Raw genomic sequence first — 72089 nt, forward strand, 5'->3', positions numbered from 1 at the left:
TTTGCAACAACCAAAATCTGCATCAGAATAGGCATGTAAAGTAAAAGATGAACCCTTTGGATACCATAGTCCTAAATTAGGGGTGTCCTTAAGGTAACTAAAAATACTTTTGACAACAAATAAATGTGATTCTCTAGGTGATGATTGAAATCTAGTATACAAACATAGACTAAACATTATATACGGTCTACTTGTAGTAAGATATAGCAATGAACCAATCATAGACCTATATAATTTAAAGTCAATACATTTACCTCATATATTTTTGTCAAGTTTTGTTGAAGTGGTCATAGGTGTTAAACAAGGCTTTGATTCTTCCAGTCCAAACTTTATAAGCAAATCCTTGATGTATTTGGCTTGATTAATAAAGATACCATCTTTTGTTTGCTTTACTTGTAATCCCAAGAAAAATGTAAGTTCTCCGATCACGCTTATTTCAAATTCATCTTGCATAGTCATAGCAAATTCTTGACAAAGAACTTCATTAGTAGCACCAAATATGATATCATCAACATAAACTTACACTAAGAGAATGTCTTTTCCTTTTATTTTAATAAAAAGTGTAATATCAACTTTCTCTCTATTAAAATCATTTTCGATTAAAAATTTTGACAATCTTTCCTACCAAGCTTTATGAGCATGTTTTAAACCATATAAAGCTTTTGTCAATTTACAAACATAATTTAGAAATTTAGGATTTTGCTCTACATACACCTCTTCATTTATAAAACCATTTAGAAATGCACTCTTGACATCCATTTGAAAAAGCTTGAAATTTTTGAAACATACAAATGCAAGCAACATTTTAATGGCTTCTAACCTCGCAACCAGATCATAGGTTTCATCATAATCAATTTCTTCTTCTTGATTATACTCTTGAGCTACCAACTTAGCTTTATTTCTAACAACATTGCCATGCTCATCCATTTTATTCTTAAAAACCCATTTGGTGCCTATAGTAGAGTGATCACTAAGCCTAGGTACAAGATTTCACACTTGGCTTCTTTCAAATTGATTCAATTCCTCTTGCATGGCCAATATCCAATGATCATCTCCTAAGGCTTCATCCATATTTTTTGGCTCAATATGAGATAGAATAGTAACATAATTACACATGTTATAAAAAGATCTAGTTCTTACCCCTTGAGTTAGATAACCAATAATCTCACTATCTTTGACATATCTCCTTTCTTTATGGTGATTTGCTTCTTTCTCTATATGTTGTGGCTCATCTAGAAACTTATCATCTTTATTTTGAATGTTCTCCTCAATGTCATATGATGCATCATTATATATTCTTGAAGTATACCTACATCATCATCATCAAGAGGCACCTTTCTCAAAAGTGGATTAGATTCATCAAAGATAACATGTATAGACTTTTCAACAACTAATGTTCTTTTATTAAAGACTCTATAGGCTTTTGAATTCAAATAATATCCTAGGAAAATCCCTTCATCTCTTTTTGCATCAAATTTTCTAAGATCATCTTTTTCATTGTTTAAAACAAAACATTTGCAACTAAAAGGATGAAAATAACTTATGTTAGGCTTTTTTCCTTTAAAAAGTTCATATTATAATTTAAAAAGTTTTGTTCAAAATTGGCTTAATCATAGCTCTATTTATAATATAACAAGAGGTATTTATAGCTTATGCCTAAAAATATCTAGGTAAATTATTTTCATAAAGCATGGTTCTAGCCATTTCTTCTAAAGTCCTATTTCTCCTTTCTACTATTCCATTTTGTTGAGGAGTTCTATGAGTAAAAAAACTGTGGCTAATACCATTTTCATGACAAAACACATTAAAGCTAAGATTTTTAAATTCTTTTCCATTATCACTTCTAATACTGGAAATTGAGTAGCTTTTTTCATTTTGTATTTTCTTGCTAAAAGTGATGAATTTTTCCAAAACGTCATTCTTTGAACGCAAAAAAAAAAAAAAAAAAAAAACCCATGTGAATATAGTAAAGTCATCAAAAATAAAAAATCCATATTGTTTTCCACCAATACTCATTGTCCTACTTGGACCAAAAAGATTAATATGAAGTAGTTGCAAAGGTCTAGCAGTTGAAATATAATTATTAGGTTTGAAAGAGATTTTTCTATATTTTCCTTGAGCATATGCATCACAAACCTTGTCATTTTTATATTTCAATTTTGGTAAACCAACAACCAAATCATTTTGAGAAAGTTTTGAAATTACATGCATACTTGCATGTCCAAGTCTTCTATGCCAAATCCAACTTTCATTTTCTTTTTGAGCCATAAAACAAATATTTTTAGAGGAAAGATCATTTAGATGCATTACATAAATATTTCCTTGATAATGTCCAACAAAAACAAGTTTGTTAGTTTTGGTATCAATCACTAGACAGCATGTGGATTCAAACACAACTCTAAGTCTTTTGTCACATAATTAACTAATACTAAGTAAGTTATGCTTGAGTACTTTTACAAGTAAAACATTTTCAATAGTAGTAGTAGAAGAATTGTTACCAATGGAGCCAATTCCTTAAATTTGGTCTTTAGAGTTGTCACCAAATGTAACATCTCCTCCACTTTTAGCTTTTAAATCCTTAAAAAGAGTATTGTCTTTGATCATATGTTTTAAGCATCCACTATCAAGCTATCATGGATTGTTCTTTCTTGAATTTGTTTTGTAGCAATGCTCATCCACTTACAAAAACATAATTAAATTTTTATTTTGGGTACCGAAACTTTCTTGGGTCTTTTAGTGTTAGTACTAACAATTTTTGTGCTTTATGAAATCCATTTCATTTTAGTAATCTCATATTGAGATGTGCTAACACCTTTTGGAATTCACTCTCCTAATGAGCTTACCTCTATAAGTGACTTTCTTCAAGGAACAATATTGTATAGAATGGCCTAATTTATGACAATATGCACATATGCTAGATGAATCATTTGGCTTAACAAGGAAATTCTTTAAATGAGTTTATTTGTTGCCACCATTATAGCCTAATCCATCTTTATCAAACGATGCTCTTTGTGTTTCGAGCATGTCATTGAGTTTTTTATGTCTCATATAAAATCTAGAAAATGAGTTATGCAAATTTCATTTTTCTTAGTCAAATCATCAACATTCAACTTCAAGAGCTCAATTTTTTTCTAAGCCATCATTTGTTTTAGTCAAGAGTTCATTTTCTAGTTTCAACTTAGATATCATTTTCCTATATTTCGTGTTCATGTTCTCAAATTCTATGGCTAATTCATCATAAGTATCTTACAATTCATCAAATATATATGAATTTAAATCACACGAATTAGAAGTTACCTTGGGTTCATCAAGAGCTATAAGACATAGATTAGCTACTTCTTCCTTATTTGATTCATAATTGGAAAAGTCAGTATCACTCCATGTTGTAACCATTACTTTCTTCTTTGGCTTTGTCATGTTTTGCTTATTCTTCAAAGGACAATTAAATTTAATATGACCCAGTTTATTGCATTCATAGCAAATAATTTGATCATTTTCTCTTCTACTTGATTCTCTTTTAATTTTTTTTCCTTCATGATCTTCTTCTACTTAAAGACTTGTTCATTTTTATGAACTTCTTGAATCTTTTTGCAAACATGGCCATCTCTTTATCTTTATCATCCTCTTCTTCTTTGAGATTTTTTTCATCTTTTTGAAAAGTTGATTTGAGAGCAATGCAACCTTTCTTGATTGGTTTTTATCCCCTTTTGAGCTTAATCTCATAGGTAAGAAGAAGGCCTATTAGTTCATCCAAAGAGAGTGTCTGAGGATCTTTGGACTTTCCAATGGCTGTCACTTTAGATTTCTAGCTCTTTGGTAGACTATTAATAATTTTCTTCACCATCTCTATATTTGAGTAAGTCTTCCCAAGAGCCTTTAAACAATTAATGATGTCGGTGAAGCAGTTTGACATTTCACTAATGGTTTTATCTGGTTTCATCTTAAATAACTCATAATCATGAATGAGCAAGCCAATTTTTATCTCTTTCACTTGATTTGTACCTTCATAAGTGATAACTTATTTGTCCTAAATTTTCTTTGCATTTTTATACAAAGAAACTCTATTGTACTCATTAGGCCCTAATACAGAAAAAAATGTATGCATTGCTTTAGCATTGAGTTGAGCTATTTTCATATCATTGACATCTCATTCACTCTCTTGCTTGATCACCTCCCTACCATCCACTATCTTCATTGGAATTTGAAGACTATTTACAATGACCCTCCAAACTTTATAATCATTGGCTTGAATATACAATTTTATCCTAGTCTTCCAATAGGAGTAGTTGTCACCAACAAAGAGAGAAGGTCTTACAATTGAATAGCCTTCACTTCTAAAAGATGTAGTAACTGTATCATTTGCCATGAGACACACTTTTTGTTACCTATTGTATTTGTTGTAGCTTGAGAATGGTTGTTCCACATTAATCACTATATTTCTTTGAGCCATTTTTAAGATTACTTTTGGGCTGTCAGACATACAAAAAAGAATACTGGTTCTAATACCAATTGTTAACCAAGATGAGGGTAAATTGGTTGATAATAAAATTTTCAAAAATCAATACTTAATAAGCACAAATTTTGCAAACAATTTATCTAAACAAATGAACATAATAAATGAGAGTAAACTAACAATCTTAAAAATAAGAGATAGAGATGGAGAATTAGACACTAAGATTTATAAAAGTTCGGTCCTTTCTTTAGGCACCTACATCCTCTCTTTTAGTTTCACTTGCCAAAGAGTTCAATCCACTATGTGTTGAAAGTTACAACCTAATTTCTCAAAGCTTTACACAATCAACACCATAAACTCTTAAGGATTATCCTCCCCCTTAAGCTCACAATCTCACAATACAAAGTTTTTGAAGTATTATGTAAACTTCAAAAACCTTTCTATGGTTGGGTGTTTGCTAACTTGAAGTACAAAGCAATATTGATAAGAGGATTTAGAGAAAAAATGATACAAGAAGAATTTTTTACACTTTTCTCTCTTTGAACTGGTCTGAATACTTGGACAAGATGGTTGGTGGAGACAATAAGTTCTTTTAGCTTTTCATACTCTTGATTTGTAGTAGAAGGTTTCATTTATATATATAAAGGATTATATAGCCGTTGCTTTGCATTTAATGCTTCAAACCTATAAAATATCAGACAAAAAAATAGCTATTGGGACTTTTTGTGCATTAGGGGATAGATCCATTCATGCAGGGGATCGATTGGGTCAGTTATAAGAAAGCCCAAATTTATGTGAGAAAACACATACCCGATTGATCAAGTTGTATACCTAATTGATCCAGTGCTTGGGTGGTCGATCCTCTATGTGGGGGGATCAAACCTTTTTATTGATTTTTAACCCCATTTTGCATTTTGTATAAAAAAATAGATTGATCTCTTTAAGGGAAGGTCAATCCCACACTTAGGTGATCAATCCCCTATATGGGGGGATCAATCCTTTTTTGTGCCTTTTTAACCTAGGATTGCATTCTTTATAAAAAAATAGATCAATCTTTTTAAGGGAAGGATCGATCGAGTAAGTTCAAACTCCAACCAATCGATCCCTTACAGAGGGGATTGATTGGTTCTTGATGAATTCCCATGATTTTAGCTACTGGAAGAAAAATGGATCAATCCTTTTGGCCAGGGCATCGATTAGGTAAGGGAGGGGATCGATCCCTTCCCTTAAGGGATCGATCCCTTCTATCCAAAACATACCTTAATCCATTTTGTTTTAAGAATTTTTTTTGTTATGGCTCTTAAATGAATTTTGGCAAAATAGAATGCTGGAAGAATGTTCAATTTAAGATTAAGAGAGTTTGATTCAAGTTAGGCAAATTTTTGTTTTATCATTTGAAAAATTTTAATCAATTCAAGGCTAACACAAAAGTTGTATAGAATTAATGAAAATTTCTAGTGCTAAAGTTTGTTCAAGAGCAAATATCTCCTACTTGCATTTATGCATCATGTCCACCTTTTTTTTTTTCCAAAAAATCATAAAAAATGAAAAATAAAATTTTCAACACATGGCATTATGATTTTTTTAAAAACAAATTTGTGGTAATAAAGGTTCAAGAATATCTTGTCTACCAAAAATTTTGACTCAACCTACTCATCATTCATACAACACAAGAGCTGTAATAAAAAATCATGGAACAAGAAAAAGCCAATCAATTTGAAAAGGATTGAAAAAGCTCAAAGAGATCTAAAAAAGGATCTTAATAAGATAATGGACATGCTTAAGAATCTTGACAAAGAAAAAAACAATGGAAGGAAATCCTAGCTCTTAAGAGCAATCATCAGACATGGTAGATCCTATATACCCTCAAGGGTTTGAGCCATAACTGACCCAACCTTTTCAACAAATCAAAGTGCAAATTCCTATTTTCGAAGAAGATTCCAATCCTCATCCAGGAATGAAATCCACACCTGTTCTAAAACAATTCTAAAATTTTGCTAATCTTGTCATGGTAGAAAAATCACCTAAGCTAATCTTACTTCCTAACTTGGATGATCCTAAAGAAAAAGAAAAGCTAGGGATAAAGATACCTGGGAAAGTGAAAGATACCAGTGCCTAGCAGAAGATGAAATTATTAGAAGAAAGAATTAGGGTCATAGAATGAATGAATTTTTATGGCTCCACAAATGCAACTAAGCTTTGTTTGGCCAAAGATGTGATCATTCCACCTAAATTCAAGGTCTCTGAATTTGAAAAATATGATGGCACAAAATGCCCAATGACTCATATCACCATGTATTGTCATAAGATGGTGACAGATGCTCGTGGTAAAAAGTTGTTAATGCATGTATTTCAAGATAACCTTACGAGATCTGTAACCAAATGGTATGTTCAACTAGAAAAGACCTATATTCGTTCATAGCAAGAACTCACAAAGGCATTCATTACATAATATCGACATATCATGGATCTAGTTTCAAATCATCTATCTCTATAAAAAGTGAAAAAAAAGGTAATAAAAATCTTTAAAGAGTATGCACAGAGATAGAGCGATATGATCGTACAAGTATAACCTCCCCTTACTGAGAAAGAAACAACTATCTTGTTTGTAAACACTCTAAAAGCACCATACTGTGAGAAACTGATAAGTAATGTAACCAAAAACTTTACAGATATAGTGATATCAAGTGAGATTATTGAAAATGCCATAAAGAATGGCAAGCTCGATACAAGAGAAACAAGTGGCATAAAGAGAGGTGCTACATAAAAAAAGAAAAAAAATAAAGTCTAAGTGGTAAACTATGTTAGGCAATAGTTTAAAGGCTTCACATCATACCACGCACTAGTGTGTCAAACCTATTACCTTCCTATAAACAATATTACATCCATCCCTCATCCATATCAGTCATACCAGCCATTACCATAACCAGTTTATCCACCCTATTTTCAGCCATCCTTTAGGAAACCCAACTACAACTGTCCAGTTGCACCTACCAAACCAAAATGGTGGCCCAATCCAAGTAATGGTCTGAAAGCCTTAAGAAATACCCAAGAAAAAATTACTTTCAATCTTATCCCTATGACATATACAGATTTGTACCCTAGACTTGTTGAAAAACATTTATTAGTCCCTGTTATTGTTGAACCTTTGAAACCTTCATTTTTCAAATGGTATAGTCCCAATGTGCATTATGATTATCATTATGGAAACTCAGGCCATTCTACTAAAAATTGTACTGCTTTGAAGCGTAAAGTACAAGGGTTGATCAATGAAAGGGTGTTAAATTTTAATACCAGCCAACGAGAAACTTTAAATGTTAATGGTAACCCTTTATCAAACCATACTAGAGCATCAATAAATGCTTTAATTGATTGGTAAGCAAGCTATGTGAAGAGAGGGAGAGATAAAGTTAAAACTTCGATGGCTAAGGTGTTTAAAATCTTGGTAAAGGCTTATATCTTGAAGTCAATAGAACTTCAAAATTGCTCCAAAGTGATTAACTTAACCAAGAGCTATAATTATTGCAAAGGTACTTTAGGACATTCTATTAAGAGTTGCAACCAATTTCACCAAGAAGTGCAAAAGTTAATGGATATAGGTAAGATAAAGTTTTACGAAAAAGGAGAAAAATTGATAAAAGTTGAAGTGTCTACCATTGATTCAAAGAATAAGTTTGTGGGTAGACCAGTAACTATTTACTATGATAAAAAGCCAACACCGAGGCTAGAAAAGCTCATCTCTTAACCTATAATGACAATTAAAGTTCTTACCTTTTTTTCATACCAGAATGATAAAGTAGTACCATAAAAATACAATTATGATGTTATAGTTAATCCAGATACTGCAAACATAATGAGCATAGAAGGAATAACTTGAAGTGGGAGATGTTATACTCTGGAAGCTCTAGAGAAAGCTAGAAAAAAGAAAGCAAAAGTGGGAAAAGAAGAAAGAAATCAAAATATTCCTATTGTAGTCCTAGATAAAGAATGTCAAAAGTTGATCCCTGAGAGTGAAGCTTGTGAATTTTTAAACTAATAAAACATAACAAGTATAGCGTGGTAGAATAGTTGAACAAGATGCCGGCTAAAATTTCGTTATTATCATTATTACTTAGCTTAAAGTCACACCATAATGCTTTACTGAATGTGCTTAATCAAGCATATGTGTCTCATAATATCTTTGTTGAATACATGAAATAGCTTGTTGGCAACCTGACAATTTCAAACTACATCTTTTTAGTGATGAAAAACTTTTTCTTGAGGGTCGAAAAAGTACCAAGGCTCTTCACATTACTGTAAACTATAAAAGTCATATAATAGCTAAGGTTTTAATCGATATGGCTTATCCATCAATTTTATGCCTATGACTACTTTGGCAAAATATCTGTTGATGGATCTTACATGAAACCTAATCATATAATAGTTGGAGCCTTTGATAAGACCTAAAAAGAAGTGCTAAAAGATATAAAAATGCCATTACAGATTACCTTTTGCACTTTAAACGTGAAATTTCAAGTTATAGATATCTCTTCCTCATACAATTACTTATTAGGTAGGCTGTAGATTCATATAGCAGGTGTCATTCCATTCTCATTACGTCAAAAAGTCAAATTCATTAATAATGAAAAGCTGACATGTATAGTAAGAGAAGAAGATTTACTGGTAACCCAACTGATAAATACTCCTTATATAGAAGCAACAAATGAAGCCCTTGAGTACTTTTACCAATATTTCAAGATTGTCAACACAACATATGTGGCTGAAGGATCTGAATTATATTCACCACACCTGTCTATGACTATTAAAATGGTCGTAAAATAGCTTACCAAGATGGGATGGCAACCTAAAGTCAAACTTGGGAAAAATCTGTAAGAAATCACAAAACCATTGGCAATATATACAAAGAAAGATAAATTCAGCTTGGGTTATAAACTGACAAGAGGGGACTAAATGAAAATAGTGAATGAAAAGAAATAAAAGAGAATGGTTAATCACAAAGAACATGAGCCAGAATCAGAGCCCATGTTTATTTCATACCTTTATAATTATTTTTGTTTAGAAAGATGTATCTACCCAGATTCGTTTGAAGCATTAAATACAGAATTGATAGAAGAGTTTTTAGAGCTAGCCATTCAAACGGTGGATGATAAAGAAAAATGAGTAAGATGAAGAGCTATTCGTGCACCCTTATCCTTTGGGTTTCAAGTTAGATAATTAAAAAGTCATAAAGTTGCCTGCTGTCTTTAAAATGTCTTAAAAGTAATGTATTATGAAACTTTAAATCCTTAATTGCTCACTATGAGAATTAGAAGATCTTTTGTGATGTGTTTATGTTTGTTGTTTTAACAAAAGACTTAGAAAATGCTTATGCATTTTTTCTATTTGTTTTCACTTTCATTCATTTAAGTTATTTCTCTTTTCATTTTGCCTTAATCATTTTCTTGCCATTCCATTTTTATGTGCCAATATTCTCTTCATCTCACCCTTTGTAAAGATTGAAATAATGAACATGAAGGTAATTATGACAAAATCTCAGATTTGATTTTGAAAACCCAATTCATGTTGACAAACTTGATAATGAAGAAGATTCAGATAATTATATATTGCCTCCTGATTTATTGAAATTAATAGAACACAAAGATAAAACCAGTTGAGCCCTACCAAGAAATTACCAAATTAGTGAATTTGAGAGATGATGAGAAGAAAAGAAATATTAAAGTTGATACATCCCTTTTACTAGTTGATAAGCAAAAGCTAGAAGAACTGCTTCGAGAATATATGGAAGTATTCACATGGTCTTACCAAGATATGCCAAGATTCAACACTAATATTATATAACACAAGTTACCTTTGAAACCAGAATGCAAGCTAGTATAACAAAAGCTAAGACGCATGAGCTGAAGATGCTACTAAAAATTAAAGAGAAAGTGAAAAAGCAATTTGATGCTAGATTTTTAGAGGTGGTAAAATATCCTGAATTAGTAGTTAACATAGTGCCAATTCCCAAAAAAGACAAAAAGGTAAGAATGTATGTCGATTATTAAGACATGAATAAGACGAGTCCTAAGGATAATTTTTCTCTACCCTATATTGATACCCTAGTGAATAATACTGCTAGACATTCTATATTTTCCTTTATGGATGGCTTTTCAGGCTATAATTAAATCAAGATAGCTTAAAAAGATATGGAGAAAACAACATTAGTGACAGTGTGGGGCACATTTTGTTACAAAGTTATGCCTTTTAAGTTAAAAAATGCTGGCATTACTTATCAAAGAGTGATTGTGGCTCTCTTTCATTACATGATGCATAAAGAGATAAAAGTGTATGTGGATGATATGATTACGAAATCTCATGAAAGAGAAGATCATCAATCTTAGAAAATTGTTTGATAGGTTGAAAAGATTTCAATTGAAGTTGAATCCTACCAAGTACATAGTCAGTGCTAAATGAAGAAAACTATTGAGCCTTATGGTCAATGAAAGAGGATTTGAAGTTCATCCAGATAATATATAGGTTATTCAAAACTTATTCCCTTCTCGTACTCTAAAAGAGGTATGAGGCTTTTATAGAAAGATTGAATTATATTACTCGTTTTATCTCTCAACACATTTACAAGTGTGATTCCATTTTCAAGCTTTTTAGAAAACATGATCTAAGAGAATGGAATGATGAATGCCAAGAAGCTTTTGACAAAATCAAAGAATACATATCAAATCCACCCATGTTGGTGCCACCCGTTTCAAGAAATCCTTTGATTTTATACTTAACAATAAATGAAAATTCAATGGGATGTGTGTTGGGGTGAAAGCAACAAGAAAGAATGAGCAATCTACTACTTGAACAAAAAATTCACTAATTATGAGTCTAAGTCTTCACCATTAGAGAAGATAAGTTATGCATTGGCCTAGACAGCTCGAAGGCTGAAACAATACATGCTTTATCACACTACTTGGCTCATAGCAAAGTTGGATCCTATTAAGTATATCTTCGAGAAGCCTTCATTGACAGGAACAATAGTGCAGTGGCAAGTTATGCTTTCAGAATATGATATTGTTTATGTAACTCAAAAGCTATTAAAAGGAGTGTAATAGCAAAGTTTCTTATTAATCGTGCAGTTGAAGATTATGAACCAATGAAACTAGATTTTTCTAATGAAGATGTGATAGTCATTGAAGAAAATGAACTTATTGGGAAGTTTTGGAGAATGTATTTTGATGAAGCTGCTAATGTTTTAGGTCATGGTATTGAGGTAATTTTAATATCTCCTGATGGACACTATTATCCCATCATAGCCAGGTTGAATTTTAATTGCACAGACAATGTGGCTAAATGCAAGGCATGTGTTATGGGTCTATAAACAGCAATTGAAAAAAAGATCAAAGTGTTGGATGTGTTTGGAGATTCAGCTTTAGTCATCTATCAATTACAAGGTGAATGGGAAACAAAAGACTTCAAGTTGATCCACCACCATAAATACATATTTGAGTTGGTCAAGCAATTTGAAACAATTTAGTTTGAGCATTGCCTAGAGAAAAGAATCAAATTGCTGATGCATTGGTTACTCTAGCTGTAATGATCCAAATAGATGCAAATATTGAGACTAACCCATCAATCTAGATGTGAAGGATGTACCAATGTATTGCTCAAGTGTTGAAAAAGAAATTGATGAGAAGCCATGGTATCATGATATTATGCAATATATTAAAGGTCAATAATACCTAAAGATGCAATAGAAAATGATAGAAGGACTATCAAAAGGTTAACTATGAGTTTCTTTCTTAATGGAGATGTCTTCTATAAAAGGAGTAGAGATCATGTATTCTTAAAATGTATGAGTGCAAATAAAGCAAAAAAGATTATTAAAGAAGTACATGATGGAGTTTGTGGGGTACATGCAAATGGTCATATAATGGCTAGACAAATCATGAGAGCTAGCAATTATTGGTTAACAATGAAGGATAACTATATTGATTATGCTAGAAGATGCCATAAATGTCAAATTTATGTTGACAAGATTCATGCTCCGCCATCAGCATGCATGTTTTGGCTCTTTCATGACCATTCTCTATGTGGGGCATGGATGTCATTAGTCCCATTACTTCAAAAGCTTTAAATGGACATAGATTCATCTTTATAATGATTAAATACTTCACAAAATGGGTAGAAGCTACATCGTATGCTAGTATGACTTGATTTATTGTATGTAAATTCATAAAAAAAAAGATAATATATAGATATGAGCTTTTAGAGACAATTATTTTTTATAATGCCAAAAATTAAATAGAAAAATGATGAATGATGTATGCACTCAGTTCAAAATTGTCATCATAATTTCATACCATATCATCCAAAAATGAATAGGGCAATAGAAGCTGTAAACAAAAATATCAAAAGAATCTTGGAGAAAATGACTGATACTTATAAAAATTAGCATGAAAAGTTACCTTTTGCCTTACATGCTTATAGAACATCAAACCAAACATCTACTAGGGCCACCCTCATTTCTTTGGTTTATAGAATGGAAGCTATGCTGCCAGTTGAAGTAAAAATTCCTTCATTAAGAGTTTTGATGGAAATAAAGTTGGAAAAAGTAGAATGGGTTTAAAATTGCTACGAGCAGTTAAACCTTATTGAAGAGAAAAGACTTACAGTGCTTTGCCATGGTCAATTATATTAAAGGAGGATGATGAGTGCATTTGAAAAAAAATTCACCCTTGTTGCTTTTAAGAAGGAGAATTAGTGCTAAAAAAGATCCTTCCAAATCTATATGATAATCGAGAAAAATGGACACCAAATTAGAAGGGCCCGTACATGGTGAAAAAAACCTTTTCTAATGGGGTATTGATTTCGGCAAAAATGGACGAAATTGATTTACCTACTTCGATAAGTTTAGATGTTGTAAAAAAATATTTTGCTTAAAAAAATAAAAAATAAAAAAAGAGAGAAAAAAGACATATCTAAGCTGAAAACCTGTAAAAAACAACTTAGACATGGAGAAGAAGCATAATCAAGAAAAGGCTTTACAACACATAGGGCAAGTGTAGTTTGACAAACTCTAAAGAATTAAAGAAATCATTTGATTCGATTTTGGAAAAAAAATTTGGAAATTTTTTGTTCATGATTATCTGGCAATCATTACTTGGGTACCTTATTCCTCCTCAAACACTTTTGTTGGCATGCACTTATTATCAGTTAATGAAATATGTTTTCTTTCTTTTAGAAATAACACATATCCATTCTTTTATCTCATTTGATATCTTTGTTTACCTCACAAATGAATAAGAAAAATACGTGATTGAATTTTGTTTGTCTTGGACTTAAAATGATGAAAAAACAAACACGAAAGATCTCAATATTTCTTTTTAAAAGTTGACAAAGGCAGATGAAAAAGGATGAGAAAAGCATGTTGTAGATTTATGGAAAAGAAAAATATTGTTAAAGAAGAACACAATGGTTAAATGTTAATAACAAATTGGTCATATGGCAATTGTTGGAAATTTTGATAAAAAAAGCAAAAGGCAAGAAATTTTGATAGCTTTTTTTACCACAATAATGAATAATTTTGATTACATTACACACATTGCATCTAAAGCATTCAGTACATGCATCCATGAATGGTTATAATAAGGATAAGAATTTTTTATTCTTTAATAAAAATAAGATTTCGGTCTTCAAGTAAAGATAATAATCAAACAAGAGATTTCAAAAAAGGGAGTTTGCATGTTCAAAGATGAAAAATCAGCTTTGAGGAAAGATTAATTTTAAAAGTTATTGAGCTTTTGCTTAGAGGAGCTTTTTCTAAAATGAAATTTTAAAGTTGTTGAGCTTTTGCTTAGATGAGCTTTTTCAAGATAAAATTTTTAAAGTTGTTGAGCCTTTGCTTAGAAGAGCTTTTTCCAAGATAGAATTTCTAAAATTGTTAACCTGCTACTTAGAAGAGCTTTTTCCAAAATGAAATTTTAAAGTTGTTGAGTCTCTGCTTAGAGGAGCTTTTTTCAAGATCAAATTTTTAAATTTGTTAAGTCTCTATTTAGAAAAGCTTTTTCCAAAATGAAGTTTTAAAGTTGTTGAGCCTCTACTTAGAGGAGCCTTCTCCAAGATAAAATTTATAAAGTTGTTGAGCCTCTACTTAGTGGAGCTTTTCCTAAATGAAATTTTAAAGTTGTTGAGCCTTTGCTTAGAGGAACTTTTTTCAAATAAAATTTTAAAGTTGTTGAGCCTCTGTTTAAAGAAGCTTATCCAAGATGAATTTTTAAAGTTGTTGAGCATTTACTTAAATGAGCTTTTTCAATATGAATATTTTCAAAAGTTGTCGAGCCTCTACTTTGAAAAGCTTTTTCAAAATTAAATTTTTAAAGTTGTTGAACCTCTGTTGATGTGAGCCCTTTTAAATCTAGAAAAAAAATTTGAACCTTTACTTAAAGGAATTTTCCAAATTTTCTTTAAAAAAAAACCTTTGTGTTCAATGTTTTATTTTTTGTATGCAATAAAATGGTTGTCTTTTAGTCTTTGTCTTATTCTTGATTCTCAAAAATAGGCAAAGAGGGGTAGCTGTAGACACCCATTTTATTTTTATATTTGTTTTCTTTTTTATATTTTTTTTCTTTTCTTTTTTTTTCTAGCACCTTTCTGTCGACCATCGATAATTACATTGCTAACAACTCTAATAATTGCTTGCAACTACACTGCCAGCAGCTCTGACAGCTATCGATAATCGTTCTAATGGTTGATAGCCGCCCTAATCTTAGGCAACCAAAATCTTCGATTTTTTGAAATTTTAGTCTTTTTTTTTTTTGCTCTATAAATAGAGCCAAGGGTAAAAAAAAAAAAAAAGAGAGAAAGCCTTGCAAAAACAAAAAAAAAAAAGATCCAAAAAATTTTTTTTGCCAGATCAAAAAAACTTTTTCTGCCAAAACAACAAAGACCAAAAGCAGAAACAAAAAAAAAAAAAACACACAACCTTTGGAAAGGAAGACCACAACTCTAAAAAAAAAAGCACAAAAACAAGAAAAACCAGTTTGGTTAAACCTTTCAGGCTAAATCCCCATCATTTAGAGCCTTTTTCATAAAACTAGGCTTAGATCTGGACTTAGGAGGTTGGGAATAGTTACTTGTAGTTTTTAGGCTTTTTTGGCACCTTTCACAATGATTGACAATCACCGATGATAAGGAGCATAGATGGATGGTGACCAACCTCTAAGAGAAAGAATGAGTTTCTAAGAATTTTTTTTAAAGAGGGGAGAAAATGTCCGAAATTTTTTTTTAACCTTTTATAAATTATCAAGAGCCAAAACGACGTTATTTCAATAAAAACCACAACGACATTGTTTTAACCCTGAAAACTGCATGTTAACCTGTAACCCAACTCGAGGTCCGCGCACCTAACTAGGCTACTCGATGCCCTTCAACTATTGATTGATCTAGTTAAACCGACTTAGATCAAACCAAACCAGCATCGAACCACTAAACTGCTTAAACTAGCATTGATCGGACCATTGACCATCCGGTTTAGGTAAAAAATATATTTTTTTAGATTTTTTCAAAATTTTTTAATATTATTTTTATTTTTTTAAAATTTTATTATTAGTATTTATGCATGTTAAAAAGTTTAAATTTGTTAGAATAAATTTTTGTTGAAATAATAAAAATAAATGATGAAATATATAGTTAAAATTTTTTATAATTTTGTTAATTTCAAAATAAAATTTATAAAATAATAATAAAAAATAATAAAAATGTAAGAAAAGAAAATTTTTATCCAACGATGAGATTCAAAGGTATTTCGAGTAATGATACCTACAGAATCTTTAGGTCAGAAGATTTTTTTTAAATACTACCAACATATTTGAGTATTTATAAAAAGTTTTCAATACAATAAAAAAATTTCCTTTTTTGGCTATAAAGTAGTAAATAAAAATTAATTAATTTGTTAAAAATAAAATAATAAAGTGATAAAATAAGAATGATGAAAAAGAAAATGTTATCCGAGGATGAGATTCTTAAAGTATTTCGAGTAGTGATGTTTTATGAAATCCCTAGGTGATGAGATTTTTTTAAATATTACCAATGTATTGGAATATTTATGAAAGTCTTCAATATGATAAAATTCTCTTTTCTTCAATAAAATAATAAAAATAATAATTCAATAAATAAAGTCAATAAAATTTCTAAAGGAGTAAAATAAAATGTGTGCATTAACATATTAACATTTTGCATTGCAGGCACAACATAATTTTTACAAAAAGTAAATCTGAGCCTCCAAGAATGAGATTCTAAGATATTTCAAGAAGCGATGTCTAAGAAATCTCTAGGTGAGAAAGAGTTTTTCTAATGTTACAAACATACTAGAACATTTTAAGAATTATTTTAATAAAAGGATTCTAATTCATCTTACTTGAATAAAAATGAAACAATAAATAATAAAAGATTTTTAAAAAAAAAAATTTCAATAAATAAGAAAATTTAAGGAAATTTTTTTTTCAAACACAAAAAATAAGATTGTTTTTATCAAAATCAATGGATAACACGTAATTAATTGGTACTAATTTAAACGAGCACTATAAGGGTGCTAATCCTTCCCCACGCTTAACTGACTTCCAAACATAGATTGGTTCGTAGACCCTAAAATTATCCTTTTGATAAATTTTTATTAATTTTAAGATTTTATTAAAAGGATATGTTTTAATAAGTAGCTAATCGCACCTAGCCAAAAATGATTGGTGGTGACTCCATTTTTTTTTTTCATTTTTTTCTTTTCATTTCAAAATTCATTGGGTTGACACAAAACCGTTATGACAACTATCATAAGTATAAATATCAATGCATCATTTAGAATATATTATATAATCTTTTATGTGAGTGTTTGATGCATAAGATTATGATCCGATAGGATAAGACAATACTATAAATAGGATTGGTTAAACACTAATGTCTTATTTTGTGCTTAATGTGTGCAACAATTAGAATATGATAAGTTTATTTATTGGTCAAAATTATCTTTTCTCAAAGCTTATAAAATTTAAAATATTAATATAATTTTTAAGTGTATAATAGGACACTTATGTTTAATTCAATGGATTAGAAAAAATCCTCTTTATTTTGGCAGGATTAAATCATCTTATATCAAAAAGATAATTAATCTTTCTTACAATTCTATCCCCTTTTTTTTAGATACAAACCAAACATGGTATAAAATAATTATTATTCTATCTTATCCATCATTGTATGCATCAAACATGATTTATAATTATATATGGGTAGCAACTATCATGTAATTTAAAATGAAGTATAAAAGCAAGTCATTGATTTATGTATATACATTATGTTTATGTTATAATTATATTATTAATTTTTAATTATGTAATTTAGAATAAATTATATAATGAGTTACAATTATACTAAAATTCAAAGTAATAAGCTATTAAATAATGAACTACAATTATACTAAAATGATTATTTATATTATAATTATATTATTTTAAAAAATAATTGCATATTAAATGTGTATCATAAATAAATATTAAAATCGATTTTTATATGATTATATGAAATATGTAATTGTGTATTATAATTAAAAATTTAAAATAGTCATTATATATATTAAATTACAATAAATATAAAAAATTATTAAACTTATCAACATGACAAACATGTTTTGCGTGTCTTATACATTTACTTGTATTACAAAGTTTAATTAAAGGTATTTTCTATATAGACTTACACTTGTCAAAATTTGTGTTGACACAGTTAAACATAAAACACATTTTTTAAACCCATACATTTTTTCTAAGGTCATTTTGATGTCATGTTATTCTATTGTGCTTAAATTTGTCAAGTTTAAGAAAATCACTTATTTTTCATTTATATAAAAATTTAATTTAATTTAAAGTATATAAACTGCAATATTTATATTTATTTTTAAGATTTTTTTTAATTTTTCATCATTTAATAAAGTTATAATAAAATCTAAATCGAACTTAATCAAATAATCTATTTAAGTTTAGTTTAATTGGATTTTAAAAATTAATAAATTGAACTCGAAATAACCTAAACCTAAATAACCTTGATGTCAAACTTGAAATACCCAAATTAAAATGATCTTAACCCAAATTGACACAAACAAGAAATGACCTAAACTCGAAATAGCCCGAATCCAAAATAACTAGAACACAAAACAACTTGAAACTAAAATGAACCATCTCAAGATTGACTCTATTTTTTAAAACTCAAAATAATCTGAACTGAATTAACCTAACCTAAATCCAATTTGATTCGCCCAATTGATAGGTCTATAATAATACAATATAAAATATTGAGGCATTAAAATGTACAATACTAAGAATGAGAATGACTTACATGGCAACTTTTGGATCTTTTATCCATGTTATTAATTTTATAAAGAATGGAGAGCCATGGAAGTGTTTACATCTCTTCCACTCTTTTTTGTTTTGTTTTTTATGTTTTAGATTTTTTATTTAATTGTTTTTAATTTTTTTATTTTTTACTAAATTTTTATTAGATAATTTTTCTTTTTTTTTATTTTCTTTGTTCTTTAAGTTTTTTAGGTTTCCTTTTTTTTTTTTTTAAATTTAATCTATGTCCTTAAAATGTAAGGTGGGTTTAGAGTGTTCTGTCCCATCTGGGTATAAATAAAATATATATTTTATTATTTATTTATCTTTATCTTTATATAGGTATTATATTAATAAAATTATTAATACTTTATTTTACTAAAATTATATTTATACACAATTAAGATGTAATTTAGGTTAAAAAAATTATTTTCAAGAGCATTAAACTAAATTAAAATTATCGAATTAATTTTTGATCAATTTGAGTTAGATACGAATTATACATATATGTGACAGATCGGGATCAAATATTAATGAATAATAACTTTATGTAGGGGTTGCAATTGAAGTTGAATTGAATTGTTAAAAAATAGAGTTAGCATTAGCTATTTTCTATTAATTTGACTTATTTTTTCATTTTTTGGTTAGGTCAATATAAACGATTTTTTAATTAGAATCGGATTAAGGTAGGACAAGTTTTTCTTCTTAAAAATTGAGAATTAGGTCGAAAGCAACTTTAGGATACTTTATCTCGCATAGTCCCGTGTATATATAAGAATATGTATTTTATTTTTTATTTTATTTTATTTATATATATTATATTAATAAATTTATTATTTAACACATTTATGTAATAAAAGGTTATATTTATATATAATTAAGATATAATTTATATTAAAAATAATATTTTTATGAATATTATATTATCAAATTGATTTTTGATCATATTATTTCGGATGTGACTTATACATATATGTGCTTGATCAAGGTCAAATATAAAAAAATAATAATATGATATTGGGTCAAAGTGGGGATGCATATAAATCCGCTCTTTTTTTTTTTTCTTTTTTTTCCTTTTAGCTTGGACCTTCTTTTTTTTTTTGTTTTAGCCTTTTTATTTTGTTTTTTAATTATTTATTTTATTATTTTTAACTAGATAAATTTGAAAGAATGAATTTTTTATTTGATTTGTTATATAAGTTATGATAATTAAATACTTATAATATTCACAAAATAGTAGTTAAATTTTTACTAATAATTGTTTTTATTAAAAATTACAAACAAAATTATACTTATTGATTTATTAAATTTAATATTATTAATTACCAAAAAAAAAGTTTGGATCCCCAAAAAAGCACAGACATGTTACTAGTGTACATACATTCTATAAAGGCATAAGAGCAGATAAACAATTCAATCAAAATTCCTTTCTTAATTTTTATAGATATGCATATCGATCTCGTATAAACAAAGCATCAGATCCTTGCACATAGGCTTATCCACACCGAAAATTCCATTTTAACAAAGAAACATTTTAGGCATGCATGTTCCAGAACAAAAAATTTTTTATTTAAAATTATCAAAAATTAAATTCTAATCATTAAAATTAAAAATTTAACATTTTTATCGTATCACACTTTTAGCCAAACATGGCGAATAGAGCATCCAGTTAGGCTTTGTGGACAGCATGGGTTTGACCTTTTTGCCTCGTCTCATCCTGGCCCACCAAAAATTGACAATAGAGGAAAATTGGTTTTTTTTTTTTATAGCTTTTATAGATATTTTCCTAAAATTATTTAATAATCAATATAAAAAATTTATAATTACATATAATTTTTTGAAAAAGAATTGCATCCCTCAATGAAAAGTGTATTTTTTATATAATATTATCATAATTTAAAATTTCACCACTAAACTATTAACGGGAGCACATGATTTTTGTTATATATAACTAGTCTTGACGTGGATTCACATGCGGATACCATTCCAACCCTCAACTGATTCGCCAGTATTTCCTGTCTCATCCACACGAGAGAATGATGAGTGAGATGGTTCCATTATAATTATATTTCCCGCATAAAATATCAAATCAAATGCACTAGTTTGGCCGCAATTCTTTCTTTGATTTCTTAAAATATTCTCTTTTGCTTTTGACTTTTTTTACTTAGACTGCATTTAAATGCAATTAATAAATTTTTCATGCAATTTGATCATTTCTTGAATTCAGTCGCACCAACATTGATATTTTTTTCCCAAAACATCAAAGTTGGTGTTTGAATAACACACCAATGTGGCACGGTAGAGTCATTTTCACCATGCAGTAGCCAAGGTTAGTAACTACACCTTTAAAGGTCCAATGAAATATGTCACTCTCCACCGTAACCGCTTTTTTCATTTTGCCCTTATTTTTTTTATTCTTTTGTTTAACAATTTTTGAATATTTCTTTATTTTAAATAATAAATAAATTTATATAATTATGTAAGAAACAAATAAATAAGTAAATAATAAAATTTTTTTATAAATAAATAAATAAATATATCTATACATATTATTAATTACATAAAATAATTTTATATATTATTTATTACATATATAAATAAACAGTTACAACATTATAAATACATAAATGCAAAAAATATATATATGTAATTATATAAATAAATACATAAATTAATCAATCAATAATTCAATAATTATCATTAAATATATAATTATTTTTAATATAAAAAATATGCGTAAATGCTTTGAATGAATAAAAATTTTATTATATATAAACTTTAAACTAATGTCTTAACCATTTTCTCTTATCATAACACTTTATCTCTCTAACATTGTTAGTTTTTTATTCAAATACATGTCATATCCTTAATTTTAATCTCATTGTTATAATTTTTAATTTCATCATTATAGTAACTAATTTTATAATTATTAATTTTTCAATCTGGTTGTAATTAATCTCATTAGACGATGAATAAGTCGTCTCAATCACAGTTCCACCCCAAGGCACCAACTATCTCTACATAAACCGTCCTAGCAGCATCTCTTTTTGCCCTTGAACCAATTCTAACGCCCCTCTCCTTTCCCCATTTCTTTTCGCAAAGGTGGTGTTTCTAACTCCAGCACAAAAGCACAAACATGTTTCATGTTATCAATTTCTTGTCTTCCTTTATTAGTTTTAGGCCTTCATGAGTTTTCTTTTCTGTTTTCTTTCAATATTTCATTGCTCAATTTCCGCCCCTTTTTGTTTCTATAAAATCCCAGCTTCCAGACAACTGAGAAACTTTAACACCCAATATTTTCAAAGATCTTCATCCTTTTAACCTTGTGCAAAAATCAATTTGAATCAACTTTTTAAGCTGTTTGTTTCTTGTTTGCAGGGTAAAAAGTTTTAAAATGGCTGCAAACAAGAAACTGCAGAAGACCTACTTTGATGTGTTGGGTCTGTGCTGCTCCTCTGAGGTTACTCTGGTCGAAAACATTTTGAAATCTCTCGAAGGCGTCACAGAAGTATCTGTAATTGTTCCTACCAGAACTGTTATTGTTCTGCATGACAATCTACTTGTTTCTCAGCTTCAAATTGGTAACCCCACCAACCCTCCAATATTCATCTTCCTGAATTATTCTTTCATTTTTTTAGTTTATATATTTATTATTAATTTATTGTTTTTAAACAACTTAAGTACTTAACTACTTGAGTTGATAACACAAGTATATCTGATATAGAAAATACAATTTGATCTTTTTTTTTTTTTAAAATTGGTAAGTTGGTGTGAGAACCATACTTATGTTTTAAGATAAGAGATCTAAAAATTAGATCTGATAATTATTTATTTATATCATGTGTGTGTTTGATGTCAAATTTATATGTGTAAAATATAAAAATTATAAATTGATAATTCGTATCAATACTTCAAATATGAAATACCTTTTTTTATTTATGTTAAATTTATATATCATTTTTATCAATTTTATATCATATGTTTATTATATACTATCAATCAACTATGCAATGATATTTCCTTAAAGAGTAAAACAACAAGTAGTCAATTTTTAAGAGTAAATTACTTTTAGTAATTAATTAAATTTTTTGAAAATAATAATTAATTATATTTAAATAAACTCATTAATTTTTGTTTTAAAAAAATATGATTATTTTCAATTTTACTTATTAATAAAATATAATCGTATATTTATTAAACATGATAAAATAACACATGTATTATTACTACATCAAAAATTAACTCTTGAAATTAATCCATAAAGAAATAAGTATGATAGAAATTGTCTGTTAGTGACGTAAATCATAAAATGATTTGCAAAATGGTAGGCATTGGAGCAAATAATTGTTTTTTTTTTTTTTTAAATTTTAAAAACAAACGAATGCTTGAACAAGAGTAAAGCAAAAATTTGGCCCAAAGGTGGATCAAGGTGACGTATAAAAGTTAAATGGTGGAGCAGTAGTTTGCTTCTAACTAATTATTACTTATAAAAATTGCCTCTTTGCCACAACAATAACAATCATTCCCCATATTATTGCTGCTGGAAAATGTTAAATATTTTGGAAAAAAAACTATAACGGAAAAAAAATTATTAAAAGAATCAACTCTTGCAAATACTTATAAAAAAGTTTGATATTTAATTCCATTAGTCATTAATTGAGAAGGGTATTTCAATTTATATAAATATTTTTGATAATTTTTTATAAAGAAAGAAGTTATAGTTTAAAATTAAAAAAAAAATTATAAAGATTAAAATTTAAACTCAAATTTATTGATTATCATATTTTAAAAATAATCAAATAAATTAATTTAATTTAAACTTGAGTTTTTTTTTACAAATTTTTCTTATTAATAAATGTGAATAATATATATAGTATGTTAATGAACACCTTTTTATAAAATGAGAAGAGTGTGTGTTTTCATGATACAATAATAATAATAATAATAATAATAATAATAATTTGTTGAGTGGCCCATTAAACAATTGTTGACAGAGGACCATCAACTGTTTTATGTTTTTGGAATTTGTCCCCAAAATTTTATTTATTTTATATTTTTTTATACAGTTAAGGCTTTAAATCAAGCAAGACTGGAAGCAAATGTTAGAGCACATGGGGAGATTAAGTACCCGAAAAAATGGCCAAGCCCTTTTGCAGTTGCTTGTGGGTTGCTGCTTTTGTTATCATTTTTGAAGTATGTCTACCATCCTTTGCAATGGCTAGCTGTCGGAGCTGTGGTTATTGGCATCTGCCCCGTTCTTTTGAAGGGCTATGCTGCCATTACCAATTTCAGGCTCGATATCAACGTTCTTATGCTTATTGCAGGTAATTTCATTTCATACTTTTATTCTTTGATACATTAAATCGGAATTTTTTTTTCCTTTATTCTAATCCCCATGTCTATTTTTTATCAATCTTACCAAAAAAAAAAATAAAAATATGTGGGACAATGCTTTAATGAAGCTTATTATTTTCTTCTTAAAACTAGACTTGCTTGGTTTTATGTGAATTTAGTGAAATATAAATAATAAATTCTTAATTTCCAAAATCAAAACACTGTGATTTTGTGCCTTTGTTTCTTTATTGTTGTCTTTTCCTAATTTTGCTTTTTGTTTGGGTGGATTTTCTTTTTTTCTCCTTTTTACTCTCATACCTTAGTGACTTCACAGTCACTTTCTTAATGGGGAGTGCAACCCATTAAGAAATTTACTAGATATTTCATTGGTTGAAGGGTTGTAATTAGGCAAGTCCGGAAGTATTTGAATCCAATAATTTCGGATCAAATCATTTTAAATAAAAAAAAAATTTGGACTAATTAAAATTCAGATAATCTTGAATTTCATTAATTCGACTTTCACATTTGAATCATTCAAATTTAGGTTATTAAGGTTTAATTATTTTGAATTTAAATTATTTTATTTAAAATTAAATCAATTAAACTAATTCAAGTTAATTCAAATTTGAATTCTTTTGAATTTGAATTGAATAGATTTCGTATTCAGTTAAATTAGGGTTCCAATTTTTTGAAGTTCCGATGAATTTTATCAACTTTTATGTTCACATATTTGATTATGTTGGGCCTCATAAATCCTATCCTTTTCAGTCTTGTTGAGGTCTTTAATTTGCCAATCAAGATATGCAGAAAAAGATTTATATCTACTAGCATACACAAACAAAAGACAAATAATAAATGTTTAAACCTACTTTTTTTAGAAAAGAACAGTTTTTCTGAGCCATCATATATAGGATGTGCATCTATAATTCTGCATATCATGAAAAACCAGATCTAGTTGGACCAGGTTTTGCATCACCGAAAATACATGCATATATATGTCGAAATTGAATTTTTTGGGATGGTGGTGATGGTTGCTTGCCTCTACATGCGGTTCGGTTGACATGTGGCTTAGGTTTTATTATTTTTTTTCGGTACGATATGTGGCTTAGGCTTTTATCAATTGTTTTTCATGCTGTTATAAGACGGATCTTGGGTCATGTTTGTTGATGAGGTTAGACTTTTTTTTTTTCTTTGGAATATAGGATGAGCATAGTCATGAGGGAAGGGGAGGAAATCTTAGCTCGAATGCAAGACCGTTGTGTTTTCTTAAGACTTTTTTAGTTATTAGATTAAAGAGACGAGGACGGGATTAGACCTTTTTAACATTGCAATTGGAACTGTTTTAATAGTAGTTGTGAATAAGTTCACAAAAAGCAATGTCCATCAAGATTAAGCTGCACTCAGCGATTCTCCTATTGGGAGTCATTCGCTAAGTATCGGATGGGTCTATATAGATTAAAGGTGTAAATAAATTAAATACGAGTGAATTTTATTATATTTTATGATATATTCTTTTAATCAATGAATCTTGAAATATTGTTCATAATCGTTTATTAAGTTTAATATACAAATATAAACAAATAGAAATTGATCTATTCATGAACTATTCTTTGAATGTTCTATTAGTTTATAATTTTAAATATAAATGAATCGAATATAAACGAATTTTATTATATTAATGATCTATTTATTTTGAAATATTGTTTGTAATCGTTTGTTAAATTTTATAAACGAACAGAAATCAAACATATTTACAAATTATTTTTCAAATGATCTATTCATTTACATATAAACCCGGAATTAACTTCAGCCAAATGAAAGAGGACTTTTGCTAGTTACCTTGGACTAAAGGACTAGTCTGTGAAGGTCTACTAGATGGTCAGGCTTTGGTAGCGTCCATTTGTAGCTTTCTATGGACAATAAGAAACCTCAATAAAAATACAGTTTTAGTCCCTTAAGATTTCCCGTTAGAAGTTGATTTTTGATTCGCAACCAACTTTCAGTTTTCTTTTGCCACTTTCTCCTTTGTCGTTTCATAAAATTGTTATCTTACTTTGATAGATGTTACAATATGCGACCTAAATTTACTATGCCAATTTGGATGCCTTTAATGGACTTTGGTTGAGAAGTTCAACTTTACAACTCACTAAGGTTGCTTTGTTTCCGTCTAGTCTATTTAAGCTATCTGATTTATCCAATCTACCAACAACCCAAATGCCAATCCCTTAACTAGAGGTGGCAAACGAGGTGAAGGGGATTGGGTGGATTTGAATAGGATCATTGGGGTTTGTATTTTGGATAGGAAAAACTTAGATGAAATTTTGTAGATGAAATTGTAAAATTTTTTATTAAAAATGATTAAATAAAAATTATAATAAAAAATTAAAATAGCATATTGAAAGATTTTGTTACATAAATCAAGTGTGTAAATTTTGAAAAAAAATTTAATAAAAATTTTGTTATATTTTTTATATAGATATTTTTATTAAAAATTTTGATAAAATTTTTACTGTTGAATAAGTACTTATTAAATTTGACTTATAAACGATATTTTTAATAATTCTTTTTATAAATTATTGATCTTAATATTGAACTCTATCAATATATTGGTTTAAAATTTTTTATTAAAATTTTTATTAAATCATTTTTAAGAAGAAACTTCACAAATTTCACTTAAAGAATTTTATTAAGTTTTACCCTTTGGATTATCTGTTTAAGTCATTTTGAATTTCAATCATATTGAATTTAGGTTATTTTAAGTTCAGACATTCGAATTTAAATTAAAATAAATTTGGTAAATAAAATTTGCATTTTACTAATAAGTTCAGACGATTACAAGTTTTAGTTAGGGAAGTTTCAAGTTTGGATCAATGTAATAGAATGATGCTATTCAATTAACCAGAGATTAATCTGAAGAAGAAAAGAAGATTAAAACAAAAAAAGAGAGATATAAGAGCAAGGAAATTGTGGTTTCTCATTCATGCTGAAAATGTGCATAGATATGATAGTTATAATTCATGAACTACAACCCACGATACAAACAATTGTTATTTTAGTAACTACTATTCCTTTAATTGACTAATCATTGGCTTGACAGCTTGCACCAAATAACACTATTTTCAACTCTTTGATATCATCTTTCTTGCCAATTTCCTTTAGACCCTTACTAGTATCCTTGTCAATTTTAAAGTTCCTTCTAAACCCCACATTATCGTCATTGTTGACCAAGTTGTCATTCTTGTTGACTTTATCATCCTTGTCAACTTCTAACTTTATCACACTATCTTCCCCTTAATAGCATCCTTGTCTTTGAGGATTAAAAAGTGGAAATTGAGATTTAAAGACTGAGACTTCTTATGTAGCATTCTCTAGACCTAGATTAGATCACTCCACCAATAGTTGAGTGACTACTTTATTATTTCCCTTCACCATTCGCTTATCAAACACAACAGTTAGATATACTAGTGGTTGACCATCCTTACCCTTTTCAAGAGGGGTTATACTAGGGACATCTTTAATGTCGACCTTTTTCTTCAAGAGGCTAAAATGAAAAATAAGATGCAGTTTTGAAAATTATGGTAACTATAACTTATAAACTACTTTTTCAATCCTTATAAATACAAGATAAGGATCATAATACCTTGATGAAAGCTTTAAATGTTTTTTTTTTTATGCAAGAAAGGTCTACTTGTAAAGCTATACTTTCAAATACATCGCATCCCTCACTTACGACTCTCTTTCAGTCTTGTTTTTACTAGTATAAAATTTGTTATGCAATGAGCTTCTCCTAACTGGTCAACCAGTAGTTTATTTAAATTTTCTCATTTTTTAAACAAGTCTTCCACAATGGATATTCTTGCTTCATCATTAACATTCCAAGAAAACCCATGAGGTGGATATCTATATACAGATTGGAAGTAACTCATTTTTATGGTAGTATGATAGCTAGTCCTATACCACCACTCAGCTAAAGGTAGCCATTGAATCTAATTTTTTCGGTTAAAAAAGCATATACACCTTAGGTATTGCTCAAGACATTGGTTCAACCTTTCAGACTAACTATTTAACTTTAGGTTATAGGTTATGCTGAACTGTAAAGAAATACATAATAGCTTCATCAATTCCTATCACACAGAACTAGTGAAAAACTTTTCCTTATTTGATATAATAGCCTTTGAAGGTCCATGAAGTTTATGAATTTGACTTAAGTATGCCTTAACCACATCCAATGTAGTGTAAGGATGAGAATGAGGTAAAAAATATGCATATTTGGTAATTTGTCAATGAGAACCATAATACAATTGAATTTTTGAGATTGAGGCAATCCTTCCATAAAGTCCATGGTGATCACTTCCCAAGTCTGTGTAGGAATTAGAATAGACTGTAGTAAGCCAAGAAAAGCAACATGCTCATTTTTATTCTCTTAACACATGTCACACTGTTGCACATAATCTTGCACTTACTTTATCATCTTAGGCCAATAAAAATAGAGTTTGAGTCTATAATAGGTTGCTTGGATTCCTAAATGACATCCCTAAGGTGAATCATGAAATAGTTACAATACTTGAGTTCTCAGCAAACCTTAATTTTCAAGATAAACCCTGACTTTGTACTTAAGTACTTCATTATTGAAAGAGTAGTCAAGATCACTTACAGGATTTATAGTAAAAGCTACGATCTTTTTTCGAGCAGTTGTATCTCTTTTATAACTTTGTTCCACTTCAATTACCCATTTAGGTATAAGAGTGGTTGAATGTAAAACGTGTAACCCTTTTTTTTTCATGTTACTTTGATAGAGCATCTGCCACTATATTTGTTTTACCCTTCCTGTATTAAATAGTGTAATTCAAACCCAATAATTTGGTAAGTCATTTCTTTTGAATAGTGGTAATCAACTTCTACTCTATGAGATATTTCAGGGCCTCATGATCAGTTTTGATAATGAATGATCTACCTTCAAGGTAATGTTTCCATTTAAAAATTACCATCAAAATAGCTAGATACTCATTCCCATAGATAGACAAGTCAGTGTGTCGAGGACCCAAGGCCTTGCTTAAGTAGGCAATATGCCTTCCTTCTTGTGACAAAACTACTCCTATTCCTAAAGAGCAAGCATTTATTTCTAAGTAGAAGGGTTTTGAAAAATTTGGTAGTGCAAGTACTGAGGCATTACTCATTACTTCTTTAAGTTGTTAAAATATTATTGTTGCTACACTTGACCAATGAAATCCATTTTTTTTTCAATATGTCTATCAATGGCTTACTTATCACTCCATATCTCCTAACAAATTTTTTGTAATAGCCAATTAGTCTAAGAAACCATCTTATAAATTTCAAACATTTAAAAAATGGCTAATTCATCATTGCTTCTACCTTGGCAAAATAGTTGTAACCCCTCTGAGATACTCAACCTATTTTTTACCAAAAAAATATTTACTTTTCTTGGCAAACAAGCAATGAAGTCTCAACACCTTAAAGACAAGTTTTAAGTGTAAGACATACTCCTCTATAGTAGTACTGTAAACCAATATACCATAAAAAACTACTAAAACTTTTTTAGATATTTAAAAAACATATTATTCATCAATGATTGGAAAGTGACAAGTGCGTTAGTAAGTCCAAATGGCATTCCCTTGAACTTATAATGTCTATGATGAGTCTTAAAGGTTATTTCAAGGATGTCTTTGGCTTAGGTTCTAATTTGCCAATATCTTTTTCATAAATCAACCTTAAAGAAGTACCTGGCACCCTTCAATTCATCTAATAGGTCTTCTATTATTGGAATTAGAAACTTGTCTTTAACTGTTATTACATTATGTTGCTTGTAGTTAATACATAGCCTCCATGTACCATTTTTTTTCCTTACCAATAAACAAGGTGAAACAAATAAGCTCTTGCTAGTTTGAATAATAGATGAAGACAACATTTCTAAAATTTGTTTTTACATTTTAGTTTTTTGGTGATGAGGAAACCTATATGGCCTTAAATTTACAAGTTGAGACCTTTCATTGAGGGGTATACTATGTTTATATGATCAAGCTAATTGTAGTCCTGTTGTTCCTTAAAGATGCTAGAATAAGTAGTAAGCAATTTTTGTAGCTCAAGAGGAATCTCTTTTTGCATACAATATACATTAATCATATAAAACTCTTTATTTATGTCTAGGTCCTTTCTAGCTATTTTTTGCAATATTTTACTAGTAATAAGCTTAATACTTGGTTGCTTTTTACTTCTTTTCAATGTCACTTGCTGACCCTCTTTTTGAAAAGTCATAGATAGCTCATTAAAATCAAATATCAAAAGACTATACATTTTCATTCAATTAACCCTTAGAATCATGTCACTACCCCTATTGGTAGTACTCTCAAATCATGTGAGAAAACATGTCCCTGTATTAACCGAGTTAATTGCTTACATCTGACATTGCTGTATAATCTTTCTCTATTAACTACTATTATAGCTAAAGGATTAGTTTGCTCTAACTCCACTCCCTATCGAGCCCATGTAGGAGTGACAAAACTATGAGTGCTGCCACATCGATGAGGATATAAAGTGGTTCCCCTTTTAACATTCCTTCAATTCTAAAATTGTTATGCCCAACATTAACTATAAGAGCATTGATGGAAATCTGTAAGTTTTTAGGACTTTCTCATTCTTCAACTCCTTCTGGTTCTCCATCACCATCTTGCAAGTTATCCTCTTCCTTATTGGATTCACCAACAGTAATGGTATTAAGTTATTTTATTCTATATACATGCCCTGGCATAAATTTCTTGCCACACTTAAAACATAAATTTTGTAGCCTTCTTTGCTTAATAAGTTGTTGTCTGTGTCATAACGTATAGATCCGGGGATCTATCGCCAGACATTGACTTTAGGGAGTCGCCACCAATCTTTTTTTTATCCAGGTGTGATTGGCCACCTAAGGAATCTGCCCTTTTAGGGAACACCTAACCTTAAGGGTCCCTAAAAGAATAGGTTCGGGTCTGCTTAACCAGAACAGAGTTCGGGAGTTCGGTTACGTGTGAGGAAGGTTATAGCACCCTCACAACGCCCATCAAAAGATGGTACCAGCTTGAATTTGTGTTATCCAAAAGCCTTAAAATTTTACCAAGTAATTAGTTGTTGGAAATTATTCTCAATTGACTCTAATACTTTTAGCAGAAAATTGAGAAAATTCCCTCACCTCAGGAGTATGCAAGAAAAACTACTGTTTCACTTGCAGGGGCTCCGTCGTCGGATTTATTAAAGAAAAAACAAAATCATCCAATTAATTATTGGAAATTATTCTCAATTGACTCTAATACTTTTAGCAGAAAATTGAGAAAATTCCCTCACCTCAAGAGTATGCAAGAAAAACTACTGTTTCACTTGTAGAGGCTCTGTCGTCGGATTAATTAAAGAAAAAAGAAAAAAAAAATCAAGATCAAAATCAAAGTCAAATAAAAAAAATTCAAAAAAAAAAAAAAAAAAAAAAAAAACTGGAGCGGCTCGGGTTGCGGCTCGGCTCGGCTCGGCTCAAGGAAGAGAAAACAGCTCGGAGAAGCGGCTCGGGAAGAACGGCTCGGCTCGGAAGGGGGCTGGGCACGCGCGGGTCAGAATCGGGTCGACGCTCGGGTCGGGTCGGGTTCGGTAAAACGCGCGGATCCTCTGATTAACTTAAAGCCAAAACGACGTCGTTTTGGGAGGGTATAAAAGGCACCTTCCTCCGTTTTTCGGCAGAACGCTCCTCTCCCCTCTCTCTCTTCCTTCCCTTTTCTCTCCCTTCTCTCTAAAAAACCGAAGAACTCCGGTGGAAGATTCACCGGATTCTGGAAATTTTCGCCGGAATCTGGGTTTTTTCGCCGGAAATTCACCGGTTTCTGGGATTCTTTTCCGGTTTCTGGGATTCTTCACCGGAATCTGGGCAGTTCGCCGGAAACTTCAATGTTGGCCGGAATTTTAGCCGAAAACTTCAAGGTTGGCCGGAAAATTCAACCGGAAACTGGAATTTTCCAGAAACTCCCAGAAAAAAAAATTTCGAAAAATCCCCAAAAAAATTTCTGATAATTTCTGGAACTCTCCTAAACCTTTTCCTAGCCTTCTATACTCTTCCCTACGCCTTTGCTTCTCAAATCAGTAGCTCTAGCTGACTGTTTTCTGTGTGTTCTTGACTGTTCCAGGGGGTCCTTTATATAGGGGTTGATCAGGAGTTTCTGATCAATCCCAACTCCTCCTTGGACGGGGATTCAGTCTTTGAATCCAATTGGACTCTTTAGATTGAATCCCCACTCCCAGTAGGATTCTTCAGCTTCAATCTCAACCTTCCAAAAAACAAAAAAAAAATCAAATAAATATAAAAAATAATAGATAATTAGAACAGATAAATAAAAAGATATTATAGTAAAAAAAATATCTGATAATCAGGAAAAAATCAGAACAGATAATTTAAAAAAAATAATAATAAAATAAGATAAATCCAAAAATATCTTACAAAAATAATAATAATAATAATAATAATAAATATATAACTATATAAATAATATACATATTAATCTAATCTGAATAAAAATAAATAAATGAATAAAGATATACATAATAATAATAATAATAGAATACATAAAATACAAAAGAAAAAAAATATACAGGATTGAAATGGGCCTTACCCATTTGGGCCAGGCCCAATTGATCTGGGCCCGGACCCAATTGGGTGTCTACAGCTGCCCCTCTTTGCACATTTTCTGTGAAACAGAAATTGCGCAAAGACGTAGACACCCAATCAAGACTCAACTCAACATTTTTATTTTTTGATTTTTTTTATTTTTGTTTTTTTATTTTTTTGATTTTTTTCTGATTTTTTTGATTTTTTTTTTTGATTGTTTTTTTTTGTTTTTTTTTGTTTTTTTTTGTTTTTTTTTTTTTTTGCCGAAGCTCCTCTAAACAGAGACTCAACGACTTTTGAAAGTAAATTGCTCCTCTCAACAGAGGTACCACGACTTTGAAAAGTAAATTGCTCCTCTCAACAGAGGCACCACGACTTTGGAAAGTAAATTGCTCCTCTTCAACAGAGGCACCACGACTTTGAAAAGTAAATTGCTCCTCTCAACAGAGGTACCACGACTTTGGAAAAATAAATTGCTCCTCTAAACAGAGGCAACGGAACTTTGGAAATTAAATTGCTCCTCTCAACAGAGGCACCACGACTTTGAAAAGTAAATTGCTCCTCTAAACAGAGGCACCACGACTTTGGAAAGTAAATTGCTCCTCTAAACAGAGGCAACGAACTTTGAAAAGTAAATTGCTCCTCTAAACAGAGGCAACGGAACTTTGAAAAATAAATTGCTCCTCTAAACAGAGGCAACGAACTTTGAAAAAGTAAATTGCTCCTCTAAACAGAGGCACCACGACTTTTGAAAAGTAAATTGCTCCTCTAAACAGAGGTACCACGACTTTGAAAAGTAAATACTCCTAGACGATCATGTCTGAAGGAGTTGAAAGTTGTGTTTGAAGGGATTTTAGGAGATTATGCCCAAAGGTCTTATAAATCAACCCTGATACCAAGAGACATCCTATTTCAAGGATTAGGAACTTACCTGACAAGTTTCTTCTCAAACTTGCAAAGTCTTTTCATATCTGTCTTTTTCATGTGGGATGTTGGAACACCCCTGCTTCTTGAATTTGTACACTGTACTTTCCTGAAAGTAGTGTATGCTATGCAAATGCATATGAATTTCAATGCATGCTATGCAAATGTTGACCAATTAATTCATGTTCAATGTATGGTACTCAAGTTTCTCAAGCTCTTTTTTTATTTCTTGGGTGTCAAGCCCTTTGATTTTTCAGGATCCAATTGCACTGCTCTTCTAAGATTGAACCAGTGTAGCTCTCAATTGTCTTTTCCACTCACATTCTTCCTTGTTCAGTTTCTCAATACTCCGGAATAAGCTTCATCAATCGATCATCCCTTGACCATCATCCATGAATTTCTCAGCACTAGCAAATTTCAAAACAAATTTCATCCACCATCACTGGGTCCTTGTCTCAGCATCAATCATTCCAAAACAAATTCTGTCCACTGATTGTTCCCACCATTCGACCAATTCATCCTTGTACTCATCACTTGGTTGTATCGCTTTTCAAGATTTGCCCCATCATATTCTCTATTTGGTCACATCATACATCCTTCTAAATCATCTCTTTTAGGTTTCTACCATTTCTTCATCATCTTAGATTTCTTTTCAAATGAATGCAAGACTCTTTTAAGCGCATATTCATTCATTCATTATCATTTCAATTCTTGACAAATACCATGCAATCAAGCATTTTCTCAATTCATTCTAGGGGTGAAACAATGAGAGAACGCAAGGTGAATTATGGTAAAGATAATCAATGAAGATCTGTTTTGGTACAAAACAAATGGGAAAGGAAATAAATTGGATGTCATTGAGATGGATGGTATGTCCAAATGATGAATATTCAGACAATTCTCAACATTAATCTAGGATTCTTTTTCAAAAACTCATTCCATTTACAGTTGAAGTCATCTTGAGCTTGTCGAACTTTGCCCCAGTCTTTGAGGGATCTTCAGATGTCTTTGACCTTTCATTCATGTGAGCCATTTGCCCTGGATCTTTTTTTCTACCAAGATCACCCTTTCAGGTTTTCAATTTGAATCTCTTTTTTTCATTTTCTCATTTTTTCCTTTTTTTTTCTATTTTTTTCTTTTTTTTTCATCATCTTCTTTTTTTCTCATTTTTCATCCATTGTTGATATCTTTCATACATCCAACTTTAGAGCAATGTAGCATGATTTCATTGCTTCATCATGAGCATACATTCGCTCAACATATGATCATTCAAGTTGAGTATTCACACTTGATCCAAATGGACTTTTCAAGGTTGTAACGTAGGCCAAGGGGAAGGGTCATAAAAGAAATGGATATAATAGGCTCAAAACATGTATTAAAAAGGTTCAAAACCAAAGGATCATTTGATGCAGCTTGGCATTTTGCCCCCACATCATTTCACTACTTTTTTCTTTCATCACACAAAGGATTCTCATTACTTTGCCCCAAGTCATGTGTGGCATTTGTTTTTTCTTTTTTTTTCATTTTTGAGACCTTTTGTGGTGTTTTTTTTTTTTTTTTTTTCAAAAATTACCCTCCAGTGTAGAGGGTGATCCTTGGTTGGGGTTCTTCAAGAAAAAAAATCATGATTGGCTCAAAGGGGTAGCAATAAATGGTTTTTCTAATGGTAAAAGAAAGGTGGCCATTTTTCATCTCAATTGTGAATACCTTTCTTGAACATCATCTATTGAACAAAGCTCATGAATCTGTATAAAAGATTACACATCTTCAAGACATATCTGTTTCTCCTCCAGTAATAGCTTACTTCTGTTCAAATCATCTTCTCATATTAATGTGGATGAGTTCTCAAAATTAAATCCCAGAATTATTGTTATCATTGTCTAAATATTCATCATCTGAAATTTAAGAATGGGAATGTGAAGTTATGAAGGGTAGCAGGGTATGGAATAATGGTCAAATGAAAGAGAAAAATGTAATGAAATGCATTGACTTGCCTTTATTAAAATGATAACAAGTAAAGTCATATTGCAAAAAAAAATCCAACATTACTTGAAAAGAAATCTTAAAGTGACAAAAAAACTTTCAACCCGCCTTATCTCCATTAAAAATTAGCCCCCTATATGATCAGGTGAAGAAATCCCCATTGACGTCTTGCCCCTCAATTCATTGTGACTCTCCAGATCCTTTCTGTTCTTGACTTTCACTTAGGGTGTTAACATTGAATGTTGTTGCTTTTCCTTGATCAAAACTTACCATTCCATCATTGATCAACCGTTGCACCTTATACTTTAAAGCAGTGCAATTTTCAGTAGAATGGCCAGTAATTCCATAGTGATAGTCGCAGTGGGCTGTAGGATCATACCACTTTGGGTAGGGTGGTTTAAGAGGTTCCACATGGCTGGGGGCAATCAAGTGGCTATTATAAAGCTCTCGATATAACTCTGTATAAGTCATAGGGATTGGATCAAATACAGGTTTTTCTCGAGCAGTCCGTTGTTCTCGCGAGCCACTTGCTGGGTTAGTAGGGCGAACTTGAGTTCTTACAGGAGCTTGAATATTAAGGCGGTAAGTGGATGAATGAGATGGTTGTGAAGTTAACTGGTATGGGTAGGATGAGGCATTATTCACAGCGGGATAGTATGGAGAGTAGCCTTGGGATGGATAGGGTTGATAACCCCTGAATTGTTGTCTATCAAAGCTCACAGCTTGAGCTTCAGCTTCTTTCTTTTCTGATGTCTTCTTGGTTTCTCCTCCTTTCAACTTGCCATTTTTTATGGCACTTTCAATAATTTCTCCAGAGATCACCATGTCAGCAAAATTCTTTGTTGCATTTCCTATCATCTTTTCATAATAGGGAGGTTTCAAAGTGCTAACAAACAGCACTGTGGTCTCTTTTTCTGTCAGTGGAGGTTGCACCTGTGAAGCTATATCTCTCCATCTCTGGGCATATTCTTTAAAAGACTCGTTTGCCTTTTTCTCCAGGTTCTGCAAAGACAAACGATCAGGAGCCAAATCGATAATGTGTCGATATTGACTGATGAAGTCGTGTGCCATATCACTCCAAGAGCGAATACGAGTCTTATCCAACTGAACATACCATCTGGCGGCAGAGCCAGTAAGACTGTCCTGGAAAACATGCATCAGAAGTTTTTCATCATGAGCATGAGCTGCCATCTTCCTGCAATACATGGTGATGTGGGTTTTGGGGCACTTGGTACCGTCATATTTTTCAAATTTTGGTACTTTGAACTTATAGGGAATAACCACATCAGGGACTAGGCAGAGCCCAGCAGCATCTACTGACCCATAAAAGCTAAATCCTTCCACAGCCCGTAGCCTCTGCTCTAACATGCTAATCTTGAAACTTTCCTCAGCCTCTACTCTCATCTTTTCCTTCTCCTTCTCTTCTAGATCAGGAATTGGTTCTGCTGTCTTTTCAGTGAAGACAGGATTTATATAGCTGTTATACTGCCCTGGGTTGAAAGCTGATGGTATTCCAGGATATGGCGGGACCTCTTGAGCAGGCTGGACCTGAGATGGGCCAAAACCTGGAGGGTACAAAGGGTCAGCCACTTCTTGCTGGCTTGTACTTCCTTCAACTTCTTTCCCCTTATTCATGTTATTTAGAGCTTCCAGAATCTTGTTTAGTTCACTTTCAATCTTCTCCTGGGCTTTCTCTAGCTTTTCAAATCTATGAGAATTTTCCTCCTCCATTTGTCTTGCTCTGGATCTTGTGTTGTATGGATGAGCAGGGTTCTCGCTAGATGGAGCTATCCTCGGACCTTGAGTACCATACTCATGATTAGAAATGTTATGCTTTATGTATGATGCTTTGATGCATGAATAAAATGTACATTTTCCTGAATGAAATCTAATATGAAATGGATACAAATGATTGTGTTAAAACATGACCATGCAAGTAATGTAGATGCATAAAATTAGACAAACAACATAGTTAGTTTCATGAATGAAATGAAAGTAATGCTGATGCATAACATTACAAAAAATAATACACAAAGTTAAGCAATCAAAATGATTAGATAAACACCTTTTTTGTGTCCTAATTTCAGGGTATATCTATCATTGGGTAGAAAGGGCTCTATCCTAGGTGTAAGCACTCTTAAGGTTCACTACATGCGGTTTTAAAGTCAGAGTCTAAAGGCCCTCAAATTGTTCCTTACATCCTTGTCCATCACAGACTAGTAAGGCACCCTAATTCTCACCCATTACAGGCTACGAGCGGAAAAGGTTCAATTTGAGTGGGAGTATTTCGCTAGCCACTGCGGAGGTATTAGACCTCACGAAAGCAATAGGTACTTTACTCCCTCCTAGAGGGACGGAGCTCGGGTATAGAGCTCATGTTATGCACATGCATATGAATGACATAATTAACAAGGTAAATAAACATGACTAAAAAAAAAAAAAAAAAAAAAAAAAAATACACATATATACAACAAGGTTCAATTTTATTAGGCTTTTGGATAACACAAATTATTTGCTGGCCTGACTCTCAAAATCCCCAGCGGAGTCGCCAAGCTGTCATAACGTATAGATCCGGGGATCTATCGCCAGACATTGACTTTAGGGAGTCGCCACCAATCTTTTTTTTATCCAGGTGTGATTGGCCACCTAAGGAATCTGCCCTTTTAGGGAACACCTAACCTTAAGGGTCCCTAAAAGAATAGGTTCGGGTCTGCTTAACCAGAACAGAGTTCGGGAGTTCGGTTACGTGTGAGGAAGGTTATAGCACCCTCACAACGCCCATCAAAAGATGGTACCAGCTTGAATTTGTGTTATCCAAAAGCCTTAAAATTTTACCAAGTAATTAGTTGTTGGAAATTATTCTCAATTGACTCTAATACTTTTAGCAGAAAATTGAGAAAATTCCCTCACCTCAGGAGTATGCAAGAAAAACTACTGTTTCACTTGCAGGGGCTCCGTCGTCGGATTTATTAAAGAAAAAACAAAATCATCCAATTAATTATTGGAAATTATTCTCAATTGACTCTAATACTTTTAGCAGAAAATTGAGAAAATTCCCTCACCTCAAGAGTATGCAAGAAAAACTACTGTTTCACTTGTAGAGGCTCTGTCGTCGGATTAATTAAAGAAAAAAGAAAAAAAAATCAAGATCAAAATCAAAGTCAAATAAAAAAAATTCAAAAAAAAAAAAAAAAAAAAAAAAAACTGGAGCGGCTCGGGTTGCGGCTCGGCTCGGCTCGGCTCAAGGAAGAGAAAACAGCTCGGAGAAGCGGCTCGGGAAGAACGGCTCGGCTCGGAAGGGGGCTGGGCACGCGCGGGTCAGAATCGGGTCGACGCTCGGGTCGGGTCGGGTTCGGTAAAACGCGCGGATCCTCTGATTAACTTAAAGCCAAAACGACGTCGTTTTGGGAGGGTATAAAAGGCACCTTCCTCCGTTTTTCGGCAGAACGCTCCTCTCCCCTCTCTCTCTTCCTTCCCTTTTCTCTCCCTTCTCTCTAAAAAAACCGAAGAACTCCGGTGGAAGATTCACCGGATTCTGGAAATTTTCGCCGGAATCTGGGTTTTTTCGCCGGAAATTCACCGGTTTCTGGGATTCTTTTCCGGTTTCTGGGATTCTTCACCGGAATCTGGGCAGTTCGCCGGAAACTTCAATGTTGGCCGGAATTTTAGCCGAAAACTTCAAGGTTGGCCGGAAAATTCAACCGGAAACTGGAATTTTCCAGAAACTCCCAGAAAAAAAAATTTCGAAAAATCCCCAAAAAAATTTCTGATAATTTCTGGAACTCTCCTAAACCTTTTCCTAGCCTTCTATACTCTTCCCTACGCCTTTGCTTCTCAAATCAGTAGCTCTAGCTGACTGTTTTCTGTGTGTTCTTGACTGTTCCAGGGGGTCCTTTATATAGGGGTTGATCAGGAGTTTCTGATCAATCCCAACTCCTCCTTGGACGGGGATTCAGTCTTTGAATCCAATTGGACTCTTTAGATTGAATCCCCACTCCCAGTAGGATTCTTCAGCTTCAATCTCAACCTTCCAAAAAACAAAAAAAAAATCAAATAAATATAAAAAATAATAGATAATTAGAACAGATAAATAAAAAGATATTATAGTAAAAAAAATATCTGATAATCAGGAAAAAATCAGAACAGATAATTTAAAAAAAATAATAATAAAATAAGATAAATCCAAAAATATCTTACAAAAATAATAATAATAATAATAATAATAAATATATAACTATATAAATAATATACATATTAATCTAATCTGAATAAAAATAAATAAATGAATAAAGATATACATAATAATAATAATAATAGAATACATAAAATACAAAAGAAAAAAAATATACAGGATTGAAATGGGCCTTACCCATTTGGGCCAGGCCCAATTGATCTGGGCCCGGACCCAATTGGGTGTCTACAGTCTGTTTGGCATGTAATTGGCTAGAGGGTTTGGTTTTGGTTGAGTATGAATAAGCTTAGGATAAGGGCCAATATTAAAGGTAAGCATAAATTTGGTGGTTTATTTGTGTCTTTTGTTTTGAAATTCAAGTGATAGTTCATATAGTTTGGCTTGTCTATAGGCAGTAGTAAGGATTCTAGGTTCATTAGCCTTCACTTTTGGCTTGATATCATCCTTGAGTCCACTTATAAAGTTAACAAAGTACCCTTCAGTCAAGTATAGGTTATATTACAACATATAAGGTCTTAACTCTTCAAATCTTTCTTGATATTTATCTACAGTAGTCTTTTGGGTCAGCTTGTTAAATTCATCTTTTATGTCAAAACAGGTTTTGTCACAAAACCTTTCGCTCAAGTCATTAGTAAACTTTGACCATGTCACTTTTTTTTTTTTTTTTTTTGCATAAGATATCCATCAAACCACACTTTAGCCTTTCTTGCTAAATACATAACAGCAATCTCTAATTTCTAGTGATCAGAGATTAAAAATATGGCAAAATATTTTTTGTACTTATTAAGCCAACCCCTAGGGTTACTTCCATCATAGATCAATAACTCAATCTTAATGTATTTATAATAGTTGAAGTATTATTACCAGTAATGAAATCAGCATTTTTAGACTGTTAAGTATTAAATTAAAAGGTACTATCATTGATTTCATGTTGTTTACTTGCTAACTGTCTTACTCCACTAGGTTTATAAGCATATTTTCTATGATTATCTATTACTATAATTTCAACAAATGCCTTACCTTCTTTTTAAACTAAGAAATAGGAGCTGGTTGGCTATCGGTCATCCCTTCTAATTCGGGTTGAGTTTCAATTACTTTTCTTGGATCAATAATTCAAGCACTTGAGCTTATACGTTCCTGATTCTCAGCAAACTAGGACTCAATAAGCTTTTTTGTTCTTCACACCACCTTGGAACTGTTAAGTCTACAGTTGTTAGAGCCTTAAGCTACCCTTGCATCACTTGGAACTACTTGTAGAGCATCCAGTTTTGCTCCATCACCCATGGTTTACTGTTTCTTAGGTTTTCCCAAATTGAAGGTAGATCTAATAGGCTCTAATAACAATTTTGTAATAGAATGATGCTATTGAATCAACCAGAAAATAATGTAAAAAAGAGAAGAAAAAAATAGGTAAAAGAGAAAAGATTAAGATAGAAAAGAAAGAGATACGAAAGCAATGAAATTGTGATTTCTCATTCATGTTGAAAGTGCGCATATACATGACAATTATAATTCATGAATTATGACCCACAATACAAAAGGTTGTTATTTTAGTAACTACTATTCTTGTTACTGACTAATTTGACAACCAGCATCAGATAATGCAATTCCTAACTCTTTGCATCATTTTACTGATAGTTTCCTTTAACCTCTTACTACCCTTTACTAGTATCCTTGTCAATATTAAAGTTTCTTCTCAACCCCACATTGTCATCCTTGTTGACTACATTTTCATCAGCTTCTAACTTTATCACAATCATTTTGGAACTGATGATTTTAAATTGGAATATCTGATTTTTGATCAATTTATGGATTTTCATGTTTAAAATCATTTTATCATCTCCAATCTCAATCCAAAAGAAAAGAATGCTGAAACTTTTGTGTGTTTACAAAAATCTGGAAAGAGTTGAGGTAATCTATACAATCTTTAGAAAAAAAAAATCTTGTTGTTTGGTTGATAAAAGAAAAAAACTATAAAATAGTTTTGGATTGAGGGGAAGGGGAAAAAGTAAAACAGTGGAAGGTGAGGAAGGATATTTCGCGGAGAGGAAATCATATTAGAGACGAAAAACTTAATCATTCTACTAGATTTCATAAAATAAAAAATTTGCCATTCCTTCAAATTGTAGGACATTGGGAGATAATTTTCTTGTTGTTTTAATTGAAGAAAATTACACCCCTTACGCTCAATTAGATGCCAGTTGGTGTTTCTAAGAGTATAATGATCATAAATGATATGCTTTCGTACATTGTTATAAATTTATTTACTTATTGGGTAAGAAAAGAATGTTGACATATAAAAAAAAATTATGAATGTTGAGTGTTATCTGGAGCATAGGTTTCGTTATTTGTAGGGAAATTTCCAATTATTTGATTCATTACTTGAATTTGAGTCATATTGGTCAACTAGGATTTGGATACTTAACATTCAGTATGAAAATTTTTAGATAAAAACATGTGTGTGGGTAAACCTCAATTGAATGAAGCTCAATTTCTCTAGATAGTATGGCTGCTGCTGTAGACTATTGTTCATTCATTTGTCTTAGACAATACCTGTTTTTTCTTTTACAGTGATAGGGAGTGTTGCAATGAAAGACTACATTGAAGCTGGCACTATTGTCTTCTTCTTCACCTCTGCGGAATGGCTTGAGTCAAGAGCAAGCCATAAGGTAAATTCCCTCTCTCACAGCACTCAAAATGTACTAAATCCTAGTAATTTTGAACCTTTTAATTGTTAATAAAATGTCTAGGAGAAAAATATGCAAACAACTCTGGTCTAACACAAAAATTTTACACGTTTTGAATTGGTTTTTAAGTTGAAATTTTACGTCAGCCTTTTTTAGGGGGTCTACAGCCGTTATATGGCATAGGGGTTACATTCTGTATGAAACTTAATAGTATAACACTTCTACAAATAGCCCGTAATGCTGCATCTCTTCTGAGATCAGGATCTTTTATAACACTTATGCTTATTGCATTCCTTGGTCTACTACTGCTTGAATAGTATTTCCTGCTGCGATTCGACCTGCAAAAGGAGTCCTTTTTCTTGTACCACAAGTAGTGGCAGAGGGATAAGAAATTGCTCGACCCAATGCATATGTAACAGTGACAATGGTATTGTTGAAACTAGCTTGAATATGAATAACTCCTTTTGGTATTCCACGTGCACTTTTTTGGTTACCACTGCGCCCGTTCGGCCGTTCCTACCTGAACGTACTTTTGGCATAGGTTTCACCATTTTTATCACTTCACAAAGATAAGTCAGAGATATATGGACATATCTATTTCATGATTGTTTGCTTAGCTAGCTTGAAAAAACTTGATGGACTTGAAACATCTAATTAATGATTTCGTTTATATATGAAATGTTCAAACTTTTAAGCATGTTGTCTCAGGCTACTGCTGTTATGTCATCATTGATGGGTATAACTCCCCAAAAAGCAGTCATAGCTGATACTGGAGAAGAAGTGGATGCCGATGAAGTCAAATTGAACACTGTTCTTGCAGTTAGAGCTGGTGAAGTTATCCCCATTGATGGAATCGTTGTAGATGGGGAATGTGAAGTGGATGAGAAAAGCCTGACTGGTGAATCACTTCCAGTCACCAAAGAAAAGGATTCAACCGTTTGGGCTGGCACCATCAATCTAAATGGTAGCAACTCAGTTTCTTCTTCCTTTTGAATTCATACAGTTTTTGTGCTGACAGGCTTGTTCTCCTTCTAGGTTACATTAGTGTTAAAACTACTGCTGTAGCTGAAGATTGTGTAGTGTCTAAAATGGCAAAGCTGGTGGAGGAAGCTCAAAACAGCAAATCTGGAACCCAAAGATTCATAGACAAATGTGCCCAGTTCTACACCCCAGGTTAATTAATTTTGATCTAGATTTACGAGATTTCCTTTACCATCTTTGTACTTACAGTCTTTCGTTGCAAAGCAGCTTTTGCTTTTCTTGGATAAGTGTTAAAAGAATAATACTGAACTTATTTTTATCGGTAATTATTTGCAGTAATTATAGTTGTATCAGCTGCCATTGCTGTGATTCCAGCTGCATTTAGAGCACATAACCTTCACCACTGGTTTCACTTAGCATTGGTTGTCTTGGTGAGTGCATGTCCATGTGCACTTATCCTTTCTACGCCTGTTGCAAGTTTTTGTGCACTTACAAAAGCAGCAACATCAGGACTTCTAGTTAAGGGGGGTGACTATCTTGAAATTCTTTCCAAAATTAAGCTCACAGCATTTGATAAAACTGGTACACTTACCCGGGGTGAATTTGTTGTGACCGATTTTCGATCTCTCTCCGAAGATACAAACTTGAACACATTGATTTACTGGTATGATCTTGATACTTTCCCCTTCTCTTTATTATGAAAGTATCCAACTATTGTATTTATTTATTCCATCTTTTTTAAAATTATTCAAGTCACTTTGAATTTATAAAAGAGGCTCATTTATGTAGTGATAGAAGACATCGTGGTTCAATTAAATTTTCAATCACACCCAAATGATTCACTCTAACAACATTGGTGAGTTTCCAAAATTTTGCAGTTCAATAGATGTTAATATTAGTTACAATATTTTTAAAGGGTTTCAAGCATTGAGAGTAAGTCAAGTCATCCAATGGCAGCTGCACTTGTAGAATATGGAAGATCACATTTAATCGAACCAAGACCTGAAACTGTGGAGGATTTTCAAAATTTCCCCGGAGAAGGTATTTATGGGAGAATTGATGGCAGACATATTTACATTGGAAGCAGAAAAATTTCAGTGAGAGCCCATGGAACAGGTCAAAACTTTTGCCTCCTATAGCTTCAACTTCTTTAATGGACACCCCAGTGGTCAAGACTGTTAAGCGTTCTGCTTTCATGTTCTAATACTAGTATTTTTTTGGATAAATAGTTCCATATCTAGAAGACAATATGATGGAAGGGAAGACCATTGGATATGTATTTTCTGGAGCAACCGCTGCTGGGATCTTCAGTCTCTCAGATACTTGTCGAACTGGCGTAGCTGAGGCTGTCAATGAGCTAAAGTCAATGGGGATAAAAGCTGCTATGCTTACAGGAGACAATCAAGCGGCAGCCATACACGTACATGAACAGGTGCACTTCAAATCTAGAACTCATGATGTTGCAAATCTTTAACTTTTTGCCTTCATTTGTTAGGAGATGGCGGCTAAAAATAGTTTTGACATAATCCAAATAGTAATGATCACATGAGGAACTAGTTTCAAATCCTGAGTTGATAAGAAATATCAATTATATTACTTGCAGCTGGGGAATCTTCTAGATGTAGTCCATGCAGAACTTCTTCCTGAAGACAAGGCAAGAATAATCAAAGAGTTTAAGAAAGAAGGTCCAACGGCAATGATTGGAGATGGCGTCAATGATGCACCTGCACTTGCCACAGCTGATATTGGTATCTCAATGGGTATTTCTGGTTCAGCACTTGCAACTGAGACAGGGCATGTGATTCTCATGTCAAATGATATTAGAAAGATACCAAAAGCTATCCAACTCGCGAGAAAGGCTCATAGGAAAGTAATTGAAAATGTCATTTTGTCAATCAGTACTAAGGTCGCTATTCTTGCTTTGGCCTTCGCTGGTCATCCACTTGTGTGGGCGGCAGTTCTTGCTGATGTTGGCACATGCTTGTTGGTAATCTGTAATAGCATGCTGCTTTTGCAAGGAACACACAAACATGGAGGAAAGTGTGGCAAATCATCAGCTGCATCTCATACAGATAAACAAGGATGCAAAACCAGTCATAACCATCAACATGCAAGTACAGACAAAAAGGTCCAAAGGGCATGTGAGCCCCAACAATGTTTGTCCAGGACGTGTGCCTCAAAATGTCAATCTGGCCCTTTCAATCCAGACTCAGGAAGGACACACGATGTCTCTGTTAATCATGAAGCAAAGCACTGCGACCAGGGAAGCTGTAACCTGGTCAATCAGAAGATTGACACCGACAATTTGCCCGGCATGTTTTGTTCAGGCCATCGTAGGTTAGGCTTGGGCACAGAACCTAAAGATCTCCATGGGGCAAACCACTGCCACCAGGGGCATTCACGTCATTCATCTAGTCCAGATGAAGAAGACCAAATAGAGACAAAAAATGACCGTTGTCTTTCCATTCATTGTGATGAGAACCATGTCAAGAACCATACTAACCTTAAAGCTTTAGGAAACTTGGTAGAGCATAATTTTTTGGAGAGCCTAAATCCAAAGGCTCATCCTAGTTCACACAAGTGCTGTAAAGACTATAGTGAGCCACCTCACACTGCCATAGACATTCCAATGAATTTTGACCAAGAGGCTATGCCTAGTTGTACGAGTCTGGGGAAGAGAGAACTTGGTGGTTGTTGTAAGAGCTATGTGAAAGAATGTTGTGGTAAACATGGACATTTTAAACCTGCCTTTGGAGGAGGTTTAACAGAAATGGTTACTGAATAGAAATTTTCAACTTTCATAGAAACTGTGATCTTCAGATGTTTGGGGTTCTAGAATAAAGGATTGAGGAAATTGTGACTCAGTGTATGAATCAAATTAAGAATTGTTGAAAGAAATGAAATTATCACTGGTATTTATAAGTAAGAATGTTTTTTGTGTTTGAATGTGTTAAAATTATCACTGGTATTTTATGAGTTAAGAATGTTTTTTGTGTTTGAATGTGTTAACTGTTCCATTGATCATTATGTGAGATCGCCTTGTCTCACTTATAAATTTAAGTTCTACGATATTACAGCAGAAAATCAGTTAGCCCTGTCCTCAGCTTCTGTCGAATATGTAGAAAGAACTTCTAGAAGCGGCCTGTAGAGTGAACGTACAAGATAAAAGCTCAGTAACCCCTTGCTGCTTAATAAAAAAAATAATGTTAAGTAGTGGTAGAAGATCTATCACCAGGCAGATCAGTGTAACTGACTATGTTTCTTCAAAAACAAATCACAGCGCCAGAAAGTGTTTAAAACTAGCCCAATGAATGAGATTTGGAGCATGCCTATGACATGAGAAATGACTAGTCCAGTGAATGGTGATGGATAGATATTTTAATGATTCAACTAGCTTCCTCTATGCAGTAGCAATAGCTAAAGCAAAACCATCTTTAAGCTGCAGTTTCCTGCTTGTTGCCATCGGATTGATGGCATTGCTTATATCAAATTTCTCCATAACATCTCGGATGTATTTATGTTGGGACACAAACATTCTTTGTTTAGTATAGTTAAGTTCCACGCCTACGAAAAAATTGTAAGAACGAATATTCTTTCAAAGAAAATCTCTAACGAACTGCTGTAGAAAATCATGTGTTGCTGAACTTTTGTTTCTTGTAACGAAAAAATCAACCGCATAGGCTACGAAATATATTAGAATAGAGTCTTTTGTAAATGTAAATGGGAAGAATTTTTCGTCGTATAAAACATTAAAAAAATATATTAGGCAATGAATGTTAAAAGTTACCGTAAATATATTAGGATTTCCGTAAGAATTTCATTAGGTATTTGTAATGACAAATGCCGTTGTTTAAAACATTAAAAAATCAATTTATAATCAACAATTATTATTTTTTAAGCAACTTTTATTTTATTTAGTTCTAACTACAAAAACACATTTTTTTTTTCAGTTATTAATAGTGCTTGTACATTTTTTTTACAAATCTAATTATACTCCTATTACATATTTTCTCAATAGTTTTTTATTTTATCTCTAATATCATTAGTTTTCTATTATAATTATTTTTTATGTTATGAATTTTTAATATTCAAAATTTCTTTTTAGAAATATATATCCAAATAATTTAATTATTGTCATAATGTATAGATCCGTAGATTTACCGCTAGATATAAATTAAAAGAATCATCACCAATATTTTTTGTTAAGGTGCGATTGACCACCTGATAGAATCTGTCCTATTTAAATAAGAGTCCTAAGATTTGCTTAGATATCTTTGAATAGTAGATTTTGATCTAAGAAACCAGAGTTTAAGTTCGAAAATAGAGTTACGTGTAAGGAAGGTTATAGCACCCTCACAATGTCCATCCCAAAAATGATACCAGTTTAATTTCAAATTATCCAAGCCTTAAAAATATTTATGTTTCACCAAAATATTTACTATTGAAAATTAATCTTAAAATTATCCTAATAGTTTGGCAGCAATTTAAGATAATTATCTCACCTCAGAAGTATTCATAAATACTAGTATCATACTCTTAAAAAGCTTCGTCATTGTCGGATTTATTAAAGTTTTTTATTCTAAAAAAATAGTAAAGCCTTTCAATAGTTTAATAGGACTTAATTTGAAGTAATTCTTTAATAATTTAGAAGATAAAAATTTTATTTATTATTATTATTTATTTTTTAAAAAAATAATTTATAAAATTTTTTAATAGTTTAGTAGATTCCATAAACCTATTTGAAAAGATTTTTCACAATTTTTTTTATATTTTTTATTGATAGGATTTTTTTGTTTTTATAAAAAAAAATTTAGGGCTTAAAAAGACCTTTGTTTTATTTTGAAAACTTATTTGAAAAGATTTTTATTTCATTTTTTTTGTTTACGTTTTTCCATAAAGAAAAGACACCTTTTTTTTTAATAAAGATTAAATTACTAAACAAAATAAATAGATAAAAACCAGTAAAATAAAATAGAAAAAAATTGAAAATAAAGCAAAACTTAAAATATGAAAATAAATAAAATCAAAAAAGAAAAGAAAAATAAAAAAAGGAAACATTGTAATCAGGTCGAGTCTACGCGATGGTGGGCACGCGGGTCTACGAGTTACACGTTGGTTAGAGGTTGTCAAAATGATGTCGTGCCGAGTTTGTGTAAAAGCCAAACTTTGCGTTTGTCACTCAGAAGCTTCCTACCTTTACTCTTTCTAAACCCAATTCTCTCTGACCTCTCTCTAAGATCCTCGAGAACATTCAACCGAAAATTGGGTTTGGTTGTTGGTTTCTGGAAATTTTGCTGAAATTCCATCAAAAACTTCAACCTTTGCTAGAAAATTTAATCAAAAAATTTATATGTTCATTGTGTTTATCCTAAAAACCCAAATTTCCAAAAAAAAAAAATTTCATATTTTCTCAAGTTTATCCAGATCACTTTAGAAAACCCTAAAAGCTTGAATCTAACCCCAAAAACCTAGATCCACACCCAAGAACTTTTAAATCGAGCCCCAAAAATCTGAACCCAAAAATCCCAAAATCCCAGAATTCCAAAAACTCAACAATGGGTCATTCCACCTAAAATCAATCTTCCCTTGTTATGTGTAACATTGTCCAATTTATAAGCAGTCCATAGTAGCCGTTTAGGGATCGAACAAAATCTAAACCTAGGATTTCAGCTTGGATTGGTTTTGTCCGAGCATGATTCTTGGCAACATTTTTGTTGATCAATCTGGGTGTATCCAAAAATCACCTTTGACTATATTGATTAAATCACTTCGATTCAAAGAAATCAATTTTCAATTACTAATCGATCAACAGTTAAAAGGAAGAAATAAAGAAAATAATAATAATAATAATAATAATAATAATAATAATAATAATAATAATAGCAATAATATTGTATATTATACTAATAACAATAATAATAGTAAAAATAATAATATAATACTATAATAGAACAAAAATAATAAAAACGGTTTGATTAATTCCGGACATACATGAGTGTCTACAATTATAAATATTAGTAGTTTGAATTGATGCATTTAAATTTGCTTTCATTATGAAATTTTTCAAAATTTTAAAATTTTTGTCCTTAGAATTTCATATTCAAATCTTGGAAGCAGATGCGTCTGAATATGAGATTGGAGAGATCAGCTACGTTACTCTAATCAGCTCATAATTTACCCAAAATGAAATAATTGTTTTCACCTTTCACAGTATGCAAATAACTATCTACAATCATATATGCAATAAGCTTTTTTTTTTTTTTTTTATGTTAGATGTCAAATTTCTGTTAAGCAATAGTATTTAAAAGTTCATCCATAACTGAAAACTTTTATCAAATCAAAAACCAATTTGCTCAAATATGCGGTGATTACTGATTAGTAGTCAACTGGGAGAAACATTTATTTATATGATTTGATTGATTAACACATAAAATGGAAGAATATTAATCATAAGAAAATGACAGAATAATATTAGTATTAATAATCTAATCAATTCAATTAGCACGTCGAAAACTATTTCCCAGCTTTGGTTTAACAGGCAGAAACGGTGATGCACGTTATTGCTTTTCATATATCTTTTGCTTTCGTTGGAATCGATTCTCTTTTATTAGTGGGAATTAATTTGGTTAACTATTTTTTGTTGAATAATGCATTCAGAAGCTCTATACTGCAAAAATTTATAGAATTTTTTTCTTTTTTTTTTTTTTTTGTTTTGAAAGGATTCTTCGTTTAAATTTTGGCAGCTGGCCTGGAGATTGGGGAGTGAAATATGCTATATATTTATTTAAGAAATGATCATCTGGGACATCTTTGAGGGTATAAATTAATTCGTAACAGTAATACCAAGGAGAATTGATGCATGGCATGGATTTCTTCCATGGAGATTCTATAAACCATGAAATTTGGGAGATGAGGGTGGTTGCCGCTCTACATATAACATTATGAAATTAATTTATATTAGGGTGATTTTAAAAACTTATATATTATTAATAAAAAATCTCTCCTTGAAATTTTAAAATGACAGATTCGAAGACAAAATTTTGAAATTTTGCTAGAATAAAATTTACTTTATTATTGGTATCAGAAAATAATTAATTAAATATGAGAAGGCGTAAAAGCCATAACAAAATTTTTCCTTACCAGATTATATTCGGGGTTCTATAATGCAGCAATTTCTGCCGATCAATATGATGAGCTAAAGTATCCCATTTGACTCATTGATCAAATAATAATAAATTAAAGGAGAGTGAATTGAACACATACTTTGTGCTTCTGGCTTTCTCAGGAGGAAGGGTTTGGATGTTATGCGATTGTGGACGATTATAAAGAATTTTTTTTTTTTTACAATGGAGATAGTAGTCTAAAGATAAAAATATTTTTTTTTTATATGTTGAGATTTAAATTTTGATTTTTTAAAAATAATTATATAAATTAATTAAATTAACCTTTAATTTTTTTATTTTTTTTTTGAAATTTTTTTACATCCAGTAATCACTTTGAATTCCGATTAATTCAGAGTCAAGTGGAATCAGATCTCATAAAAGGAACAAGCTTTCTCAAACTTATTTTTTTCATTAATAATACTCAAAATCAACATTTTATTTAAGAAAAATCAAACTTTATATTACTCAAAACATTGATTTTAAATTTTATTATGGATGGTTAGTAAGTATTCTCTTTGGCATTCGCTTTCAACACCTATTTAAATAGCTTTAGGTCCCAGGCGGATGGAAAGCATGATAAGGGGTCAAAGTCCCCATGATTTTTGAAAATTTCCCTTTATTCGTATATGAATCTGTCTATTGTATTAAATAAATTTAAATTGAAACTCTTTTTTTAATTTAGATTTTTAAATTAAGAGGATAAAATTAAATTGATATCTATCTATTAATTTTACCTACTAATAATTATTGACAAATACTTAAAATCTATTGATTTATAACAAATATTAAGTCATAATTCATGTAAATTTTTAAAAAATTTAATTTAACTTTTTGAGCGTAACATAGACAATGACATTCAACATCAAAATTTATATATTTTTTCACAATTGTACCTTATTTTAATAGAAATTGAAAAATATAAAATATATTATCTCATTAATAGATTGATCAAATTTATTTTAATTCTTTTCAGTATCTACAATAATTAGTGAGTTGAGCGAATATTTTCAACTATGAAAATCATCAAAATAAGACAATGAAATAAGATGGAAGATAAGCTTTTTTATAAATAACTTAATTGTCAATATAAAAAGAAAGATTTAATTCATATTCCATTGTTGAAAATTTTATTTTTTAAAAAAGAACATTACTCACAATTTTAAATAAAATTATTTATTTGCTATATTTTATTTTCTTATACTTTTATTTTGAATTAATAAAATTTAAGAGTTTATAAGTGTTATTTTTTAATATATTATTACATCTAAAGGTGTTCACAGGCTTAACCAAATTAGGCTAAGTTAAGATAGGGCTCACGCTTGGTATTAATTGCTTATATGCTTGTTCAGGTTTATCTTGATTCAAAATTTTCTCAAACTTAACCCAAATTAAAAAAATAAGTCCTAAGCCTACCCATTAAACTAAATTTATATAATAAAAAATTTTAAAAATTGTGATTAAATTAAGTTTAATAGAATTATATTTAATTTACATATATATAAATTAAAAATAAAAATTATATAAAAATAACAATTAAGTTTAATAAAATATATATAATTTTTATTTTTATATTATTCACATATATATCAAATAAAAAAATTATATATATGTAAATTCGGATCGAGTCGGACTTTAAATATTTTGTCAAAGACCCGATCAAAAATTTAAATTGATCTAAAAATTATGTCCAAACTCATTTAATGGATTTTAATTTTTTTGTCCAAACAGTATAACTCAAATAAATATATATAATTTTAAAATTTTAATTAATCCCCTCAAAATCAAATCCCAGTTTAGGTTCTATCAAATAGGAATAAACAGTATAACTCAAATAAATATATATAATTTTAAAATTTTAATTAATCCCCTCAAAATCAAATCCCAGTTTAGGTTCTATCAAATAGGAATTTCATCTAAATATATATTAAATTTTAGTATTTATTGGTTAATCTTTTTATTTTATATTAAAAAAATATTTAATTATGTTTCTATTTTTATTAATTCAGTTATTAATAATATGTATATATGTTGCTCATAACAAAGACTCTTCACAACAAAGCATGAATGAGTAGCTGTTTTCCAGAAATTCATATTACTCCACAAAAAAGACTTGCTTGAGTTTGGGTCTCAGAATTTTGCATGGAGAGCTAGGGAGTGGAGTACAGCCAAGGATGACTTACGGGAATTAGTTACTTAAGCAAAACGGAGGGTTTCATTGATGGCTTTGCCATTTTCCGTGAGTTGTCCTTGGCTATATTTCATTCTCTCCTTCTCACGCGAGGCTCCGGGGACGAATTAGTTCATCTGATTCTGCTTTAAGAAGCTGTTATCTCAATATCGTCAAAGCATCAATTAATCCAATCCTCACTGTTTATAACACCCTTTTTTTTTTTTTTTTGCATATTATGTATCCATTTCGATATCTGTTTCTTTTTATACAGGAATTTCGTTATATACTTTTATTTTAATCTTTTTTTTTTCAAAATGTGGTTCACCTTATATCTAATTTATGGATGTTCCTAACCAATGTTGAAAAGCATTATACCTAGAACTTATCTCAATTAATTTATATAATTACCCTTAAAAAAATGGTATCTAATTAATATAAAATTTAGATTTTAATACCTATATAAAAAAAATAATTTTTTTGTATCAAATAGAATAAAAGTGTCTATGGATTGGACTCCTCACTTGTTTCCAGGAGTTCGCCTGATATTTGAAAATATTTGGATAAAAATATTAAACTTGTTAAATAAATTTGAAAAAAAATTTAAAACTCATTTAAAAAATAAGTCAAATATTGGTATTAACATATAAGGTTTGACTCAATTTGATAATTATAGAATATATTATTTTATATTTATTTATTGTATAAAGGTAAATATATTTTATTATAAATATTAAAAAATATGTTAAATTATCCATGTTTTAAATCTTAATTAAAAAAATTAAAGATTAAATAAAAAAATATTATGTTTTCTATAAAAAAAATATATTTCGACATGCTTATATTGTACCATTTATTACATGTGCGAACTTGAATAAAATTTTAGGCCCGAATAGTCTACTCGAGCTTGAGAGTGCATGTATATAATAATACATTTAGACTTGATCAGAATCCAGTTGACCTGACAGATAAGCATCTCTAAACAATTATTAAAGATCATTTATTATGATAAAGCACAATGCACACTTGCTGGTGAAGCCTATATTTTATAACATACGCTTAATGTTGTGCCCCCGTTTCGCTTGGGTTGCTGGAGGTTAATATTTTTTCCATCGATCGTGTATTATAAAGATAAAAATAAAGATATCTTAATGCATTATATTTGTATATATCTACTAAAAATTTTGTAAGTACAAATACAAAAGAAGTGTTACAATTTGGAGAGAGATTAAAAGCTAATGTTTCTTGTTCCATCAATTCATGTATTGATTGAAGCTTGGAGCTCCAGTTTCATGCTTAAAGGAGAAAAGTTTTAGCTAATAGAAAAAAATAACCAACAAAGAAAAAAAAGGAAAGAGACTCACAATACAAGATTAACATGATCTTTTCTCCACGTCTAATTACAAAAAAGTTTCCTTCAAGATTTGAACATCTATAATCAAATAGAGACAACTAAGTTAGAAGCTCCTATTACATTCAAAATATCAACATTAGCATGGAAAATAACAAATTTTCTTTCTTTTTTCTCTTTTTATAGAATCAACCAAGTTTGGCAATTGGGTATGTAATCATGTTCTCCAATCAAGTGCAAGCTTGTAAACTCATATCTACGTATTTTATTTTAAGAATGACTAAATCAACTATTTAGATTTACCCAAAAACACAATATGTAAATAAAAGTCTTTATTCCTGGAAAACTTAGAAGTACAACCCTTTTGTAGACTAATTTTCATGCCAATGCATAATGTATGCATGTAGCAAAAGTAAATGGTTAAGATATAAAGCAATGCACATAAAACAATAGTATGAAAAAGGTTTTGCTAACAATGATACCTGGGACAAAAAATTGATACCAATAATCAATTCTGTTTGGGAGCACAAATAGATTTCATTCATTGTTAAGCATCCAAAAAGAGAAAACATATATTGAATTCATTAACTATCTTTGGCAAAACAAAATAAAAAAAACTTGCAAACAGAATGTTCCTGAAGTATGAGAATCATCCTAATTGCAAATGATTAGTGGTAAAGCAAAAGCAATAGATCATATATGAGATAAGCAATGAGAATCATCCTAATTGCAAATGATTAGTGGTAAAGCAAAAGGAACAGATCATATAGGAGATAAGCAATCAAATTACAGATCAATTAAGCAATGTAGATCTCAAAATGACTTCTCAAATATTCAAAATATTTGAGAAGTTATATACCTAAAATGATTAAAGATAAAAATCAACATTTTCAAAACTTCCATAGCACTAATATTTGAAGAATAAAAGACATTAAAAATCTCAAAATATAAAATTGTATTTGATTCACATATTTTTGTTCTATTTACTACATATTTCAAACTTATAGATGGAAAAACAGTTAATTTCTGTTCGATTAATATAAAAACAATTATAGAGAGAAATACAGTATTTTTTTTCTATAATAGGAGAACTAATCAAACAGAGATAGAAATACTGGTAATGAGAAATCAAAGTAAAAAAAAAAAAAAAAAAAGAGGTAATAGGATAATTAATCCAACAAAGATAGGAAAAGAGTGACCTAGGATAGACCTACACTATCATCCTTTGTATAAATTAGAAAGTACCAGAACTCAAGGTCTTGGTGAAGTAATGGTATGTGAATTAGTAAAATTTAAAGAAGCTAGGCAAAGAACTTCCATGACATCTTAATCTAGCAGATTTAATTATATTTAACCTAGTAGTCCGATTGTTATTAGTCTGATTAACATAAATACTTCGATATTTTTCCTCGTTACTCCTGATATAGTGAATAGGAACTGAATACAGCCTTAATCTATTCAATCTTAATCTTTCCTATCTTCTAATCCTATTTGCCTTGATTGTTCATTATAATACAAAAGCAAAACTAAAACCTAATTTCTTTACAAGAAATAACACTATTAGCAATGTCACAATGTTTAAATCAAAGAACCTACCTGTTAAATACAAAAATATGAAATCATCACTAATCTTTTTTATTTAAGTATTGTAGACACCGAATTTTATCTGGGTCTACTAGATTAATTTTTTTTCAAGTTTCATTTATTAATATTTTTATTTATTAATAATGAAATATAATAATTAATAAAAACAAAAATTAAAAAAAAAAGAAGACAGAGGTAGCAGTCGTGCCTTGCATCAGCACCACTGGCTACCCACCGCACTGGCCACTCCCATACCCTATCCCAACCATACTCTGCTCTGCTCCTACCATACCAACCATCACCTGCTCCCCTTTTCAAGCTCTTGAAAAAAACCCCACACCTTTCTCTGAGCACAATGAGGAACCCCAACACCTTACAAACCATGTTCACCCTTGTGCACCCCCTGTTTCCCATACACCTAGCTCTTTTCCCCTGCTGGAGACCTCTCGAACACACCAGAAACCTCAAGCTCGTATGCCCAATTCTCAGACCTCCAGAAACCCCTAAATTCCCCATAGCCCGAAACCACAAGGCTCGGATGACCCAAAGTCCCAGCACCCAAATCGAACCCCAGCTCGACCCCAGTTGCACCTCTGCCTAGTCATCCCTTCACCTATAACCTTTGCCCATTCAAGACACCATTCCGCAAACCGCAGTGCCAAGTTTTCACCCACATAAACGCCCAAGACCTCCAGGCACGATTTCTAAGACCTCCGAGCATAATTTCTATTCACGGTGTTATCTTGATCGATTTTTTATTTTTTGACTTGTGGTATTATCCCAGTTAATTCTGTAAGACCTCTAGGCATGATTTCTAAAACCTTCAAGCATAATCTTTAAGACTTCCAGGCATAATTTTGATTCGTGATATTATCTCGATTGATTTGTTATTTTTTGACTTGTGGTGTTATCCCAATTGATTTTTAAGATCTCTAAACATAATCTTCAAGACCTCTGGGCATAATCTCTAAAACCTTCGGGCATAATTTTGACTTGCAGTGTTATCCCAGTCAATTCTTTATTTCTCAACTTACGATGTTGTCCCAGTCGATTCTTTACTTCTCGACTCATGGTGTTGTCTTGGTCGTTTTCTTACTTTTTGACTCACAGTGCTATTCCGATCGATTCTTTACTTTTTGACTCACGGTGTTGTCCTAGTCATTTTCTTACTTTTTGACTCGCAGTGTTGTCCCGATCAATTCTTTACTTCTCAACTCATGATGTTATCTCGATCATTTTCTTATTTCTCGACCAGCAGTGTTGTCCTGATCGATTCTTTATTTTTCGACTTGCGATATTGTCCTAATCATTTTCTTTATTATTCGACTTACGGTATTGTCTCGGTCATTCTTTATTTTTTGACTCGCGGTATTGTCCAGTCGTTTTCTTTATCACTTGACTCGTGATTCAATCCTAAAAAAAAAAAAACAAAACAAAAAAAACTTTTAAAAAAATTTGAATCGTTATTTCGGACAAAATTGATGTCTTTATCTTTACCCTATTTCTGATTCTCAGTAATGTGCAAAGAGAGGCAATTGTAAATATTGAATTTTTTCTAGGTCTACTAGATAAATTTTTGTTTTCAAGTTTTGTTTATTAATATTTTTATTAATTAATAATTAAATATAATAATTAATAAAATTAAAATAAAAAAAAAAGAAGATAGAAGTGGCAGTGGTGCCTTGCACAGCTCCACTGGCCATCCACCACACTGGCCACTCACATACCCTATCCTAACCATACCCTGCACTGTCAGAACCCTTACCCTGCCATACCAGCCATCACCTGCTCCCCTTTTCAAGCTCTTAAAACAACCCCACACTTTTTTCTGAGCATAGGGAGGAGCCCTAGCACCTTGCAAATCCTATTCACCCCTGTGCACCCCATGTTTCCTATACACCTAGCTTTTTAAATCACCTAGCTCCGTTCCCTTGACGGAGATCTCTCAAACACACCAAAAACCCCAAGCTCAAACACCCAATTCTCAGACCTCCAAAAACCCCTAAATTCCCTATTGCCCAAAACTACAAGGCTAGGATGACTCCGATCTCTACGCTTGCACCCAAAGTCCCAGCACCAAAACCAAACCCCAACTTGACCCCAATTGCACCTCTGCCTAGTCATCCCCTCACCCATAACCTTTACCCGTTTAAGACACCATTCCGTAAACCCCAGTGTCAAGCTTTCACCCACATAAACACTCAAGCCAAAACATACAAAAAAACATAGTCCTTTTCGTAGGGAGGAACCTCAGTGCCAAAGCACTCTTGCAACAAAAAAAAAGATCATTAGTTTAGGTTTTCAAAAGAATTTAAAAAAAAAAAAAAGAGAAAAAAGAACACTAAAACTTTGAGCCCCGATCTACACCGATTGAAGGCTGTTTCTGGTGAAAAAAAAATAGGATCTAGAAAGATCACTTTGAGGTGAATGCTTGGGAGTTTTTAGTGTTTTTTGACCACCTACAATGGTCAGGATGGTGGTCGACACGGCAGCACAGATACCTATGGCCAAACATCGACAAAGTTCCTAGAGTTTGAAATTTTTTTTTTTGACAGAAAGGATAAAATAAGCTGAAAAAATTGATTTTATATAGAAAGCTAAAGCCTAAAATGACATCGTTTTAGGCCAAAGAGGATCCGTGCATGGACCCGAATCTGACATGGGATCCGTGCAACCAGACATAGTGATCCGCTTCAGCCAGCCTTCAACCGATTTAGATGAACTACTAGTGAACCAATTCGAACCGATCTGAACCACCGAACTGCCAAGCCGACCCAGATCGACGTTGACCGAATCGTTGACTAATCGAATCAAGTTTTTTTTTTTTACTTTTTAAATTTTTTTATATTATTATTTTTGTTATTTTTATTTTTATTTTTTAATATTTATGCATGATAAATTTTTAAATTTGTTAGAATAAATATTTGATTGTTTTTAATAATAATAAAATGAAAACAAAATAGGATAATAACTAAAAAAAATACTAAAAATGCTTAAAAAATAATAATAATAATAATAATAATAATCTAAAAATTGATAATAAGAATAAAACAATTTTTTTATTTTATTTTCCCTACCTAGATGTTGGAGGGAACAAAAACCTCAAATCCTAGAATATAATTCCATCTAGATGTTGGAAAATTATAAAAATAAAAAATAATAATAAAAAAGCATAATAATAATAATAATAATAATAATAATAATAATAATAATAAACTGATAATAATATTAATAATAATAAATTTTTATAAAAAAAATGAAAAATTTTAATCTTTTTTTGAAAATTATAAAAACTGAACTTGCTTCAAAAATTCGTCTAGATGTTAGAGATTTTGAAAGATGTTCGCGTTTTCTTTAAACCCTAAAATCTAAATCTTCAAAATATTGAAATCCTAACCCTTAAAACCTTACCTAAGTTCTAACCAAGACCATCCCAAAATCATAAGGACACATATAAAAATTTCACTTAAAATAATTTGTTCTCGAATGCCGCCTATACAAAGGGGTATTTAAGAAACTTTATTTCATTAAGTTTTCATGCCAGTCCTAAATTTGCTTTAACCATCGAATTAAAATCAACAAATAAAAGAGGTATATTAATAAAATGGGATCTTAAATATGAATAGTCACACCTAAGCTTTGCTTAGATATTGGGGAGTCAAGATGGTTTTATTATATTTAAGAATCTGATTTTAATTTTGCATTTCATTATCATACACAGCACCTATTGGCTCACATGCATTTATTTGTTATTGTTTGCATCTCTTTGTCTTTAATTTTTACTTGCTATCTGATAATATGACTATGTACTTTTTCGCACAAAAATGTTTTTAAATTTACTTACTTTTAAAATTATGATATTATAAAATAAAACAAAAATAACATTTCAAAGAAAATAATTATCGATACTCTACCTAAGTGTTAGAGAGACACCAACAATCATTTCTTGCAAGGAGTGTTATTTTCATTCTAAGAGATATTGTATTAAATCTCAAGTGAAAAGAGTTATTTTAAATTTTACTTAAATGTTGAAGAATTTTAAGATAATTCTTTAACTTAAAGAATTTTAAGATAATTCTTTAACTTAAAGATTTTTTCGATACTCCTAAATAATGAATTTTGATAAAATTAATTTTTTTAAAAAAAATTAAAGGGAATTTATAGTTTTAAATTTCAAACCGAAACAATTTCATCTAATATCGAAAATAGCGCATGATTAAATGGTACCAATTTATGGGCATAGTGGAGGTGCTAATCCTTCCCCACACGTAACTGACTCCCCAGCCTAACCTGATTTTTTGTTGACCGAAATTTATCTTTTGGATAAACTTTAAATCCACTTTTATAGTTTTATTAAAAAAATAAACTTTTGAGTGACAAATCACACCCTTAAAAAAAGATTGGCAGTGACTCCCTCTGTTTTTCTCGATTTTTTAAAATTCTTTATGTTTGGCGATCCCAAAACTGTTACAACAAGTATGATTAGATACCTATATAAATCTATCTTTTTAAGGTTATCCTAAGCTTAAACTAAGAATTTTTTAAAAAAATAAATAAATGTTGATATACACCAACAGAACTAAGTTTAAGAGTTGATTATGTGTAGAGAAGATTTTAGCACCCTATAACCAAGTTAATTACATGTTATCATGTTTAAGCCTCAATCAAATATGGCTTTTATTAATTTTTATATTTAAATATTGCAAAAAAAAAGCCTTAGGTTTGTGCCAAAAAGAATTTTTTTCACCTCAAGAGTATTGAAGATAAACTCATTGTTCACTTGAAAAAACTTTGTCATTGAATTGATTAAATAACTTATGAAAAATCAAATATGAATTCTTTTTATTTATTTACAAAATTATTGTCATGCAAAACTACTATAAAAATATCATAGAAAAATGTCATGCAATAATATCATAATTAAAAGAGGCAAAAATTATGCAAAAACATCATGCAAATAAATCATAATAAATGATGCAAATAAATAAACTCCATACAAAATATCATACGAAAACATCATAATAAATCATGTAAATAAAAATCATGCAAATAAATATCATACAAAATATTATACAAATAAATAAAATTCATGCAAAAATATCATAATCATGCAAGAATAAATAACACCCATACAAAATATCTTGCAAATATATATTATTATAAAAATTCTTGTCCAAATTTTTTTCTTCTTCCCTTTTCTCATTATTTTCATTTCAATCACAATTAGAAAAATATAAAATATAAAATAAATCAAAATAAGAAAATAAAAATAAAAAAAAACCTACAATCGGATCGAGTTGATAATAAAAAATTCTTCAAATGTCGTTTGCTTTCCTACAAAGTAAGAAAAAAATGATTGTCTTCAAATTTCTTCTTTCTTTTCTCTCTCTAGTCTTTTTTCACTCTAACCTTTCTCTAGTTTTGTTTCACTCTAACCTTTCTTTAAAACTCGATCAAAAAATTCCACCAATCCCAAAACCAACCAATAACCCAAAATCTGACACCAAAAGATTTTAAATAATGCTAGAAAATTCAAACTTTTTCCAAAAAATTCACAAAACCTAGAGCTCAACCACCACAAATTCCTTCAACCACCATGAAATCCATAAGAAAATTTACACCCTGTTGAAAAATAAAATGCCAAAAACCCAAAAATTCAAAAGAAATCCCAAAAAAATCCTAAAAAACTCAAAAACTTGAAAAAAAAACTTAAATCAAACCCAAAAACCTCAAACAAATTCTAAGATTCCATAGAGATTAACTTCAAAAATCCAAAAACATTTAATCAAATTTTTAGAATCCCCAAAATCGAAAAGTCAAAAAATTTTGCTTGAACTTTGCATCATTGCTCTTTTGATTGCTTGATTGCTTGTGTGCTTGTTTTTTCTAATTGAACATTAGTTTCTTTACGTAGGAATAAAATCCTACTTCAATTAGGAAATTCCCAAATCCACTAAATTTACCAAAAATTTTTCAAGATTTTTTCCTCTTAGATATTTCCTTTATCACTACCTTGGTATTCAAGTATTTTCAAAATTAATTGATCTTTAAATTTTCAATTCAACAAGGTCCAAAATCAAATCCTAAGTTTTCCTTTTACAACAAATTAATCACCTTTTTTTTTCTTTCTTTGACATTTTCTGACAAAAATCGAAAATAATAATAAATAAAAAAAACTAAAAACTAAAATAAAATAATAATAATAATAATTAAAATAAAATTACAATTTTGGGTTTTTGATATTAGGCTTAGAATTCAATTTCACAATTAAAGTCTAACTACAATTTTGTATCCCATTATAAAAATTCAAAGCCCATTATAATGCTAAAAAAATTTTCGAACAAAATGAGATGTCTACAAATAGCAATAGATATTTTAAGCAACAAAAAATCCGTTGCTAAAAGTCCATTGATAAGTTTATAATCAGTAATAGATTTTCGTTGCTAATGCAAGTTCTGTCAGTAAAAGTATTAGTTTTAACAATGGATTTTTTTGTCACCAATAGTAGATAATTTGTTGTTAAAAAGAATTTTCAAAAAATTTTTTGTTTATTTTCTGAAAAAATGAAACATAGGTCATCGATAAAGGTTATCGGCAACGAAAAATCCATTGGTAATAGTTGAATGTATTCCATCGATAAGATAAATTAGCAACGGATTTTTCATCGCTAATAATTGTTCCAAATTTATATTTAAAACAATCGTCGCTAATTCATTATTTATTTATTTTATATATAAAATTTATTCGGTAAAAGTGTTTAGAGATGGTTTTTTCTATTGATAATTGTAGTATTTAATTTCTTTTATCAAAAATTGCTTAATTTCTATCACTAATTTCTTTTAGCGAGGTAAATTCCATCGATAAAAGCCAAAAATTGTAATTGGTTTCATATTGAGCCCAATTTTGGAGGAAAAAACTTGTCATAAAGGATCGATCCTTCCCTCTAATGGATCAATCTTTCAAGGTTGTAGGCCTAATTTTACCTTTCCAAACCCATTGAAATCATTCATTTATATCAAAATACATCTATATTATACCATAATTTAACATTTAGTTGATTTTCATAAAAACTACCAAAAGTGCCTATATAAACAAACAAGAAATTCATAATCTCCATTAATTCATTATAATCATCCACAAATATGTAAGAAATTTATTAACATCCTACAATTAATCCAAAGTCATCCAAATAAGTTAATCATCCTTAAACAATATTCATAAACATTTTCACTCCTCATATCTTGACTCATTACCGATATTTTCATTCTAATCAAAATTCAAATTTAAAGTATTCATAACCATTCTAACATACGGACTTTCTATTTCTACTTGACATTGGATCAAATTCTTTATCTCTATTTCTTAATAATTGACCTTATTCAACTTCTTCATGAAAATACCAATTCATGTAACCAAGAAAAAAACCTTTATGATACAGATGCTTACGCACATCATCCGTTCGATAGAATCGTGTGTTTTGACATTTGTTGTAAGGGCACTTAACTTTATCCCCACTAATAAAATTCATTTGGAAAAATGCAAAATTAATAAACTCTTCAACTCATTCCAATAACTCGTTGGTAATAAATGCATTTGCGTTTAACCGATTATACATCCAACTTTTATCTTTATCCTTTTTCAAATCTAATTGAATTTAATTCAAATTCATTAGCACATAATTATATATAATCTAATTAAATTAAAAAAATTCCACGATTCCACAAATTTCAATAATTCCCCCAATAATTCCCTTCAAATTTCATAAATTCAACAACAATCACACATTCACAACTTTTAAATTGACAAAATCCACCAAATTATTCACAAATTAAAATCCACAAATTCCATCAAATTCAATATCAATTTCACAATATCCATAATAAAACCACAAGCCAAATTCAAAAAATTAGTATTAATTGTCATAATTTACATAGTATCATGTGTAATCAAATTTTCTTCTAACTTAGGCATCTGTTCATACGTCAAACTAAAAACATGTTGAAACTCTTTCAAGAGTTGAATCAGTGTGATTCTTTGTTCACTTGAAAGATTCTTGCTAATGAAAAGTGGCTTAGTTGTCTTTCTTTTTTTTGCCACATTTATTTCTTCTAATTCTTCTTCTTGTGGCTTAGGTTGATTTTGAAGTTGTTCTAATGTAGATATAACCTCCTGTTTCTTTTTTTTGTTCACTTCCACTTAGAAACAAAACGATTGCTCATCAAAAGGTTCCATTGGTATAAGGTCAGGAGAAAGTGTTTCTTCAAACCCTATGTCCCATCATAAATAATAAACAGTTTTACCATCTTTACAACTATATGTAGCTTTTCTTTCTACTTTTATTTCATCTTCAAAAACATTTCCATGTCTTCTTTTTCCATCTTGATGCTTCTTATTTTTCTTCTCACCCTTATCATCTTTCTTATTAGAGAATTCTTTCCATTTTGAAAGTGGAACACCTATGGGTTTAGCAATAGATGTTTCTCCATCTTATGTTGGATCCTCTAATAAAGATACCTTAGTATAACTCACTTCATTCTAATCAAATGGTGTTTTAATAGTTGGAATGAAAATTTTCTTCCTCTTCCAATGACTTTTGATACATTAATGACATGTGGATGGGATAATGTTATGAGTATCAAAGTATGCAAGAACTTTCTTTATATGAAAACATGATAAGCCACACTAGCATTGATTACATGAAAGCAAGTCTAATCTTGAATTGGTTCTATCTTGAAATTCACTATCACATGTACCAATATCAAAATCTCCTTATTATCAAAATAAATGATAGTCATAAGGTGAAGTAAACTTCTCAAGTCAATGTTCACTGCCTTCAAAATGGACAAAGGTGTAAGGTTTACAAAAAATCCATCATCAATGAATGTTCTTCTAATAGCATATCTATTAATGGTACTCTCTATATAAAAAAGCTTATTATGGTAAGAATGAGTACACATATCGACATCTGCGAATACTATAGTATTCTCATATCTACTTGCCATTTTTCCCATAGTACTTCTTACAATATTATTGTTCTGCTATCTTCACTAATGCAACAACTGCATCTTTTGTTGATTCTTTCATGAACCTAAGTTGCTTAAAGAAATGCCTAAAACTTGAAGTCTTCACAAGTGAATTTGTAATGGAAGAAGTAACCATATTTGTTGCTTGCACGTCTTCAAACTGAATAGTTAAAGGAGAATGATTATTATAGTTAGCATGAATGATTGTATCCACATGCCCTTTAGGGATTCTAATGAGTTGGAAGTGGATTATTCTAAACTCTATTGCTCCCAATCAGTAATTTTCTTACTTGTATCCTTTGATGGAATATTCTGTAAAGATTTTTACGTTCAGCAAGTAAATGACTAGCCATTCGGTGATAGTCACAACACTTTGGGTTAAAGTTTTCTTCTATTATTGGTGGTCATGAAACAAAAGGTAAGTTCACATTTCCAACCTTAATCCATTCTTGAAGAAGTGTTTTCACTCTATCTATTAAAACTGAGAATGGTGGAGACTCAGTATAATCTTTTTTTCCTTTTTTATTTTTTTTTCTAAAGCATATATTAAAATGAAGAGGTCTTCTTGTTTTGTTTACTTCTTTTTGAATTGCATTCACTACAAGAGTATTCCTTCTAATAAAATGGTTAACTCTTTATTACTTAAGAACCATGTTGTTGGTTTTTCTTGTAACTTCAACTAAAGTAGCGAAAGTTGAAAAAGGTAAATTCTCTAAGTGTACCCTACACTCATCAAGCATTCCTTGGATACATACTTTCACTAGCTCTTTCTCATCATGAGAATCTTAAATGTCCAATGCTCTTTCTCTAAAGTGTTGTATGCATTCCATGAGATCTTTTTATGACTTTTGATGTTCTCTTCCCAAGTCAATCAAAGTAACCTTTTCTTGGATAGAGAAAAACTTTTGTCCAAACATTCTATATATCTGACTCCAAGATTCAAAAGAGCTAGGGTTAAATTGACATATCAAGTGTACATCTTTTCAGTAAGAGACTTAAAATTTTCTTCAACTTCAAATCATTGTCTAATCCAGCTACTCTAAGATTTTCCACAAACTTTATTAAATGTTCACAAGTATCTCCGGTCTTACAATTGAATTGTTTAAACATAAGACTAGTATAATCCTTAGGATATGGCTTAGCAGCCACTCTAGCAGGATAAGGTAGTTTAAAATTAAATTCAAAAAAGTTCATACTCTTATTCTTCTCCTCAAGCAACTTCTGAAGTTTTTTTTTTTTTTTGTGACAAAGGCCTAAGTTGTGGTCGGAGGAAAAGTCACAGTAGAAATACCAGTAGCCAATTCTAAAAAGGTCCCCAATGAATTGTAGAAACTCCTATTTATAGGTTTCAAGAATATGAATTACATATCTTGAGTATTGAATGAAAATAATGATGAAATTAACAATTACAAAAAGTGTTAATGCATTGTTTAATAGGAGTTTAATTAGCTTTTAGTGAAAGATATAGTAAACATAAAAGTTCACTATATGTACCGAAAGAAAATGAGAAATACTCATACCTCAAAGAAGGGTTAAAAGGAGACCTTTTAACTAACTTCATATCTGAACCACCAAGCCAAACTCTTTGAAACATCCCAATAATGAATTAACCTAAGAACCCTACCATATTTCAAGGTTATTTTCACTTTTTCTTTTAGTGAAATAACATTTGGTGAAGCATTTTTTTATGAAATAACTCTTGGTGAAACAACTTTTAGTGAAAAGAGTTTTCAATAAAAGTGTTGGGGTTGTTCCTTGAAAAAATTGTTCGGAGAATAGTTGCTCTATGAAAGTGTTATTCTGTGAAGCAATTATTCTGTAAACAACTATTCTGTGAAAAAATTATTCTATAAATAACTATTTTATAAAATAACTTTTATTAAAATAATCTTATCACATATTCTAATTTATTCTCAACTCTAATAATTTTAAAAATAATAATAATAATATATTAATAACTAAAATCAAAGTGTCCATATAAGTCTAAATGCTAAATGTCTTGACCTCATTTGAAAGTGCGCATTTCAAAGTCTCAGCATCTCCTGGCCACGTCTTCTTTACATGACTTCCTCCACATAACTAGATAACTTCAGCACTAGGCGTGATCACATTTGTCATCCAAGCCTAGCACATCATTCGAGAGCTCTTATCATATCAGTGCATGTTCAAATTCACTCCATAATACTAATTTAAAATATTTAAAAAAATAAAAATCAAATTTGAACTTGAAACTTTTAAATTTGCTACCGTAGGGAAACAAAGTTAAAATTTTCGAGTAAACTTAAGAGTGCGCATTTCTTTTAATCTATTTTTTTTTTTTATTTTAGTCTCTCAAATTAATTGAGAAACATAATTTATCCTTTTTCTTTTCCAATTCATTTACCTACTAATTTTAAAAATGTCTAACTCATTGAAATAGAACTTTACACGGAACACGTCTTTTTCATTACAATCATTTTACTAATTAGGCTTCTCACTGTACCATATCGTTCAATGCGAACATCACTAATTTCTCATGGTTTTTATGAATGGTAATTTTCATCTTCATATCCAACTCATATATCAATTCATAATTTTTATTCTTGTTGGATTTCTTAAAATATATTACTAACATAAACAATAAAATTTTAAAAAATTTAAAATCAAATCAGTTGAATTTCTTGAGTCTAACTGTTAGAGTATGCCCCAAAACCAATTGAATTTTTCAAAATATTTTTATTATATTATGGATAAAAGGTCTTAATTTATCTATAAGTTTTCAATTATATAAATATATATATATGCTTAATGATAAAATTTTTTGAATAAATAAGCTTTGTAAGAGTAATTACAAAAAATGTAAGATTGAGATCATTATTACATTAAAGTTATATTCCTTAAATTTTCTTAGTCAATACTTTATCAGAAAAATGACATTGAATAAAAACTTTTGGGATGGCACATGGTTATATATGCTCTTACTTGTTAAATCTTGTAATTGATCTCATAAGTTGAAATTTGTTTAAACTTGAACTATATGTGGGTATTTGTTACAAGAATAATTCACTAAATACGACCTTATTTGAGAACACTATTTGATAAATCACTTGAGTGTTTATGGTAATATCTCATGTAGTAGTTATATGAGTGATCATTGACTTAATATTATTAATGATCTTATATGAAAAATGTTATATTTTTATTTTACCTTATGATCTTAAAAAAGGATACCCTAGTTGGGTATCATTGAGAATAACATAAGACAGATAAAGATGCATGTTGCAATCAATAAAAGATTCATTGCATTGACTGATTAAGGGGTTTTTATAAGAATTGACTCAAAAAATTATTGACCAAGGTAGGGTGAAGACTTTGAATAGTTCTAAAATCTATTCAATGAGTTAATGTTTAGATAATTGCCAACAATCATATGATCTATTGATAAATTGATAAACTTTTAATTTCAACAACTAAAGTCTAATCATTAATTAATAGCTCCAAATATAAAAAAAATCTTAATAATTAAATATAGTAGAGTTTGGATACTTGGACTGTTTCCTTGAGTGAAGATGATTATTGAAGTTGAGTGGACTTTAGGTATACCTCAATCACTATATCTTAATTTGATTTGGGGATTGTTTACGCTAAAGAAACCAACTTTTTAATGATGAAGAAGTATAGACAAAAATTTTCTCTGTTAAAAGTTGATAAAATCAATGGATTATAACGAATTATCGACAGATTATGAATGATTTAAGTAAATCAAAATTCTAGTTTTAGAAAATGAATCTGTGGCAAATTACATTTGTGAGGGAAAACATTTCGCCGCTGAATATTCGTGCCAAAACTGTTGAAGTGGCGTCAATGTTTAGCGCTAGAATTTCGTCCCTAATTATATTTTATTTCGATGGATTATTCCACAGAAATTGTTTGGCTGAAAATTTAAAATTTTTATTTTCTTTCAAAATATTTATTGACCGAAAATCTGCCAGCAATACTATTTTATCCAACAGATTTTTTATGAAATTTTCATCAGAAATTTTAAGTGTTTTTTATTTCTTAATTCCAAAAATTATATAAATAAAAAATGAAAGTAATACCTATTATCTAATTTTTCCGCCGCACCTGATTTCTCTTCTGGGCCCCCCTCGACGGCCGATTTTGACTTTTCAAAAGGTCAAAATAATGTTTTATAATAATTTTTTTAAAAATATATCAAAATTATTAATAATAAAAAATACAAATATATAATAACAAAATTTACACTTACAATTATGTTAATATATAAATATATATAATAAAATAAATATAGTAAATAATTAATCTCACAATTTATAATTATAAATCACTAACAATATTCTTTATAAAATAAAATCATTATAGTTTTTTACAATGTTAACAAATTATTTTATCATATTTACCATTTAAAATATTAAAGTAAAAAAATCACCAAAATATATTTTTTAAATAAATTAAATTTTAAAATAATTAAGGAAAGATTATGATCCATAAATTAAAACCTTCTAATTTTTTACATGGTATTTTTACATTATAAAAAATGAGAATTTATTTAAACTAATCATATTAATTATTTTGACATGTAATATTTTCAAATAAAAACGAGTATGTAGAATATAATAAAAAAATTGATTGAAAAAAATAACAATTGAATATTTGTTAAATTGATTTTAATTATTATAATACTTGCATATATATTAAACTTAAATTTACATATTTATAAAAATATAGTGTTGACAAATTTATTATTAATTTTAAATTAAAAATTATTTATAATAAATAAACATAAGTTAAATAATTGTAATTTTTTGAGATTAAGAGTTTTAATATTTTGATACAAATAAATTTTGTAGCTATATATTCAATATAAATACATAAAATAAAAAATAATATATATCAATGCAATAAATTTAAGTTTGAGGGGACTAAACTGATTTTTTATAAAAAAAAAAAAAAATTCAAAATTATTGTGAAAATAATATATCTATAAAAAAATTTTAAAATTTTTCTTTGAAGCATCAGCCCATGCCCCTCGGCCCAGCACACACACTCAATTCTCTTGCCTTCGCCGCTCCCCTCTCCCCTCCAACGTGCCCTTCCCCTCCCTACCCTGCTCCCCTCCGGCGCGTCCCCTGCAGAAATACCCACCCAAGCGATCTCCTCCTTCCCTACACTCTCTCCCTCCTCGCGCCTCATTTGCCCCGTGCCATTACTTAATAGGTTTGGTCCACTGCCAATCGCTTTCTGAAGGCTTACAAGATGCTTCTAAAGGTATTTCGGTGTTTGATGTCACATTTCCCACCCTTCCTTCTTTCCTTTCACATCTCGCAACCCCATGAGTTTATGTTATGAATTTCGATTTTGTTTGCTTTTGGCGGATGAGCTTAAGTTATGGGTTTAATATTGAGAAATGGAAAGGTGTTTGGTCAGTTTTGGATAGTGAGTTTAATTTAGCAAAATTTAGCCGAAATGTAAAGTTACTCTTCATCTGAAATAAGCTTTTTTGGGAATTTCAAGAAATTTTGGGATAATAATGTCTAGAATTCACTAATATTGCTATATGTTATGTACAAGAGTAGAACAACCTTCATGACTCAGCATGGACACTGCCACTTACTTATGGAGTATAATCCCCATCTATATTTAACATTTGCAATTGGCAATATCTTTTGTTATTACTGCGGCTCATGAAGCCCGAATGTATCTGTCAGTGCGTTATTCTAATATTAGATTAGTGCTTCAGTAAAAGTGATATACATATGTTTTTAGCTTTTTGTTGAACTGCCTTATTTCTTCTAACTACGATCACCGTGAACTTGAATGTGTAGGCAATAGTTCTTGACAAAGGTGCTATATTAGATCTTGAGTTGGAGTTTTCATGGCAAACCGTAGCCTGGTATACATGCTTGATTACATGGCTACATTTATCATAAATTCACTTTTTTAAATTATTGTTGATTTTTTTCTTTTTTTCTTTTTTTTGGGTTTCAACAGAAACTGAATACACATTTTAAAGTCAAGGAGGCTACCTTTAATTTTTCCTTCTTTTCACTGAAGTAGAGTCCTTAAAGCTATATATATGTTTCATTGAAGTTTTATTTGGTTAGCTGGCTTATGAATTTTAGAATTATAAACAATAAGAATGTAGAGCATCAAGTAAGAATTTTATTACCAACATGTGATAATTATATTTTAAGCTTATTTGTTTTTTCATGTTGTGAAAGTTTAATTTATTGTGCTAAGTCCTTGAACTGGATATAGAAGTTTTGCTTACTTTTATTGGGACACGTTTGGATTGCTAATCTATTATTTCCAGCTTGAGAAGGCATAAGAAAAACTCATGATGGCACAAATAATGAATTGGAAAAAGGGCGTGCGGTATGGTTCGTTTTAAGTATTGTCTAAGCTGTTGCTTACTTATAGAGTATTGAATTTTGGTTGTTTTGAAAAAGAATATCTATGGGGTATTGAATTTTGTACCTTGTATTTTGTGTTGAGCTTATCATTCTGTTTATGTGTGTATTTTTATTTATAATTTCAGGTTTCAGAGGATATCAAATATGCTGATAAGCAACTAATTATACCATGAGGGCGAAGGTTTTGTAACTACTCATTTTTGGTTTAGCTTAATAAAATCTTCCTCTAACTAGTGGGTTAGCTATATGAATCCCTTTCCTCTTCATAATATTATTTTATGCTTACATTCATTTAACCAGTGGTTTCGGTACATAAGTGTAGAGGCCACAAAAGTGACATATTAACAATAAGATGGAGACATATTGATCAATACCTAACCCAGCTGTGGAATTCATAGTCTTTTTAGTTAGTTTATTGTTCCTTTGTGAGTGAATAATATTGTTGTTTGTGATGGTTTCAAGTTGGCACCTAACAATCATACTTATGAACATGATTATTTTTGTTTAGATTCATGAATTCACTATCTTACATTTAAGTTTTCTGAAGATGATATGATCATCTAATTCATTTTGTGGTTCTCTTTTATGATTTTTCTTGTTCATACTACATTTTCGGACTCCTTGTAATTAAACTTCTATTTTTCTGTTGAGATTTGTTCCAAATGTGAGGCTCAATCTAAAACTGCAGTAGCTAGAGTGAAGGCTGCTCGAAAGGCATACAAAGTACTTCAAAATGCTAGGCAAGAAGCCTTTCAAAACACTCAAAAGAAATCCGAGGAGTGAAGCTGTTAGGGTAATTTTGGCTTTATGATGGTTGTATGTGTGTTAGACAGTTGGAA

At 30.4% G+C, this 72089-nt stretch overlaps 1 protein-coding gene and 1 long non-coding RNA gene across 5 annotated transcripts in view; both read left to right on the plus strand.

The window, feature by feature from the left end:
• Positions 1 to 21818: 21818 nt before the first annotated feature.
• LOC111302368 (putative inactive cadmium/zinc-transporting ATPase HMA3) lies at positions 21819 to 46478 on the plus strand. The gene is made up of 10 exons (XM_022898293.2): positions 21819 to 21909; positions 22186 to 22388; positions 23874 to 24131; positions 42453 to 42550; positions 43277 to 43532; positions 43604 to 43741; positions 43886 to 44213; positions 44466 to 44665; positions 44779 to 44981; positions 45153 to 46478. The coding sequence occupies exons 2-10, from the start codon at positions 22202 to 22204 to the stop codon at positions 46332 to 46334; spliced, it is 2850 nt and encodes a 949-aa protein (XP_022754028.1). The 5' UTR covers positions 21819 to 21909; positions 22186 to 22201; the 3' UTR covers positions 46335 to 46478.
• A 23214-nt stretch (positions 46479 to 69692) lies between these two features.
• The window catches only part of LOC149514655 (uncharacterized), a 2517-nt gene continuing 120 nt past the window's right edge, over positions 69693 to 72089 (plus strand). The window contains exons 1-4 of one of the 4 annotated variants that reach the window (XR_016327969.1): positions 69693 to 70105; positions 70663 to 70730; positions 71151 to 71212; positions 71376 to 72089. The exon at positions 71376 to 72089 is cut by the window's right edge and continues 120 nt beyond it. This is a non-coding gene — a long non-coding RNA (uncharacterized LOC149514655). The remainder of the gene's footprint in view (positions 70106 to 70662; positions 70731 to 71150; positions 71213 to 71375) is intronic. The other 3 variants (XR_016327968.1, XR_016327967.1, XR_016327966.1) reach the window with 3 other exon arrangements.

Source organism: Durio zibethinus, chromosome 15 (assembly GCF_047325235.1).
Source record: "Durio zibethinus cultivar Kanyao isolate XHJ-2024 chromosome 15, ASM4732523v1, whole genome shotgun sequence".
Lineage (NCBI taxonomy): Eukaryota > Viridiplantae > Streptophyta > Magnoliopsida > Malvales > Malvaceae > Durio > Durio zibethinus.

Excerpts from the sequence above, each read along its gene's own strand:
- LOC111302368 (XM_022898293.2), top strand. The coding sequence starts at position 22,202 with ATGGCTGCAAACAAGAAACTGCAGAAGACCTACTTTGATGTGTTGGGT. Across the intron at positions 44,666-44,778 it reads AGTGAGAGCCCATGGAACAG|TTCCATATCTAGAAGACAAT; the intron begins GTCAAAACTTTT and ends TTGGATAAATAG. Across the intron at positions 44,982-45,152 it reads CCATACACGTACATGAACAG|CTGGGGAATCTTCTAGATGT; the intron begins GTGCACTTCAAA and ends TATTACTTGCAG.